Source organism: Lagenorhynchus albirostris, chromosome 7 (genome assembly GCF_949774975.1).
Source record: "Lagenorhynchus albirostris chromosome 7, mLagAlb1.1, whole genome shotgun sequence".
NCBI classification, from domain to species: domain Eukaryota; kingdom Metazoa; phylum Chordata; class Mammalia; order Artiodactyla; family Delphinidae; genus Lagenorhynchus; species Lagenorhynchus albirostris.
The window spans coordinates 56,451,788-56,523,876 of record NC_083101.1 but is presented as its reverse complement, the minus strand read 5'-3'; the positions used below and the strand labels follow the sequence as shown (position 1 = coordinate 56,523,876).

At 38.0% G+C, this 72,089-nt stretch overlaps 1 protein-coding gene across 2 annotated transcripts; it reads right to left on the bottom strand.

Moving 5' to 3' along the window:
- Positions 1-43,658: 43,658 nt before the first annotated feature.
- Positions 43,659-68,993, bottom strand: IL33 (interleukin 33). 2 transcript variants are annotated; one of them, XM_060153471.1, is made up of 7 exons: positions 68,859-68,993; positions 57,087-57,194; positions 50,126-50,266; positions 48,878-48,985; positions 47,914-47,964; positions 46,922-47,019; positions 43,659-45,552 (listed from the first exon to the last, which is right to left on the bottom strand). In XM_060153471.1, exons 2-7 carry the CDS (start codon positions 57,181-57,183, stop codon positions 45,346-45,348), a joined length of 702 nt encoding a protein of 233 aa, XP_060009454.1. In that variant the 5' UTR covers positions 57,184-57,194; positions 68,859-68,993; the 3' UTR covers positions 43,659-45,345. The 2 variants fall into 2 exon arrangements, with proteins under 2 accessions (XP_060009454.1, XP_060009455.1); XM_060153472.1 differs by having other exon boundaries at positions 46,922-47,016.
- Positions 68,994-72,089: the final 3,096 nt, after the last annotated feature.

Genomic DNA, 72,089 nt, shown 5'->3' with positions numbered 1-72,089 from the left:
TATGAAAACTTAAAGCAGATAAGTGGGGGAAAGAATGAGTCTTTAAATAAATGATGCTGGGAAAACAGATTATGCATGTGGCAAAAAATAGGTTCTAGATGCATTCAGATTTAAGCAATAAAAGCAAAATTATGAAATTGTTAGAAACAGTGTTGAAAAATGTCTTAATGATGTGGATGACGAGAGTAGGGAAGGATTTCTTAAATAAGACACAGAAAGCATAAATTATAAAGGAAAAGATTCATAACCTCAGCTATATTAAAATTAAGAATTTCTATTTACCAAAGACAGCACAAAGAGTGAAAATACAAGGTACAAACTGGGAGAAGACATTTGCACTGGTAAAACTGACAAAAAGTCAATATCCAGGATATATATGTAACTTCTACATATCAGTTAGAAAAAAAATTCATAGAGAAATGGGCAAAAACTTGAACAGGCATTTCACAGAAACAGAAAGCTGAATAGCAAATTAACCTATTAAAAAATGTTCTACCTCAGTAGTTAAGGAAATGCAAATTAAATCATAATGTAGTACCATATCACCCCACCCATGAGACTGGCAAAAATAAAAAACTCTAACAATAAGTAGTGTTGGTGAGAATATGAAGCAAGAGGAATACTTAGCCTGTGAGTGGGGATGTAAATTGGTATAACCATTTTGAAATTAAAGAAAAGTAATAAAAATACCCCATGATTCATCAGTCCCACTCCTAGTGCACATTTGCACTGAGAGACATGTGAAGGAAGTCTAGGAATGTTCATAGCAGTGCAGTTTGTAATAGTGAAAAACAGAAAACAGTTCAAATGTCTATTGAAAATGATAAGCCTCACTTCATGAACTAGGAGCAAGGATGGTCTGACTATCTCACGTGTTGTATAGTTCATGAACAGTGTCTGCCATACCATCCAACAGAAATATTCAAAATAACTCAAATTACTTCTTAAACCCAAGAAATGTTAACATGGTCCATTATGTTCTTTCTTTTTTCCTTTCACTTAAAAAATAATTCATAGGTCTTTGGGGATAAAGAGTATGGTGTCAACAGTTGCCTCTAGGAGAGGTATAATTTGCTGAATTGAACAGTTGTATTCTGGAAGGTCTAGAGGGGGTGTATACACCAAAATACTTTAAAAAACAATTTCAAGACCAACCTTGAAATCAATTTGTTAGTCTCTAACTTGCATACCTACTTTGTATTAATTCTGAGGCTGACTTACACACAATAAAATGAGACCGCAAAAGGCATGCAAAGGGTGTGGTAAGTTGTTTTGCAAAAGTAACAGGCTAAATACCTGAGCAGAATGTTGTTTCCTCACAGGCTACTTGAATAATTAATGAGCACAGCAGCTGTTGTAGGAGTAGTTCATTCCCCATCCATCAAATCATAATGGTTTTATAGTGAAGGCAAATTGTTTTTATTCCAGTGCCAGGGCAACTGTTTTCTCTCTGTAGCTCACAGTTAGGAGCATATTTAACAGTACCTTAAGAAAGCCAGATTTTACCAGCATCATTAGAATATTTGATTCTTATCCATCTTTCCTCATCCATCACTCAGATAGGAACTACTTTTTTTTTTTTTTTCCAAGAGAAAGAAAGAAAGGGAGAGAGGGTGAGAGGGAAAAGGAAAAAGGTGGGGGAGGAAATCCAGTGGGGGAAAAAGGAGACTTGGGGCTGGGGGGGGAGTAATATACTATTTCATATTCTAGGAAAAGAAAATGCTGCTGTTGACGTTTTAGGTTGTCATGTTATGCAAAATAACCCCAAGAAAACAGTGGAAAATTGAAGGGGTCAGACACACTTGGCTTCTAGTCCTGGCTTCAGCACTCACTAGGCTGTGATGCCAAATATCACTGAGAAAACGTCTTAATCTTTCTAACCCTTGGTTTCTTCATATGTAAACTAGGCAGAGTAATAGAGCCGTCTTGCAGAATATGATAGTGCCTGTAAAGCATGTAGCCTAGCACATGGTAGGTGCATAATCAAGCTTAGGTTGGGGGCCCCTAGGTTCTTGAGCTCAGTGATCTATTTCATTTGCTGAAGGTTGCTTTGTAAGTGTTTTTATAACAGAGTCTTTAAAAAGAGTCTCCATACTGCCAAGTTTATGCTAGGATTTAAGCTGCAATTTCATGGTGACTAGCTCTAGAACCCCCGGGCCACAGACCAGTAGCAGTCCGTGGCCTGTTAGGAACCGGGCCACACAGCAGGAGGTGAGCGATGGGTGAGCAAGCGAAGCTTCATCTGTATCTACAGCCGCTCCCCATCGCTCCCATTGCCACCTGAGTCCCGCCTCCTGTCAGATCAGCAGCGGCATTAGATTCTCATAGGAGCACGAACCCTACTGTGAACTGCGCATGCGAGGGATCTAGGTTGCTCGCTCCTTATGAGAATCTAATGCCTGATGATCTGAGGTGGAACTGAGGCTGTGATGCTAGCCCTGGGGAACGGCTACAAATACAGATTATCATTAGCAGATAGGTTTGACTGCACAGAGACTAATAAATCAGTTGCTTGCAGACTCATATCAAAACCCTATCAGTGAGTGGCCAATGACAATTAAGCTGCATCTTACGGAGTAGACTAGACATAAGCAACACACTTCGGGTGTCACTGTCTCCCATCACCCCAAGATGGGACCATCTAGTTGCAGGAAAACAAGCTCAGGGCTCCCAGTGATTCTGCATTATGGTGAGTTGTATAATTATTTCATTATATATTACAATGTAATAATAATAGAAATAAAGTGCACAATAAATGTAATGAGCTTGAATTATCCCGAAACCATCTCCCCCACCCGCAGTCTGTGGAAAAATTGTCTTCCACGAAACTGGTCCCTGGTGCCAAAAAGGTTGGGGACTGCTGCTCTAGAAGGTTCAATGATAAAATTGGTCTCTCACTGAAAATGGAATTAGCTAACAGCAAAACAGCTCTGGTACAGATTTTCTCTGTGAATAGTGCCTCTGAGCTCCAGAGTTGAAACTTGGTTAGCATCTGCATATGGATATGTCAGACATCTCAAACTCTATCCAAAATGAAGCACTTGCTTATCCATCCATGAATCTGTTTCTCTTCAGTCTTTCCCATCTCAGTGCCTTTGTGCATCCAGCTGCTCAAGCCAGAAACCTGAGTCATTACCAAATCCCTTCATCCCTCACTTCTTTTTTTTATTTTTAATTTTTTAAAAAAATATTTATTTATTTTTGTCTGCATTGGGTCTTCATTGCTGCGCGCGGGCTTTCTCTCGTGGCGAGCAGGGGCTACTCTTCTCTGTGGTGTACGGGCTTCTCACTGCGGTGGCTTCTCTTGTTGCGGAGCACAGGCTCTAGGCACGTGGGCTTCAGTAGTTGTGGCTTGCGGACTCTAGAGCACAGGCTCAGTAGCTGTGGCGCACGGGCTTAGTTGCTCTGTGGAATGTGGGATCTTCCCGGATCAGGGCTCGAACCCAAGTCCCCTGCATTGGCAGGCGGATTCTTAACCACTGCGCCACCAGGGACGTCCCCATCCCTCACTTCTTAATACAGTTCATCTCCAAGTGCCATTTAAAACTCCTTCAAATATATCTTCAATCTGTGTACTAACCCCAGTCTCTACTGCCGTCACCCTAAACCAAATCATCATTTTAAAAACGTGGATTACTGCAATAGCTCTCCAAATAATCTCTCCACTTCTACTCTTATTTCCCTCCAATCCATTGGATCTTGTCATCTTCTTGCTCCAAAGCTTTGGTGGATTCCCTTTGCACATAGGATAAAAACAAAATCTTTAACATGACTTATAAAGCCCTGAGTGATATGTCCCATGCCTAACTTTTCAGCCTTATCCATCAATATTCCCTCCCTTACTCCATTAGATTAATATGGGAACTCAATTTTCCCAGTGTGAGAATTTAGATTCAGTAATGTGGTACACTTGAGGAGACTTTACCAAGATCTCAAGCATTAATTAGGTCATTTGAGAAGAGAATGACATAGGACCAAGAGGTTTGGCATATTCTCTGAAAGATGCGTTCTGGCAAAATTTTGTTATAATCTTGGAATGAAGCTACAAATAAGAACAGAATAAAGTTAACTTGTCCTAGTTACTGACTACTGTGTGTCCTAGCAGGAAGATTAAAAAAACATGTAGAACACATGCCTTCATGGTATACAGCCTTGTTAAGAAGATTAAATCATGCATACATACAATACTAGGCAGAAAACAATCAACTTTGTCACCACAATCAGAGTCATCCATAAGGTGTGAAAAGATAATGGAGACAACTGGATTTTGAAGGAAGCATGGGAATAACATTGATGGAAGAGAATCAAGAGGATATATCAGATGTATGAAAAAATAGACTGGTAGGAATGAATGTTCCAGGTACAGGAGCAATAAGGAGGCTATAGGAGAGAGGCATCATGCTATAAAGAGAGAAGAATCAAACAGAAGTTTCCTTTTTTTAAATTGAAGTGTAATTGACTTACAATATTGTGTTAGTTTCAGGTATACAGCAAAGTGATTCAGTATTTCTACAGATTATATTCCATTATAGGTTGTTACAAGATAATGGTATAAGTCCCTGTATTATACAGTGTATTCCTGTTGCTTATCTATATGATATATAGTAGTTTGTATCTGTTACTCCCATACCCCTAATTTGTCCCTCCCCGCTTCCCTCTCCCCTTTGGTGACCACAAGTTTGTTTGCTGTATCTGTGAATCTATTTTTCTGTTTTGCATATACATCCATTCATTGTATTATTTTTTAGATTCCACAAATAAGTGACATCATAGTATTTGCATTTGTCTTTCTCTGTCTGACATTTCATTAAGCATAATATTCTCTAGGTCCATCCATGTTGCTTCAAATGGCAGTATTTCATTCCTTTTTATGGCTGAGTAGTATTCCATTATATATATATAAGTATATATATAAATAAAATTATATAATCCATTATCTATCTATCTATCTGTCTATCTATCTCTATCACATCTTAATCCAATCGTATGTCAGTGGACACTTGTGTTACTTCCGTGTCTTGGCTATTGTAAATAGTGTTGCTATGAACATTGGGCTACATATATCTTTTCAAATTAGTTTTTTTAAATAAATTTATTTATTTTTATTTATTTTTGGCTGCATTGGGTCTTTTTTTTTTTTTACAAATTTATTGGAGTATAAATGCCTTACAATGGTGTGTTCGCTTCTGTTTTATAATAAAGTGAATCAGTTATACATATACATATGTTCCCATATCTCTTCCCTCTTGTGTCTCCCTCCCTCCCACCCTCCCTAACCCACCCCTCTAAGTGGTCACAAAGCACCGAGCTGATCTTCCTGTGCTATGCGGCTGCTTCCCACTAGCTATCTATTTTACGTTTGGTCGTGTATATATGTCCATGCCACTCTCTCACTTTGTCACAGCTTACCCTTCCCCCTCCCCATATCCTCAAGTCCATTCTTTAGTAGGTCTGTTTCTTTATTCCCATCTTACCCCTAGGTTCTTCATGACATTTTTTTCCTTAAATTCCATATATATGTGTTAGCATACGGTATTTGACTTTCTCCTTCTGACTTACTTCACTCTGTATGACAGACTCTAGGTCCATCTACCTCATTACAAATAGCTCAATGTCGTTTCTTTTCATGGCTGAGTAATATTCCATTGTATATATGTGCCACATCTTCTTTATCCATTCATCCTATGATGGACACTTAGGTTGTTTCCATGTCCTGGCTATTGCAAATAGAGCTGCAGTGAACATTTTGGTACATGACTCTTTTTGAATTATGGTTTTCTCAGGGTATATGCCCAGTAGTGGGATTGCTGGGTCATATGGTAGCTCTATTTATAGTTTTTTAAGGAACCTCCATGCTGTTCTCCATAGTGGCTGTACCAATTCACATTCCCACCAGCACTGCAAGAGTGTTCCCTTCTCTCCACACCCTCTCCAGCATTTATTGTTTCTAGATTTTTTGATGATGGCCATTCTGATTGGTGTGAGATGATATCTCATTGTAGTTTTGATTTGCATTTCTCTAATGATTAGTGATGTTAAGCATTCTTTCATGTGTTTGTTGGCAATCTGTATATCTTCTTTGGAGAAATGTCTATTTAGGTCTTCTGCACATTTTTGGATTGGGTTCTTTGTTTTTTTGTTATTGAGCTGCATGAGCTGCTTGTAAATTTTGGAGATTAATCCTTTGTCAGTTGCTTCAAGCAAATATTTTCTCCCATTCTGAGGGTTGTCTTTTGGTCTTGTTTATGGTTTCCTTAGGTGTGCAAAAGCCTTTAAGTTTCATTAGGTCCCATTTGTTTACTTTTGTTTTTATTTCCATTTCTCTAGGAGGTGGGTCAAAAAGGATCTTGCTGTGATTTATGTCATAGAGTGTTCTGCCTATGTTTTCCTCTAAGAGTTTGAGAGTTTCTGGCCTTACATTTAGGTCTTTAATCCATTTTGAGCTAATTTTTGTGTATGATGTTAGGGAGTGTTCTAATCTCATACTTTTACATGTACCTGTCCAGTTTTCCCAGCACCACTTATTGAAGAGGCTGTCCTTTCTCCACTGTGCATTCCTGCCTCCTTTATCGAAGATAAGGTGACCATATGTGTGTGGGTTTATCTTTGGGCTTTCAATCCTGTTCCATTGATCTATAGTACTGTTTTTGTGCCAGTACCATACTGTCTTGATTATTGTAGCTTTGTAGTGTAGTCTGAAATCAAGGAGCCTGATTCCTCCAGCTCCATTTTTCTTTCTCAAGATTGCTTTGGCTATTCGGGGTCTTTTGTGATTCCATACAGATTGTGAAATTTTTTGTTCTAGTTCTGTGAAAAATGCCAGTGGTAGTTTGAGAGGGATTGCATTGAATCTGTACATTGCTTTGGGTAGTATAGTCATTTTCACAATGTAGATTTTTCCAATCCAAGAACATGGTATATCTCTCCATCTGTTGGTATCATCTTTAATTTCTTTCATCAGTGTCTTATAATTTTCTGCATCCAGGTCTTTTGTCTCCTTAGGTAGGTTTATTCCTAGGTATTTTATTCTTTTTGTTGCAATGGTAAATGGGAGTGTTTTCTTGATTTCACTTTCAGATTTTTCATCATTAGTGTATAGGAATGCCAGAGATTTCTGTGCATTAATTTTGTATCCTGCTACTTTACCATATTCATTGATTAGCTCTAGTGGTTTTCTGTTAGCATCTTTAGGATTCTCTATGTATAGGATCATGTCATCTGCAAACAGTGACAGCTTTACTTCTTCTTTTTCTATTTGGATTCCTTTTATTTCCTTTCCTTCTCTGATTGCTGTTGCTAAAACTTCCAGAACTACGTTGAATAAGAGTGGTGAGAGTGGGCAACCTTGTATTGCTCCTGATCTTAGTGGAAAAGGTTTCAGGTTTCCACCATTGAGGACGATGTTGGCTGTGGGTTTGTCATATATGGCCTTTATTATGTTGAGGAAAGTTCCCTCTTTGCCTACTTTCTGCAGGGTTTTTATCATAAATGGATGTTGAATTTTGTTGAAAGGTTTCTCTGCATCTATTGAGATGATCATATGGTACTTCTCCTGCAATTTGTTAATATGGTGTATCACGTTGATTAATTGCATATTTTGAAGAATCCTTGCATTCCTGGAATAAACCCCACTTGATCATGGTGTATGATCCTTTTCATGTGCTGTTGGATTCTGTTTGCTAGTATTTTGTTGAGGATGTTTGCATCTATGTTCATCAGTGACATTGGCCTGTAATGTTCTTTCTTTGTGACATCCTTGTCTGGTTTTGGTATCAGGGTGATGGTGGCCTCATAGAATGACTTTGGGAGTGTTCCTTCCTCTGCTATATTTTGGAAGAGTTTGAGAAGGATAGGTGTTAGCTCTTCTCTAAATGTTTGATAGAATTCGCCTGTGAAGCCATCTGGTCCTGGGCTTTTGTTTGTTGGAAGATTTTTAATCACACTTTCAATTTCAGTGCTTGTGATTGGTCTGTTCATATTTTCTATTTCTTCCTGATTCAGTCTTGGCAGATTGTGCATTTCTAAGAATTTGTCCATTTCTTCCAGGTTGTCCATTTTATTGACATAGAGTTGCTTGTAGTAATCTCTCATGATCTTTTGTATTTCTGCAGTGTCAGTTGTTACTTCTCCTTTTTCATTTCTAACTCTATTGATTTGAGTCTTCTCCCTTTTGTTCTTAATGATTCTGGCTAGTGTTTTATCAATCTTTTTTATCTTCTCCAAGAACCAGCTTTTAGTTTTATTGATCTTCTCTATCGTTTCCTTCATTTCTTTTTCATTTATTTCTGATCTGATCTTTATGATTTCTTTCCTTCTGCTAACTTTGGGGTTTTTTTGTTCTTCTTTCTCTAATTGCTTTAGGTGCAAAGTTAGGTTGTTTATTCGAGATGTTTTCTGTTTATTTTTTTATTTTTATTTTTTTTTTGCTGTACGCGGGACTCTCACTGTTGTGGCCTCTCCCGTTGCGGAGCACAGGCTCTGGACACGCAGGCTCACTGGCCATGGCTCACCTGCCCAGCCACTCCGCGGCATGTGGGATTTGCTGGACTGGGACACGAACCCATGTCCCCTGCATCGGCAGGCGGACTCTCAACCACTGCACCACCAGGGGAGCCCTCCTGTTTCTTAAGGTAGGATTGTATTGCTATACACTTCCCTGTTAGAACTGCTTTTGCTGCACCCCGTAGGTTTTGGGTCATCGTGTCTCCATTGTCATTTGTTTCTAGGTATTTTTTGATTTCCTCTTTGATTTCTTCAGAGATCACTTCCTTAGTAAGTAGTGTATTGTTTATCCTCCATGTGTTTGTATTTTTTACAGATCTTTTCCTGTAATTGATATCTAGTCTCATAGCATTGTGGTTGGAAAAGATACCTGATACAATTTCAGTTTTCTTAAATTTACCAAGGCTTGATTTGTGACCCAAGATATGATCTATCCTGGAGAATGTTCCATGAGCACTTGAGAAGAATGTGTATTTTGTTGTTTTTCGATGGAATGTCCTATAAATATCAATTAAGTCCATCTTGTTTAATTATCATTTAAAGCTTGTGTTTCCTTATTTATTTTCATTTTGGATGATCTGTCCATTGGTGAAAGTGGGGTGTTCATGTCCCCTACTATGAATGTGTTACTATCGATTTCCCCTTTTATGGCTGTTAGTATTTGCCTTATGTATTGATGTGCTCCTTGTTGGGTGCATAAATATTTACAAATGTTATATCTTCTTGGATCGATCCCTTGATCATTATGTAGTGTCCTTCTTTGTCTCTTGTAATAGTCTTTATTTTAAAGTCTATTTTGTCTGATATGAGAATTGCTACTACAGCTTTCTTTTTATTTCCATTTGCATGGAATATCTTTTTCCATCCCCTCATTTCAGTCTGTATGTGTCCCTAGGTCTGAAGTGGGTCTCTTGTAGACAGCATGTATATGGGTCTTGTTTTTGTATCCATTCAGCCAATCTGTGTCTTTTGGTGGGAGCATTCAATCCATTTACATTTAAGGTAATTATCAATATGTATGTTCCTCTTCCCATTTTCTTAATTGTTTTGGGTTTGTTATTGTAGGTCTTTTCCTTCTCTTGTATTTCTTGCCTAGAGAAGTTCCTTTAGCATTTGTTGTAAAGCTGGTTTGGTGGTGCTGGACTTCTCAGCTTTTGCTTGTCTGTAAAGGTTTTAATTTCTCCATCAAATCTGAATGAGATCCTTGCTGGGTAGAGTATTCTTGGTTGTAGGTTTTTCTCCTTCATCACTCTAAATATGTCCTGCCAGTCCCTTCTGGCCTGCAGAGTTTCTGCTGAAAGATCAGCTGTTAACCTTATGGGTATTCCCTTGTGTGTTATTTGTTGTTTTTCCCTTGCTGCTTTTAATATGTTTTCTTTGTGTTTAATTTTTGACAGTTTGATTAATATGTGTCTTGGCCTGTTTCTCCTTGGATTTATCCTGTATGAGACTCACTGTGCTTCCTGGACTTGATTAACTATTTCCTTTCCCATATTATGGTAGCTTTCAACTATAATCTCTTCAAATATTTTCTCAGTCCCTTTCGTTTTCTCCTCTTCTCCTGGGACCCCTATATTTCGAATGTTGTTGCTTTTAATGTTGTCCCAGAAGTCTCTGAGACTGTCCTCAGTTCTTTTCATTCTTTTTTCTTTATTCTGCTCTGCAGTAGTTATTTCCACTATTTTATCTTCCAGGTCACTTATCCGTTTTTCTGCCTCAGTTATTCTGCTGTTGAGCTCTTGTAGAGTATTTTAAATTTCATTTATTGTGTTGTTCATCATTGCTTGTTTTCTCTTTAGTTCTTCTAGGCCCTTGTTAAATGTTTCTTGCATTTTTCTCTCTTCTATTTCCAAGATTTTGGATCATCTTTACTATCATTATTCTGAATTCTTTTGCAGGTAGACTGCCTATTTTCTTTCCGTTTGTTAGGTCTGGTGGGTTTTTATCTTGCTCCCTCATCTGCTGTGTGTTTTTCTGTCTTCTCATGTTGCTTATCTTACTGTGTTTGGGGTCTCCTTTTTGAAGGCTGCAGGTTCGTAGTTCCCGTTGTTTTTGGTGTCTGTCCCCAGTGGCTAAGGTTGGTTCAGTGGGTTGTGTAGGCTTCCTGATGGAGGGAACTAGTGCCTGTGTTCTGGTGGATGAGGCTGAATCTTATCTTTCTGGTGGGCAGGTCCACATCTGGTGGTGTGTTTTGGGGTGTCTGTGGCCTTATTATGATTTTAGGCACCCTCTCTGCTAATGGGTGGGGTTGTGTTCCTGTCTTGCTAGTTGTTTGGCATAGGGTGTCCAGCACTGTAGCTTGCTCGTCGTTGAATGAAGCTGGGTGTTGGTGTTGAGATGGAGATTCCTGGGAGATTTTCTCCATTATATATTACGTGGAGCTGGGAGGTCTCTTGTGGACCAGTGTCCTGAAGTTGGCTCTCCCACCTCAGAGGCAGAGCACTGACTCCTGGCTGTAGCACCAAGTGGTTTCATCCACATGGCTCAGAATAAAAGGGAGAAAAAGAGAGAGAGAGAGAGAGAGAAAAAGAAAGAAAGAAAGAAAGAAAGAAAGAAAGAAAGAAAGAAAGAAAGAAAGAAAGAAAGAAAGAAAGAAAGGGAGAAAGAAAGGAGGAAAGAAATTATTAAAATAAAAAATAAAAATGAATTATTAAGGAAAAATTTTTAAGTAAAAAAACAAAACAATAAACAAAACAAAACAAAAAATGGATGGACAGAACCCTAGGATAAATGGTGAAAGCAAAGCTATACAGACGAAATCTCACACAGAAGCATATACATACACACTCACAAAAAGAGGAAAAGGGGAAAAAATAATAAATCTTGCTCTCAAAGTCACCTTCTCAATTTGGGATGATTCATTTTCTCTTCAGGTATTCTACTGATGCAGGGTACATCTAGTTGATTGTGGAGATTTAATCCGCTGCTCCTGAGGCTGCTGGGAGAAATTTCCCTTTCTTTTCTTTGTTTGCACATCTCCCGGGGCTCAGCTTTGGATTTGGCCCCGCCTCTTTGTGTAGGTCGCCAGAGGGCGCCTGTTTTTCCCTCAGACAGGGTTAAAGGAGCAGCTGCTTCGGGGACTCTGGCTCACTCAGGCCGGGGGGAGGGAGGGGCACAGTGTGCGGGGCGAGCCTGCGGAGGTAGAGGCTGGCGGGACGTTGTAGCAGCCTGAGGTGCGCTGTGTGTTCTTCTGGGGAAGCTGTCCTGGATCCTGGGACCCTGGCAGTGGTGGGCTGCACAGGCTCCCGGGAGGCGAGGTGTGGATAGTGACCTGTGCTCGCACACAGGCTTCTTGGTTTAGGCAGCAGCAGCCTTACCGTCTCATGCCCGTCTCTGGGGTCTGCGCTTTTAGCCGCGGCTCGCGCCCGTCTCTGGAGCTCCTTTAAGCAGCGCTCTTAATCCCCACTCCTTGCGCACCAGGGAACAAAGAGGGAAGAAAAAGTCTCTTGCCTCTTCGGCAGGTCCAGACTTTTCCCCGGACTCCCTCCCGGCTAGCTGTGGTGCACTAACCCCTTCAGGCTGTGTTCACGCCGCCAGTCCTCTCCCTGCAATCGGACTGACCGAAGCCCGAAGCCCGAGCCTCAGCTCCCAGCCCCCGCCCGCCCCAGTGGGGGAGCAGACAAGCCTCTCGGGCTGGTGAGTGCCGGTCGGCCCTGATCCCCTGTGCGGGAATCTCCCCTCTTTGCTCTCCGCACCCCTGTTGCTGTGTTATCCGCAGCTCCGAAGCTTTCCCCCTGCGCCACCTGCAGTCTCCACCCGCGAAGGGGCTTCCTAGTGTGTGGAAACCTTTCCTCCTTCACAGCTCCCTCCCACTGGTGCAGGTCCCGTCGCTATTCTTTTGTCTCTGTTTTTTCTTTTTTCTTTTGCCCTGCCCAGGTACGTGGGGAGTTTCTTGCCTTTTGGGAGGTCTGAGTTCTTCTGCCAGCGTTCAGTGGGTGTTCTGTAGGAGTTGTTCCACATGTAGATGTATTTCTGATGTATCTGTGGGAAGGAAGGTGATCTCCGCATCTTACTTTTCCGCCTTCTTCCTAGTTGTCCCCGCCTTCTTTTTTTAAAATCTGGCTTCTTTCTTTCTTTTTTAAAAAAATTTATTTATTTATTTATTTATGGCTGCATTGGGTCTTCATTGCTGTGCATGGGCTTTCTCTAGTTGCGGTGAGTGGGAGCTGCTCTTCGTTGTGGTGCATGGGCTTCTCATTGCGGTAGCTTCTCTTATTGCAGAGCATGGGCTCTAGGCGCGCGGGCTTCTGTAGTTGTGGCTCTCAGGCTCAGTAGTTGTGGCTCGCAGACTCTAGAGCACAGGCTCAGTAGTTGTGATGCACAGGCTTACTTGCTCCACAGCATGTGGGATCTTTCCGGACCAGGGCTCGACCCATGTCCCCTGCATTGGCAGGTGAATTCTTAACCCCTGTGTCACCAGGGAGGTCCCCCTAAAATCTGGCTTCTTTCAGTCAGCTTAATTATTTTGAGAGTTATCCATATTATAGTAGATCACAATAATTTCTTCCTTTTTATTGGTAAGAAGTACTTCCATTGTATGGATATACTGTAGTTTACTTATCCATTCACCAGTGGATGAACATTTGGGTTGTTTCCCGATTTTGACTATTACAAGCAAAACAAATGTGAACATTTATACACAAGTCTTTGTAGGGAGATAAGCTTTCATTTCTCTTGGGTAAATATGTAGGAATGGAATGGCTAGATCACATGGTAGATGTATGTTTAGTTATTTAAAAAATCTTTTAAAAAGCAGTTTTATTGAGGTATAATTTATATACCTTAAAATTCATCCATTTTAAGTGTACAATTCAATGAATTTTAGTTAATTTACAGAGTTGTGTAAGCACAATCCAATTTTAGAAAATTTCCATCACCTCAAAAAGACCCTTGTCTCCATTTGTAGTCTTCCCTGCTCTTGTCCTTAGCTCCAGGCATCTACTTTCTGTTTCTGTAGACTTGCTATTTCTGGATATTTCATGTAAATGGAATCATGCAATATGTAGTGTTTTACATCTGGCTTCTTTCATTTTGTATAAAATTTGTGAGATTCATGCATGTTGTAATATGTATCAGTACTTTGTTCCCTTTTATTGCTGAGTGTTTATCCATTCATCCAGTGGTTGGGCATTACATATAATGCCTCTCTGAACATTTGTGTACAAGTCTTTATATGGATATATGTCTAATTTCTCTTGGTTAGATTCTTAGGAATAGAATTATTGGGTTGTAAGGTGAACTTATTTTTACTTTTTTAAGGAACTGCCAAACTATTTTCCAAAATAGTAGTACAGTTTATATTTCCACCAGGAAAGTATGAGCGTTCCAGTTTCTCTGTAGCCTTGCCAACACTTATTGTTATTTATGTTTTGATTATAGACATTCTAGTGGGTGTGAAGTAGTTTCTCATTCTGGTTTTAACTTACATTTCCTTAATGACTTGGTGAGCAGCTTTGAATGTGGTTCTTTGCCATCCATATATTTTCTTTGTTGTCTATTCAAATATTTTGTCTAGTTTAAAAAGCTGGGTTGTTTGTTTTCTTATTATTGAGTTTTTTGAGGTACCATTAGTTTATAATATTATATGTTTCATGTGTACAACATTATAATTCAGCTTCTGCATAAACTGCAGCATGCTCACCACCAAAAGTCTAGTTTCCATCCATCACCATGCAGTTGACTCCCTTTCGCATTTTGCCCTCTATCCATCCCCCTTCCCCTCTGGTAACAACCAATCTGTTCTCTGCCTAAATATGTTTGTTTTTGTTTTGTTTTGTTTTTTATTTTTAAAAATATTTTACATATGGGTGAAATCATACAGTATTTGTCTTTCTCTGCCTTACTTTTTTCATTAGCGTAATACCCTCTAGGTCTATCTGTGTTGTTGCAAGTGGCAAGATTTCATCATTTTTAATGACATATATATATATATATATATATATGCCACCTCTTCTTTATCCATTCATCCATTGGTGGGCACTTAGACTGTTTCCATATCTTGGCTATTGTAAATACTGCTGCAATCAACATAGGGGTGCATGTATCTTTTCTAATTAGCATTTTTGTTTTCTTCAGATAAATACACAGAAGTGGAATAGCTAGATCATATGGTAGTTCTATTCTTAATTTTCTGAGGAATTTCCATACCATTTTCCATAGTAAATAGAATGTAAATGCACCGATGTACATTCCCATCAACAGTGCACGAGGGTTCCCATTTATTTATTTATTATTAAGGTATAGTTTATTTATAATATTATGTAAGTTTCACGTGTGCAACATAGTGATTCACAATTTTTAAAGGTTATACGTCATTTATAAGTTATAAGATATTGACTATATTCCCTGTGCTGTACAATATATCCTTGTAGCTTATTTATTTTATACATAGTAGTTAGCACAACTTAATACCTACCCCTATCTTGCTCCTCCCTGCTTCCATCTCCCCACTGGTAACAACTAGTGGGTGTTTTTTTTTGTTTTTTTTGTTCTCTACATCTGTGAGTCTGTTTCTTCTTTGTTATATCCACTAGTTTGTTTTATTTTTTTAGATTCCACATATAAGTGATATTATGCCATTTTTTGTCTTTCTCTGTCTGACTTATTTCACTAATCAGGGTTCCCTTTTCTCCACATCCTCTCTAACATTGTCATTTCTTGTCTTTTTGATAATAGCCATTCTAAAGGGCATGAAGTGATATCCCATTGTGGTTTTGATTTGCATTTTCCTAATAATTAGTGATGTTGAATATTTTTTCATGTGCCTGTTGGCCATCTGTAGGTCTTCTTTGGAAAAATATCTATTCAGATCCTCCATCCATTTCTAAATTGGATTTTCTTTTCTTGTTGAGTTGTATGAGTTCTTTATATATTGTGGATATTAACCCCTTATAAGATATATGTTTTACAAATGTCTTCTCACATTCAGTAGGCTGCCTTTTCATTTTGTTGATGGTTTCCTTTGCTGGACATAAGCTTTTTAGTTTAATATAGTTGCATTTGTCTATTTTTGCTTTTGTTTCCCTTGCCTAAGGAGATGTATCCAAAAAGATATTGCTAAGACCAATGTCAAAGAGAGTACTACCTATGTTTTCTTCTAGGAGTTTTATGGTTTCAGATATTATATTCAAGTTTTGATCCACTTTGAGTTACTTTTTATGCAAGGTGTGTAAGATAGTGGCCTAGTTTTTCATTCTTTTGTGTGTGGATTTCCCAGAACCACTTATTGAAGAGAGTATTCTTTCTCCATGTATGAGTTTGGCTACTTTGTCATAAGTTGTTCATTTGTGTATGGGTTTATTTCTGGGGCTCTCAATTCTGTTCCATTGATCTGTGTGTCTGTTTTTGTGCCGATATCATGTAGTTTAGATTATTATAGCTTTGTTTGAAATTGGGGAGTGTGATACCTCCAGCTTTGTTCTTTTTTCTCAGTATTGCTCTGGCTATTCAGGGTCTTTTGTAATGCCATACAAATTTTAGAATTTTTTGTCCTTTTTCAATGAAAAATGTCCTTGGGATTTTGATAAGGATTGCAATGAATCTGTAGATTGTTTTAGGTAATATGGTCATTTTAACAATGGTGATTCTTCCAATCTATGAGCATGGAATGTCTTTCTGTTTCTTTGTGTCTTCTTTATTTCTTTCAACAATGTCTTTTCCCCCCAGTTTTATTGACATATCATTGTCATACAGCACCATACAAGTTTAATATGTGCAATGTAATGATTTGACTTACATACATCATGATATGATTACCACAATAGGTTTAATGAACATCCATCATCTCATATAGATACAACATTAGAGAAATAGAAAAAAATTTTTTTCCTTGTAATGAGACTCTTAGGATTTACTCTCTTAACAACTTTCATATATAACATACATCAGTGTTAATTGTATTTATCACATTGTACATTACGTCTCTAGTACTTATTTATCTTATAACTGGAAGTTTGTACCTTTTGACTATCTTTGTCCAATTTCCCCTTCCCCCACACCTTGCTTCTGGTAACCAAAAATCTGATTTTTTTTCTTTAAGTTTGTTTGTTTTTGAAGTAAAATTAACCTACAACACTATGTTAGTTCCTGTTACACAACATAGTGATTCAATATTTCTATACATTTCAAAATGATTACCATGATAAGTCTATTTATCGTATGTCACCATGTAAAGATATTACATAATTATTGACTGTGTTTCCTGCACTGTACATTTCATATCTGTGACATTTATTTTATAACTTCGTGTCTTCTTTAATTTCTTTTAACACTGTCTTATACTTTTCAATGTACAGGTATTTCACCTCTTTTGTAAAATTTATTCCTAGATATTTTATTATTTTTATTGCAGTTGTAAGTCAGATTTTTTTCTTAGCTTTACTTTCTGCTAGTTTGTTGTTAGAGTATAGAAACACAACAGATTTTTGTATATTGATTTTGTACCCTGCAATTTCACTGTATTTGTTTATTATTTCTAATAGTTTTTTGGTGGAAGTTTTAGGGTTTTCAATATATAAAATCATGTCATTCACAACCAGTGACAGTTTTATTTCTTCCTTTCCTATTTGGATGTGTTTTATTTCTTTTTCTTGACTAATTGCTCTGTCTAGGACTTCCAAATACTATGTTGAATAAGAGTGGTGAGAGCAGGCATCCCTGTCTTGCTCCTGATCTTGGAGGAATAGCTTTCAGTTTTTCATCATTGAGTATGATGTTAGTTAGCTGTGGGTTTGTCATATATGACCTTTATTATGTTGAGGTACATTCCTTCTATATCCATTTTATTGAGAGTGTTTAATCATAAATGGATGTTGAATCTTGCTAAATGCTTTTTCTTACATATAATGAGATGATCATATGATTTTTATTGAAATGTAGTTGATTTATAATATTAGTTTCAGGTATAAAGCATAGTGATTCAATATTTTTATAGATTATACTCCATTTAATGTTATTACTAAATAATGGCTATATCTCCTTATGCTGTACAATATGTCCTTGTTATCTTAGTCTCAGATTTTTCTTGAGATAGGCCTCCATTGTTCTAAAATTCCCTCTTAGTACTGTTTTTGCTGCATCCCATAGACTTTGTTATGTTGTATTTTCATTTGTCTTTAGGTATTTTTAAATTTCTTCTTTGATTTCCTTGTTGACCCAGTAGTGTTCAGTAGCATGTTGTTTACTCCACGTTTTTTATTTTTCCAGCGTTCTTTTTGTAGTTGATTTCTAGTTTCTTACTGTTGTGGTCAGAAAAGTTGCTTGATATGATTTGTCTTCTTAAATTTATTGAAACTTCTTTTGTGTCCAAACATATGGTCTATCCTTGAGAACATTTTATGTGCACTTGAGAAGAATGTGTATTCCACTGCTTTTGGAATGTTCTATATATACTTATTAAATCCATCTGGTAATGTTTCATTGAAGGCTGATATTTCCTTGTTGACTTACTGTCTGGATGATCTATCCATCTTTATAAGTGGGGTGTTGAACCCCACTGCTATTATTGTATTACTATCAATTTTTCCCTTTAGGTCTGTTAATAATTGCTTTATATATTTTGGTGCTCCTATGTTAACTGCATATATATTGATATATTGATCATTGTTATGCCTCCTTAATGGATTATCCCTTTTATCATTATAAAATGTCCATCTTGTCTCTTGTTACCTTTTTTGATATGAAGTCTATTTCGTTGGATATGAGTATGGCTACACCTGCTTTCTTTTGGCTGCTATTTGCTTGGAGTATCATCTTCCAATACTTCCCTCTGAGTCTATGTTTGTCTTTAGACCTGAGATTAGTCTTCTGAAGGCAGCATATAGTTGGTACTTGTTTTTAATCCACCAAGCCCCTCTGTGGAATGGCTCATTTTTGAGCCAATGGCTCAATTTTCATTGGTGAATTCCATCCATTTATATTGAGGGTAATTGAGATATGAGGACTTAGTACTGCCATTTGGTCTTTTGTTTTTTGGTTGCTCTGTATCTCAATTCTTTCTTTTTCCTTGTGTTTCTATCTGCTTTTTTAGTTTGGTGGTTTTCTATGATGTTTTTCCTCAGATTCCTCTTTTATTATGTTTTGTGTCTCTGCTCTAGATTTTTGTTTTGTGTTTACCATGGGGTTTGTATAAGACATCTCATAGATAAAATGGTCCTTTATCTACTGATAATATCTTATCTTCATTTACCTCTACAAGTTATGTCCTTTTCCTCTTCTCCTTTTATATTTTTATGGTCACAAATTATCCCTTTTTATATTGTGTGTTTGTTTCCAAATTGAAATTGCTATGGTTATTTTTAATGCTTTTATCCCTTTTAACATTTATGCTACAATTAAGTGTTTAACAAGATATTCTGACACAGAGTTGCAATTTTTTTATTCTGTCTGTTTATCACTTAATTCAAAGGTTAGTATACTTTGGCCTTTTCATTTCAGCTAGAAGAGATCCATTCAACATTTCTTGTAAGGGAGGTCTAGTGATGATGAATTCCCTCAGCTTTTGTTTTTTTTTGTGTTTGTTTTTTTGTATTTCTCCTTCATATCATAACTTTGCTGTATAAAGTATTCTTGGCGGACCATTTTTATCTTTCAAGATTTTGAGTATGTCATTCTACTCCCTCCTGACCTGTAGAATTTCTGTTGAATTTCTGTTGTAGAATTTCTGTTGTAGAATTTCTGTTGAGACATATGCTGATAGCCTAATGGGGGTTGGGGGGTACCTTTGTAGGTTACTGTGTTTTTCTACTCCCCCACCCCTGCACTGGCTGCCTTTAAAATTCTTTCTTTATCATTGCCTTTTGACAGTGTTAATATACTGTGTCTTGGAGAAGGCCTTTTTTAATGTTGAGGCAATTATGTGTTCTCTTAGTTTCATGTACTTGTATATCTAGTTTATTCCCCCAGGTTTGGGAAGTTCTAAGCTATTATTTCTTTAAATAAGCTCTCTGCTCCCCTCTCCCTCTCTTCTCCTTCTGTGATACCCATTATCCTTATGTTGCCTTTCTAATGGAGTCACGCAGTTCTCATAGAGCATCTTTATTTTTTTTTAAATATCTTAGTTCTCTCTCTTCTTCTACCTGAATCATTTCAAGATTCAAGATCTTCAAGCTTCCTAATTCTCTCTTCCATATGGTCTGCTCTATTTCCAGTGCTTTCTAATGCATTCTTCATCACATTTACTGAGTTGCTGAGCTCCAGAATTTTTCAGAATTTTGATCTATTTGGTGAAGTATTTGTTCTATTCATTAATTTTATTCCTAAGCCCATTGAACTGCCTTTCTGAGTTTTCTTGTAGCTCATTGAGTTTCTTCATGACAACCATTTTGAATTCTCTATCACTTAGAGTACAGTCTTTTTTATTTTTTTCTCAATGGAGGAAAGAAGAATTTTATTTTATTTTTGTGATGGCTGACAGTATATTAAAATATTTTTTTAATTAAAAAACTTTTATTGAAGTATAGTTGATTTACAATATTATAAAAGTTTCAGGTGTACAGCACAATGATTCAGTTATACATCTGTATACACACATATATACATATATACACATATATACGTATATATATATTCTTTTTCAGGTTCTTTTTCCTTATTGGTTATTACATAATATTGAGTATAGTTCCCTGTGCTATATAGTAGATCCTTGTTGGTTATCTGTTTTATATGTAGTAGTATGTGTATGTTAATCCCAGTCACCTAAGTTATCCCTCCCCCACCCTCTTTTACCTATGGTAACTGTAAGCTTGTTTTTTGTGTCTGTGAGTCTCTTTCTGTTTTCAAAATATGTTCATTTGTGTCTCTGTCTTTTTTTAAGATTCCACATATAAGTGATATCGTATGATATTTGTCTTTGTCTGGCTTACTTCACTTAGTATGATAATATCTAGGTCCATCCATATTGCTGCAAATGGCATTTTTTTCATTCTTTTTTATGGCTAAGTAGTATTCCATTGTATATTTATACCACATCTTCTTTATCCCTTCATCTGTCGATGGACATTTAGCTTGTTTCCATGTCTTGGCTATTGTAAATAGTGCTGCTATGAATATTGGGGTGCATGTATCTTTTCAAATTATGGATTTCTCCAGATACATGCCCAGCAGTGGGATTGCAGGATCATACGGTAGCTCTACTTTTAGTTTTTGAGGAACCTCCATACTGTTCTGCATAGTGGCTGCACCAATTTGCATATCCACCAACAGTGGATGAAGAGTTCCTTTTTCTCCACACCCTCTCCAGCATTTATTATTTATTTTTAAAAATTAATTAATTATTTAATTAATTTTTAAAAATTTATTTATTTATTTATTTTTGGCTGCGTTGGGTCTTTGTTGCTGTGCGTGGGCTTTCTCTAGTTGCAATGAACAGGGGCTACTCTTCGTTGCGGTGCACAGGCCTCTCATTGCAGTGGCTTCTCTTGTTGCAGAGCACAGGTTCTAGGCACCCGGGCTTCAGGAGTTGTGACTCGCGGGCTCTGGAGAGCAGGTGCAGTAGTTGTGGTGCACGGGTTTAGTTGCTCTGTGGCATGTGGGATCTTCCCGGATCAGGGCTCGAACCCGTGTCCCCTGCATTGGCAGGTGGATTCTTAAGCACTGTGCCACCAGGGAAACCCAACATTTATTATTTGTAGACTTTTTGATGATGGCCATTCTGACCAGTGTGAGGTGATACCTCACTGTAGTTTTTTCTTGCATTTCTCTAATAATTAGTGATGTTGAGCATATTTTCACATGCTTTTTAGCCATCTGTATGTCTTCTTTGCAGAAATGTCTATTTAGGTCTTCTGCCTATTTTTTCTTTGGGTTGTTTGTTTTTTTGTTTTGAGCTGCATGAACTGTTTTTATGTTTTGGAGATTAATCCCTTGTCAGTCTCAATGTGTGCAAAATTTTTCTCCCATTCTGTAGGTAGTCTTTTTGTTTTGTTTATGGTTTCCTTTGGTGTGTAATAGCTTTTAAGTTTAATTAGGTCCCATTTGTTTATTTTTGTTTTTATTTTCATTCCTCTAGGAAGTGGATTCAAAAAGATATTGCTCCAATTTATGTCAAAGAGTCTCTTTACTATGTTTTCCTCGGAGTTTTATAGTTATCTGGTCTTACATTTAGAACTTTAATCCATTTTGAGTTTATTTTTGTGTATGGTGTTAGTAAATGTTCTAATTTCATTCTTTTACATGTAGCTGTCTGGTTTTCCCAGCACCACTTATTGAAGAGACTGTTTTTTCTCTATTGTATGTTCTTGCCTTGATCATAGATTACTTGACCATAGGTACATGGGTTTATTTCTGGGCTTTCTATCCTGTTCCACTGATCTTATTTCTGTTTTTGTGCCAGTACCATACTGTTCTGATGACTGTAACTCTGTAGTATAGTCTGAAGCTGGGTAGCCTGATTCTTCCAGCTCCGTTTTTCTTTCTCAAGATTGCTTTGGCTATTTGGGGTCTTCTGTGTTTCCACACAAATTAAAAATTTTTTTGTTCTAGTTCTGGGAAATATGCCATTGGTAATTTGATAGGGATTGTGTTGAATCTGTAGATTGCCTTGGGTGGTATAATCATTTTGACAATATTGCTTCTTCCAATCTAAGAACATGGTATATCTTTTCATTTGTTTGTGCCTTCTTTGATTTCTTTCATCAGCATCTTATAGTTTTCAGAGTACAGTTCTTTTGCCTCCTTAGGTAGGTATATTCCTAGGTATTTTATTGTTCTTGGTGTGATGGTAAATGGGATTGTTTTCTTGATTTCTCTTTCTGACCTTTTGTTGTTAGTATATAGAAACGTAACAGATATCTGGGTATTAACTTTGTATCCTGCAACTTTACCAAATTCATTGATGACCTCTAGTACTTTTCGAGTAGCATCTTTAGGATTTTCTATGTATAGTATCATGTCACCTGCAAATAGTGACAATTTTATTCTTCTTTTCCAATTTGGATCCCCTTTATTTCTTTTAATTCTCTGATTGCTGTTTCTAGGACTTCCAAAACTATACTGAATAAAAGTGGTGAGAGTTGTTATCCTTGTCTTGTTCCTGATCTTAGAGCAGAGGTCCCCAACCCCGGGACATGGACTGGTACCGGTCCACAGCCTTTAAGGAACTGGACCACACAGCAGGAGGTGAGAAGTGGGTGAGCGAGCAAAGCTTCATCTGCTGCTCCCCATCTCTCTCATTACCACCTGAACCATTGCTTGCATTACCATCTGAAGCATCCCCCCATCACTCACATTACCACTTGAACCATCCCCTCCATTGCTCAGTTACCACCTGAATCATCCCCCTCACCCCCTGTCCATGGAAAAATTGTCTTCCACAAAACTGGTCCCTGGTGCCAGAAAGGATGGGGACTGCTGTCTTAGAGGAAATGCTCACAGTTTTTCACTGTTGAGTTTGATGTTGGTTTTGGGTTTGTCATATATGGCCTTTATTATGTTGAGGTAGGTTCCCCCTATGCCCACTTTCTGGAGTTATTTTTTTTAATCATAAAAGGATGTTGAATTTTTTATCAAAATCTTTTCTGCATCTATTGAGGTAATTATATGGTTTTTATTCTTTAATTTGTTAATGTGGTATATCACACAGATTGATTTGTAGATATTGAAAAACACTTGCATCCCTCGGATTGATCACACTTGATCATGGTGTAGATCCTTTTAATATACTGTTGGATACAGTTTGCTAGTTTTTTGCTGAGGATTTTCGTGTCTATGTTCATCAGTGATATTGGCCTATAACTTTCTTTTTTTGTGGTATCTCTGTCTGGTTTTAGTATCAGGGTGATGGTGGCCTCATTGAATGAGTTTGGAGTGTTCCTTCCTCTGCAATGTTTTGGAATAGTTTTGGAAGGATAGATGTTAATTCTTCTTTATTTTTTTAACGTGTTTATTGGGGTATAATTGCTTTACAATGGTGTATTCGTTTCTGCTTTATAGCAAAGTGAATCAGCTATACGTATACATATATCCCCATATATTCTCCCTCTTGTGTCTCCCTCCCACCCTCACCATCCCACCCATCTAGGTGGTCACAAAGCACTGAACTGATCTTCCTGTGCTATGTGGCTGCTTCCCACTAGCTATCTATTTTACATTTGGTAGTATATATAAGTCTATGCCACTCTCTCACTTTGTCCCAGCTTACCCTTCCCTCTCCCCATGTCCTCAAGTCCATTCTCTACATCTGCATCCTTATTCCTGTCCTGCCCCTAGGTTCTTCAGAACCTTTCTTTCTTTCTTTTTTTTTTTTTGGAGATTCCATATATATGTGTTAGCATACAGTATTTATTTCTCTCTTTCTGACTTACTTCACTCTGTATGACAGACTCTAGGTCCATCCACCTCACTACAAATAACTCAATTTCGTTTCTTTTTATGGATGAGTAATATTCCATTGTATTTATTTGCCACATCTTCTTTATCCAGTCATCTGGTGATGGACACTTAGGTTGCTTCCATGTCCTGGCTATTGTAAATAGAGCTACAATGAATGTTGTGGTACATGACTCTTTTTGAAATATGGTCTTCTCAGGGTATATGCCCAGTAGTGGGATTGCTGGGTCATATGGTAGTTCTATTTTTAGTTTTTTAAGGAACCTCCATACTATTCTCCATAGTGAATGTATCAACGTACATTCCCACCAACAATGCAAGAGTGTTCCCTTTTCTCCACACCCTCTCCAGCATTTATTGTTTGTAGATTTTTTGATGATGGCCCTTCTGACTGGTGTGGTGATACCTCATTGTAGTTTTGATCTGCATTTCTCTAATGATTAGTGATGTTGAGCATCCTTTCATGTGTTTGTTGGCAATCTGTATATCTTCTGTAGAGAAATGTCTATTTAGGTCTTCTGCACATTTTTGGATTCAGTTGTTTGTTTTTATCATAATGAGCTGCATGAGCTGCTTATAAATTTTGGAGATTAATCCTTTGTCAGTTGCTTCATTGGCAAAAATTTTCTACCATTCTGAGGGTTGTCTTTTTGTCTTGTCTGTGTTTTCCTTTGCTGTGCAAAAGCTTTTAAGTTTCATTAGGTCCCATTTGTCTACTTTTGTTTTTATTTCCATTTTTCTAGGAGGTGGGTCACAAAGGATCTTGCTGTGATTTATATCATAGAGTGTTCTGCCTATGTTTTCCTCTAAGAGTTTTATAGTATCTGGCCTTACATTTAGGTCTTTAATCCATTTTGAGCTTATTTTTGTGTATGGTGTTAGGGAGTGTTCTAATTTCGTTCTTTTACATGTAGCTGTCCAGTTTTCCCAGCACCACTTATTGAAGAGACTGTCTTTTCTCCATTGTATATTCTTGCCTCCTTTATCAAAAATAAGGTGACTATATGTGCGTGGGTTTATCTCTGGGCTTTCTCTCTTCTTCCATTGATCTGTAGTTCTATTTTTGTGCCAGTACCATACTGTCTTGATTACTGTAGCTTTGTAGTATAGTCCGAAATCTGGGATAATGATTCCTCCAGCTCTGTTTTTCGTTCACAAGATTGCTTTGGCTACTTGGGGTCTTTTGTGTTTCCATACAAACTGTATAATTTTTTGTTCTAGTTCTGTGAAAAATGCCAGTGGTAGTTTGATAGGGATTGCATTGAATCTGTAGATTGCTTTGGATAGTATAGTCATTTTCACAGTGTTGATTCTTCTAATCCAAGAACATGGTATATCTCTCCATCTGTTTGTATCATCTTTAATTTCTTTCATCAGTGTCTTATAGTTTTCTGCATACAGGTCTTTTGTCTCCTTAGGTAGGTTTATTCCTAGGTATTTTATTCTTTTTGTTGCAATGGTAAATGGGAGTGTTTCCTTAATTTCTCTTTCAGGTTTTCATCATTAGTGTATAAGGATGCAAGAGATTTCTCTCCATTAATTTTGTATCCTGCTACTTTACCAAATTCATTGATTAGCTCTATTAGTTTTCTGGTGGCATCTTTAGGATTCTCTATGTATAGTATCCTGCGATCTGCAAACAGTGACAGCTTTACTTTTTCCTTTCTGATTTGAATTCCTTTTATTTCTTTTTCTTCTCTGGTTGCTTTGGCTAAAACTTCCAAAACTATGTTGAATAATAGTGGTGATAGTGGGCAACCTTGTCTTGTTCCTGATCTTAGTGAAAATTGTTACAGGTTTTCACCATTGAGAACGATATTGGCTGTGGGTTTCTCACATATGGCCTTTATTATGTTGAGGTAAGTTCCCTCTATGCCTACTTTCTGCAGGGTTTTTATCATAAATGGGTGTTGAATTTTGTCAAAAGCTTTTTCTGCATCTATTGAGATGATCATATGGTTTTTATCCTTCATTTTGTTAATATGGTGTATCACATTGATTGATTTGCATATATTGAAGAATCCTTGCATTCCTGGGATAAACCCCACTTGATCATTGTGCATGATCCTTTTAATGTGCTGCTGGGTTCTCTTTGCTAGTATTTTGTTGAGGATTTTTACGTCTATGTTCATCAGTGATATTGGCCTGTAGTTTTCTTTCTTTTTGACATCTTTGTCTAGTTTTGGTATCAGGGTGATGGTGGCCTCGTAGAATGAGTTTGGGAGTGTTCCTCCCTCTGCTATATTTTGGAAGAGTTTGAGAAGGATAGGTGTTAGCTCTTCTCTAAATTTTTGATAGAATTCGCCTGTGAAGTCCTCTGGTCCTGGGCTTTTATTTGGAAGATTTTTAATCACAGTTTTAACTTCAGTGCTTGTGATTGCTCTGTTTATATTTTCTATTTCTTCCTGGTTCATTCTCAGAAGGTTGTGCTTTTCTAAGAATTTGTCCATTTCTTCAAGGTTGTCCATTTTGTTGGCATATAGTTGCTTGTAGTAATCTCTCATGATCCTTTGTATTTCTGCAGTGTCAGTTTATACTTCTCCTTTTTCATTTCTAATTTCTATTGATTTGAGTCTTCTCCCTTTTTTTCTTGATAAGTCTGGCTAATGGTTTATCAATTCTGTTTATCTTCTCAAAGAACAAGCTTTTAGTTTTATTGATTTTTGCTATTGTTTCCTTCATTTCTTTTTCATTTATTTCTGCTCTGATCTTTATGATTTCTTTCCTTCTGCTATCTTTGGGGTTTTGTTTGTTTTTTGTTCTTCTTTCTTTAATTGCTTTAGGTGTAAGGTTAGGCTGTTTATTTGAGATTTTTCTTGTTACCTGAGGTAGGATTGTGTTGCTATAAACTTCCCTCTTAGAACTGCTTTAGCAGCACCCAATAGGTTTTGGGTCGTCGTGTTTTTATTTTCATTTGTTTCTACGTATTTTTTGATTTCCTTTTGATTTCATCAGTGATCTCTTGGTTATTTAGTAGTGTATTGTTTAGCCTCCAGGTGTTTGTATTTTTTACAGATCTTTTCCGGTAATTGATATCTAGTCTCATAGCATTGTGGTCAGAAAAGATACTTGATACAATTTCAATTTTCTTAAATTTACCAAGGCTGATTTGTGACCCAAGATATGATCTATCCTGGAGAATGTTCCATGAGCACTTGAGAAGAAAGTGTATTCTGTTGTTTTTGGGTGGATAGTCGTATAAATATCAAGTAAGTCCATCTTTTTTAATGTGTCATTTAAAGCTCGTGTTTCCTTATTTATTTTCATTTTGGATGATCTGTCCATTGGTGAAAAAAGGGGTGTTAAAGTCCCCTACTATGATTGTGTTACTATCGATTTCCCCTTTTATGGCTGTTAGTATTTGCCTTATGTATTAAGGTGCTCCTATGTTGGGTTCATAAATATTTACAGTTGTTATATCTTCTTCTTGGATTGATCCCTTGATCATTATGTAGTATCCTTCTTTGTCTCTTGTAATAGTCTTTATTTTAAAGTCTATTTTGTCTGATATGAGAATTGCTAGTCCAGCCTTCTTGTGATTTCCATTGGAATTGAATATCTCTTTTCCATCCCCTCATATTCAGTCTGTATGTGTCCCTAGGTCTGAAGTGGGTCTCTCATAGACAGCATATATGGGTCTTGTTTTTGTATCCATTCAGCCAGTCTATGTCTTTTGGTTGGAGCCTTTAATCCATTTAACGTTAAGGTAATTATCGATATGTATGTTCCTATTCCCATTTTCTTAATTGGTTTTGTTTTGTTATTGTAGTTGCCTTCCTTTATTTGTGTTTCCTGCCTAGAGAAGTTCCTTTAGCATTTGTTGTAAAGCTGGTTTGGCAGTGCTGAATTCTCTTAACTTTTGCTTGTTTGTAAAGGTTTTAATTTCTCCATCGAATCTGAATGAGATTCTTTCTGGGTAGAGTAATCTTGGTTGTAGGTTTTTCCCTTTCATCAGTTTAAATATATCCTGCCCTCTTTTCTGGCTTGCAGCATTTCTACTGAAAGATTAGCTGTTAACCTTATGTTGATTCCCTTGTGTGTTATTTGTTGTTTTTCCCTAGCTGCTTTTAATGTTTTTTCTTTGTATTTAATTTTGGTAGTTTGTTTAATATGTGTCTTGGCGTGTTTCACATTGGATTTATCTTCTATAGGACTCTCTGAGCCTCCTGAACTTGACTGACTCTTTCCTTTCCCATATTAGGGAAGTTTTCAACTATAATCTCTTCAAATATTTTCTCAGTCCCTTTCGTTTTCTCTTCTTCTTCTGGGACCCCTATATTTTGAATGTAGTTGCATTTAATGTTGTCCCAGAGGTCTCTGAGACTGTCCTCAATTCTTTTCATTCTTTTTTCTTTATTCTGCTCTGCAGTAGTTATTTCCACTATTTTATCTTCCAGGTCACTCATCCGTTCTTCTGCCTCAGTTATTCTGCTATTGACTCCTTCTAGAGAATTTTTAATTTCATTTATTGTGTTGTTCATCATTTTTTGTTTGCTCTTTAGTTCTTTTAGGTCCTTGTTAAATGTTTCTTGTATTTTCCCCATTCTGTTTCCAAGATTTTGGATATCTTTACTATCATTACTCTGAATTCTTTTTCAGGTAGACTGCTAATTTCCTCTTTATTTGTTTGGTCTGGTAGGTTTTTACGTTGCTTCTTCATCTGCTGTGTGTTTCTCTGTCTTCTCATTTTGCTTAACTTATTGTGTTTGGGGTCTCCTTTTCACAGGCTGCAGGTTCATAGTTCCCATTGTTTTTGGTGTCTGCCTCCAGTGGCTACGGTTGGTTCAGTGGGTTGTGAAGCCTTCCTGGTGGAGGGCACTGTTGCCTGTTTTCTGGTGGATGAGGCTGGATCTTGTCTTTCTGGTGGGCAGGACCATGTTGGTGGTGTGTTTTGGGGTGTCTGTGACCTTATTATGCTTTTAGGCAGCCTCTCTGCTAATGGGTGGGGTTGTGTTCCTGTCTTGCTAGTTGTTTGACTTAGGGTGCCCAGCACTGTAGCCTGCTGGTCGTTGAGTGGAGCTGGGTCTTAGCATTGAGATAGAGATCTCTGGGAGAGCTTTCTCCATTTCATATTACATGGAGCCGGGTGGTCTCTGATGGACCAGTGTCCTGAACTTGACTCTCTTACATCAGAGGCACAGGCCTGACACCCGGCCAGAGCACCAAGACCCTGTCAGCCACATAGCTCAGAAGAAAAGGGAGAAAAAAAGAAAGAAAGAAAAAAAGAAAATAAAGTTTTTAAAATAAAATATTAAAAAGTAATAAAAAAAGGAGGAAGAGAGCAACAAAACCAAAAAACAAATCCACCAATGATAACAAGCACTAAAAACTATACTAAAAAAAGAAAAAATACAAAAAAATAGACAGACAGATCCCTAGGACAAATGGTAAAAGCGAAGCTATACAGATAAAATCACACCAAGAAGCATAAACATACACAGTCACAAAAAGAGAAAAAGGAAAAAAGAAATATATGGTTGCTCCCAAAGTCCACTGCCTCAATTTTGGGATGGTTCGTTGTCTATTCAGGTATTCCCCAGATACAGTGTACATCAAGTTGATTGTGTAGATTTAATCCACTGCTCTTGAGGCCACTGGGAGAGATTTCCCTTTCTCTTCTTTGCACAGCTCCTGGAGTTCAGCTTTGTGTTTGGCCCCACCTCTGCATGTAGGGTGCCTAAGGGCGTCCTTTCTTGGCTCAGATAGGATGGGGTTAAAGTAGCAGCTGATTAGGTGGCTCTGGCTCACTCACGCCTTGGGGGAGGGAGCGATGCGGCTTGCTGGGCGAGCCTGTGGCGGCAGAGGCCACCATCACGTTGCAACAGGCTGAGGCATGCCGTGTGTTCTCCTGGGGAAGTTGTCCCTGGATCACAGGACCCTGGCAGTGGCGGGCTGCACAGACTCTCAGGAGGGGAGGTGTGGATAGTGACCTGTGCTTGCACATAGGCTTCTGGGTGGCTGCAGCAGCAGCCTTAGCGTTTCATGCCCGTCTCTGGTGTCTGTGCTGATAGGCGTGGCTCCCACCGCTCTCAGGAGCTCATTTAGACGGTGCTCTGAATCCCCTCTCCTCACGCACCATGAAACAATGGACTCTTGCCTCTTAAGTGGTTCCAGACTTTTTTCCCCCGACTCCCTCCCGGCTAATTGTGGTGCACTAGCCCCCTTCAGGCTTTGTTCACGCAGCCAACTCCAGTCCTCTCCCTGGGATATAACCGAAGCCCAAGCCTCAACTCCCAGCCCCCACCCGTCCTGGCTGGCCGGTGAGCAGACAAGCCTCTCAGGCTGGTGAGTGCTGGTCAGCACCAATCCTCTGTGCGGGAATCTCTTAGCTTTGCCCTCTGCACCCCTGTTGCTATGCTGTCCTCCATGTCTCCGAAGCTTTCCCCCCGTCACCCCCGGTCTCTGCCAGTGAAGGGGCTTCCTAGTGTGTGGAAACCTTTCCTCCTTCACAGCTCCCTCCCAGCGGTGCTGGTCCCATCCCTATTCTTTTGTCTCTGTTTTTTCTTTTGCCCTACCCAGGTTCGTGGGGATTTTCTTGCCTTTTGGGAAGGCTGAGGTCTTCTGCCAGCATTCAATAGGTGTTCTGTAGGAGTTGTTCCACGTATAGATGTATTTCTGGTGTATTTGTGGGGAGGAAGGTGATCTCCACGTCTTACTCTTCTGCCATCGTGAGCGTCTCTCCTCTTCTTTAAATGTTTCATAGAATTTGCCTGTGAGGCCATCTGGTCCTGCACTTTTGCTTGTTGGGAGTTTTTAAATCACAGTTTCAATTTCAGTACTTGTGATTATTCTGTTCATATTTTTTATTTCTTTCTGGTTCGGTCTTGGGAGATTGTACCTTTCTAAGAATTTGTCCATTTCCTCCAGGTTGTCCATTTTATTGGTATATAGCTGCTCATAGTAGTGTCTTAAAATCCTTTGTATTTCTGTGGTGTCAGTTGTAATTTCTCCTTTTTCATTTCTGATTTTATTGATTTGGGCTCTCTCCCTTTTTTCTTGATGAGTCTGGCTAAAGGTTTATCAATTCAAAGAACCAGCTTTTACTTGCATTCATCTTTTCTATTGTTTTCTTAGTCTCTATTTCATTTATTTCTGCTCTGATCTTTATGATTTCTTTCCTTTTACTAACTTTAGCTTTTGTTTGTTCTTCTTTAGTTGTAAGGTTGGGTTGTTTATTTGAGATTTTTCTTGTTTCCTGTGGTAAGACTGTATTGCTATAAATTTCCCCCTTAGAACTGCTTTTCCCATATCCCATAGGGTTTGTATTGTCGTGTTTTCATTTTCTTTTGTCTCTAAGTATTTTTAATTTCCTCTTTGATTTCTTCAGTGATCTATTGGTTGTTTACTAGCTTATTGCTTAGCCTCCATGTGTTTGTGTTTTTTGAAGTTTTTTTTCCTTGTAGTTGATTTCCAATCTCATAGCACTGTGGTTGGAAAAGATGCTTGATATGATTTCAGTTTTTAAAAATTTACCAGGACTTCTTTTGTGGCCCAGCATGTGATCTATTCTGGAGAATGGTCTATGTGAACTTGAAAGAATGTGTATTCTGCTGCTTTCAGATGGAATGCTCTATAAATATTAACTAAGCCCATCTGGTCTAATGTGTCTTTTAAGGCCTGTGTTTCCTTATTGATATTCTGTCTGCATGATGTGTCTACTGATGTAAGTGAAGTGTTAAAGTCTCCCACTATTATTCTGTTACTGTCAATTTATCCTTTTATATCTGTTAACATTTGCCTTATATATTGAGGTGTTCCTATGTTCTGTGCATATATATTTATTACAAGTGTTATATCTTCTTCTTGGATTGATTCTGTGATCATTATGTAGTTTTGTTCTTTGTCTCCTGTAACAGTCTTTATTTTAAAGTCTATTTTGGGGAATTCCCTTGTGGTCTAGTGGTTAGGATTTGGTGCTTTCACTGCCATGGCCTGGGTTCAATCCCTAGCTGGTGAACTAAGATCCCCCAAGCTGCACAGTGGCCAAAAAACAAACAAACAGACAAATAAAGTCTATTTTGTCTGATATGAGTATCACTACTTCAGCTTCCTTTGATTTCCATTTTCATGGAATACCTTTTTCTATCCCCACACTTCCAGTCTGTATGTGTCTCTAGATATGAAGTGGGTCTCTTGTAGACAGCATCCTTATGGGTCTTGTTTTTGTATCCATTCAGCCAGTCTATGTCTTTTGATTGGAGCATTTAATCCGTTTATATTTAAGGTAATTATTGATACATATGTTGTTATTGCCATTTTGTTAATTGTTTTGGATTTGTTTTTGTAGGTTTTTTTTATTCCTTTCCTCTTTTGTTATCTCCTCTTGTGATTTATGACTATCTTTAATATTGTGTTTGGATTCCTTTTTCTTTTTTGTGTGTATTATCTATTATAGATTTTTGTAGTTACCATGAGGTTTTGCTCTAGCAGTCTATATGTATACATGATTGTTTTAGGTTGCTGATCTCTTAATTTCAATTGCATTTCAGGTATCCAGCATTTGTGCCAGAGGAACTCACGATTGCTCGTTTTGATATCATATTTGTGTGTCCATGATTTCCTACACTTACTGTATATTTGCTTTACTAGTGAGCTTTCCCATTTTGTAATTTTCTTGTTTCTAGTTGTGGCCTTTTTTTTCCACTTAAAGAAGTTCCTTTAGCATTTGTCATAACACTGGTTTGGTGGTGCTGAATTCTTTAAGCTTTCATTTGTCTGTAAAGCTTTTGATTTCTCATCGAATGTGAATGAGAGCCTTGCTGGGTCGAGTATTTTTGGTTGTAGCTTTTTCCCTTTCATCACTTTAAATATATTTTTCCACTCCCTTCTGGCCTGTAGAGTTTCTGCTGAAAAATCAGCTGATAGTCTTATGGGGATTCCCTTGTATGTTATTTGCTGCTTTTTCCTTGTTGCTTTTAATATTTTCCCTTTGTCTTTAATTTTTGTCAATTTGATTAGTATGTGTCTTGGTGTGTTCCTCCATGGGTTAATTCTATAAGGGACTCTGTGCTTCCTGGACTTGGGTGACTGTTTATCTTTTTGAATATTTTCTCAGGCTCCTTCTCTCCCTCTTCTCCTTCTGGGACCCCTATAATGTGAATGTTGGTGTGTTTGCTGTTGTCCCAGATGTCTCTTAAACTGTCCTCATTTCTTTTCATTCTTTTTTCTTTATTCTGTTCCATAGTGGTGATATCCACCACTGTGTCTTCCAGTTCAATGATTCATTCTTCTGCCTTATTCATTCTGCTATTGATTCCTTCTAGTGTGTTTTTCATTTCAGTTATTGTATTCTTCAACTCTGTTTGGTTGTTCTTTATATTTTCTATCTCTTTGCTAAGAACTTCTTGTGACTTCTCAGTCTGTGCATCTGTTCTTTTTATGAGTTCTTGGATCATCTTTGTAGCCATTTCTTGGAACTCTTTCATGGGTAGGTTGCCTATCTCCACTTCACTTAGTTGTTCTTCTGGGGTTTTATCTTGTTCCTTTGTCTGGAACATATTCCTTTGCCATCTCATTTTTGAATTTCTATTTGTATTTTTATGTATGTAGTAGCTTGGTTACATTTCTCAACCTTGGGGTGGTCTTCTGTAGGGGCTGTCCTATGTGTCCCAGAAGTACACTCCCCTCTCATCACCCAAGAGCCAGGGACCAGCTGGTTCCAGGGTAGGTTCTGACCTGTGTTTGTGGACTCAGTTCCACAGGCTGCAGGATTGTAGTTTCCTTCCTTCTGGTGTCTGGCCCCTGGTGGGTGAGGCTGGTCTAGAGGCTTGTGCAGGCTTCCTGGTGGGAGGAGTCAATGCCTGCCCACTGGTGGGTAGAGCTGTTTCTTGGCCCTCTGGTGGGCAGGGCAGTGTCAAGGGGCATGTCTTAGGCTGGCTGTGGGATCAGGAAGTCTTTAGGCAGCCTGTCTACTGATGGGTGGGCTTGTGTTCCCACCCTATTGGTTGTTTGGCCTTAGGTGTCCTAGCACTGGAGCTTACAGGCTACTGGGTGGGCCCAGGTCTCCATGCCAAGGAACCAAAATGTCTGCATTTAGTCAGAGGTCATTTAGGTCCTTGCTGTGTCCACCACCAGCTTTTTTGACCCCAGAGAGGGACACAGCCATCCCCTGTCTCCCCAGGAGACCTTTCAAGACCTGCAGGTAGGTCTGGGCTAGACTCCTATGGAGTCACTACTTTTGCGCTGGGTCTTGGTGCATGTGAGACCTTGTGTGTGCTCTTAAGAGTGGAGTCTCTGTTTCCTCCAGTCCTGTGGAGCTCCTGCAATCAATTGCTGGCATTCAAAGCCAAATGCTCTGGGAGCTCCTCCTCCCAATTGTGGACCCCTAGGCTGGGGAGCCTGGCATGTGGCTCAGAGCTCTCACTCCTGTGGGAGAACTTCTGCAATATAATTATTCTCCAGGTTGTGGGTCACCCACCTGTGTGGTATGGAATTTGATTATATCAAGAGTGCACCCCTCCTACTGTCTTGTGGTTTCTTCTTTGTGTCTTTGGATATAGAATACCTTTTTTTTTTTTTGTAGATTCCAGTCCTTTTAATCGATGGTTGTTTAGCAGTTAGTTGTGATTTTGGTATGTTCATGAGAAGAGGTGAGCTCAAGGTCCTTTTACTCTGCTATCTTGTCCTCACAGTCTTTCAAGATTTTAAGTTTGGTTTCTGGAGAATTGTCATTTTCTTTTCTTTTTTCTTTTTAACATCTTTATTGGAGTATAATTGCTTTACAGTGTTGTGTTAGTTTCTGTTGTATAACAAAGTGAATCAGCTATATGTATACATATATCCCCATATCCCCTCCCTCTTTCATTTTCTTTTTAAAATATCGTGTCACTATGGTTTTTCATGGTGCTTGATGACTTGTTCCTCTGTGGTGTACTTGAAGTAGTGAACATCTTTCTTGTTTAGGTAGAGCTTTTGTTCAATTTGATTTTAAATTTTCAACGGGTTGGTAATTAAGTCCTTCCTTTTGTTTTTTACTAGGTGGTGCTATAGCACAAGTTTTAGGTTTCTCTTGCTTGAGATGGCTCTAGCTATATTTGAGAATCAGCACTTTGCTTCCTCTACCACCTCTATCAGAGGTGTTACCAGTGCCCTTGTTATTGCTACTTGTGCTCCTGGGGTCACTGGTGTCTTGTTGCTGGTGCCAGTGCTATTTCTGGCATTGCTGCTGGGGCACCAGAATGGTGGGTGGCTCTGCTGTGTCCAGGTTCACCTGGGTTGTGAGCACTGTCACTGTGGCAGGGAGAGGGGGAAATTTGGGACAAGCCAGGATTATGGTTCCCTCTACCACTTCTGGAGTTGTCATGTTCATGGGTGACTGGAGTCATGGGTGCCACTGTGGTGGTAAGAACTAGATTGTGGGCCCTGATGCTACTGCTGCCCAGTTGCTTGTGGATGTGGGTGCTGCTGCGGCTTAGAGGCCAGACTTGTGTGCACCACCTCTGTTGCTGCTATCAGGTTCTCTGGGGCTGCAGCCTCAGCCACCATGGCCAGGAGGACCAGGATAGCTGTACTGCCTCCACTCTTCCCCCAGTTCTGTCTGTTCTATGAGTTCATATCCACCCACCTTTAGATGTACAAACGTGTGGATCTCTCCAGCATCCTGATGTGTTGGGCAGCAGAGCCTTTGTTAAATTATGCGTGTTTTACTAGTTATAGATAGAAGGGGAGAGGTAAAGGGACTGTCTCATACTACCATAATGCTGACATCACTGTGTCTTACTGTGTTTTAAGAGTTCTTCATATAGTCTAGATATGTCTTTTAGCAAATACATGTTTTGCAAATGTTTTCTTATAGTCTTTGGCTTGTCTTCTCACTCTTTTTAGTACCATCTTTCTAAGAGCAGAAGTTTTTAATTTTGATGAATTCCAAAATATCAAATTTTTAAATTTTATGGATCATATTTTTGATATCCTACATAAAAAATCTTTAACCCAGTGTCACATAGATTTTCTCTTATGTTTTCTTCTAGATTTATAGTTTTACGCTTTACTTTTTATGTCTGTGATTCGTCTTGAGTTTTCATATATAGTGCAAGGTATGGCTTGAAGTTTAATGGTTTTTTTCTTTTTGTTCGTTCTTTCTTTTTTTGTTTTTTGCATGTGGATATGCAATTGTTCCAACACCATTTGTTGAAAAGATTACCTTTTTTTTTTCTATTGAATTGACTTCGCATCTTTGGGAATAATCTGTTGTGTATATATAGTTGAGTCCATTTTTGAACTATCTATGCTGTTCCACTGATGACTTTGTCTATCTTTATGGAAATACCACACTCTTAACATAAATGTAGCTTTATAATAAGTCTTGAAAGCAAATATTAGAGACCTCTAGTGTTGTTTTTCTTTTTAGAAATTGTTTTGGCTATTCTAGGTCCTCAGAATTTCTATGTACATTTTAAAATCAGATTGGGATTTTGATTGGGATTGCACCAAACATATATCAACCTCAGGAGAATGGACATCTAACCATATTGAATCTTCTGACCCCTGAACAAGGTATGTCTTTCCATTTATTTAGGTCTTCTTTAATTTCTCTCAGTTGTGCTTGGTAGTTTTCAGTGAACAGGGCTTGCACATCTTTGTCAGATTTATCCCTAAATACTTTAAAATACTTAATTGTATTATAAATGGTAAAGATTTAAATTTCCAATTGTCTTTTGTTATTATATTATATAGAAATAGAAGTGATTTTTGTGTATTGTAACATCCTGGATCTTTGTTAAACTCAATTTATAGTTCTATTAGCTTCTTTGCAAATTACATCAGACTTTCTACATGGATGATTATGTTATTTTAAATAAAGACAGTTTTACTTTTTGTTTTCCAGTCTGGATTATTTATTTCTTTGTCTTGCCTTATTGCAATGACTAGAAGCCCCAATAAAATGCTAGATACAACTGGTGAGAGAAAAAGAAAAAAAGAGGTGGTGAGAGTGGACATCCGTTCATTGCTCTTGATCTTATTCAGTCTGTTGCCATTAATTATGATGTTAGCTGTAAGTGTGCTTTGGTCTATGCCCTTTATCATGTTTAGAAGTTGCCTTTTATTTCTAGTTTATTGAGTGCTTTTATTAGGAATGGATATTAGATTTTGAACTGCTTTTTCTGCATCTATCGACATCATCATATTATTTTTCTGTTTTAATTTGTTAATGTGGTAAATTACATTGATTGATTTTTGAATATTTAACCAACCTTGTATTCCTGGGATAAACCCCACTTGGTCATGATGCATTTTTATATCTTTTAAATATATGTTTGTGTGTGTGTATCCTTTGTATGTATTATATATCCTTTTTCTGTATTGTTGGGTTTGATTTGCTAAAATTTTATTTAGTATTCTTTTATCTTTGTTCATGAAAACTATTGGTCTGTAGTTTTCAATGTCTTTGGTTTTTAGTGTAACACTTGCTGCATAGAATTAGTTCAACAGAATTCCCTCAATTTTTTGATAGAGTTTGTTTAGAATTGATATTTCTTCCTTAAATATTTGGAAGAATTCAACAATGAAGACTGGAGTTTTTAATGAGAAGATTTTAAACTACAGATTAACTTAAAAAAATTTTATTGGACTATAGTTGATTTACAATGTTGTGTTAGTTTCAGGTGTATAGCAAAGTGAATCAGTTATACATACACATATATCCACTCTTTTTAAGATTCTTTTCCCTTATAGGCCATTACAGAGTATTGAGTAAATCAATATAGGGCCATTCATATTGTCTGTTTCTTCTTGAGTAAGTCTTGATAGTTTGTATCTTTCAAGTAATCTATTTTTATTAAAATTGCCAAGTATTGTCCATAATATTCCCTTTTTTATCCTTTTAATATCTTTAGAATCTATACTGATGACAACTCTCTTACTATTGATGTTGGTAATTTGTATCATCATTTTTTTCCTAATCAATCTGGTAAAAGATTTATCCATTTTATTGATTTTTCTGCAATATCGAGCTTTTGTTTCCATTGATTTCTCTATTGTTTTTCTGATCAATTTAATATTAATAAATTATTATATAATTTTTTAGTTATCCCATTTCTATATTTTGGAACATCTATGCTCTTATCCAATGATTTTTTGAAGGAATATGAGTCATTCTTTCATTTTTGCTTTTAAATCTTTTTATATTTATAATGTAATATTTGATGTATATGAAAGACTATATGTAACTTATTGGTAGGTTAAGAAGTATGATCAAATAAACCTCTATGAACTTAGTGGATTACTTCTATACCTGTAAGATCACATCCATTCTGATTCCACCCCCACCCCGACCATCACACTTTATTTCTTAGAGGTTTTTTCTTAAAGTCATGGAGGGATTTGATTGTGCCTTTCTATATTCCAATTATACCTAAGAAAGATTGTTCTTGGGTTTGCCTGTCTTTCTAAACAAACATTCACTGAGTGGTTGCAATGTGCAAGGCAATTCTTATCAGTGTCCTAAGAAGCAGGTATTACCATCACCTCTTCTATGGATGAGTTTGCTTTAAGCCACATTCAACAGAAAACCCACCATTAGCTTAAGCAAACATGGTTTTATTTTTCTCTCTCAACAAGAAAGTCTGCAGTTAACACTACAAGACTAGTATGGCAGCAAGAAAATGTCACGTGTGACCTGGAGTCTTACATTAGTTTCCCCAGAAGTAGATTCCGATTAAGGGATTTATCAGCATGTGATTTACTAAGGAAGTGTTCCCAAGAAATACTGCTATGGGAGTTGGGCAGGGCAGGGATGGACAGGGATCTAAACAAGAATGTGATCTCATGCTGAAGTCCAACAGAGGGTAGCTTCCACATGAACCCTGTAGGGGAATTTTTGAGTGAAATTTAAGACAGAGTTGTTTCACCCAAAACAAGGGAGCTGGGCTTTCAGGAACTTTATAAGGCTGGTGGAAGGAATGCAAACTCACAGAAACTTTTATCTCTCTGTGCAAGAGAGAAAAGCAGCATCAGTACTATAAGTGCAGTCTTTGTAAGAAGAGATGCAAGTGCTGGATATTGAAAGCACACAGAAAGTGGTGGTGGTGGTGGTGGTGTGGGTGTATGGTACACACATAAATGTTACCAAAGAATCCAGTATAAAGAAACTTAAGATTTGAGCAGAACACGAATATTGTTCTCTACACCAGCGTTCTCCCATTTTTCCTCCTGCCATTTTTAATATGTAAGCCTTTGTCTCCTTGCTTACTGCTTCATGGTCAGTTTTCTGCTGCACATTTAGCCTCATACTTATGGTCTAGGTAGGAAGAAGGGGAGAGGGTGAAAGACTGAAAAAGGACATGCCAGATGAATATGTCCCCTTTAAAAAGTTTTTCTCAGGGACTTCCCTGGTGGCACAGTGGTTAAGAATCTGCATGCCAATGCAGGGGACATGGGTTCGAGCCCTGGTCTGGGAGAATCCCACGTACCGTGGAGTGGCTGAGCCTGTGTGCCACAACTACTGAGCCTGAGCTCTAGAGCCCGTGAGCCACAACTACTGAGCCTACGTGCCACAACTACTGAAGCCCGCACACCTAGAGCCTGTGCTTTACAGCAAGAGAAGCCACTGCAATGAGAAGCCTGCGAACCACAGTGAAGAGTAGCCTCTACTCACAGCAACTTGAGAAAACCCACACAAAGCAATGAAGACCCAATGCAGCCATAAATAAATAAATAAATAGTTTTTCTCAAACCATTATACTGTCTATCTTTTATTGTCCAGAACGGTTTCAAATGGTTACCACATTACTGTGTGGAAGTCTGGGAAGGAGTGTATTTTTAGTTGGGCATATTGCTGCCCAGGTCAAAATGAGTTTCTGTGGGCAAGGAAGTAGGGGTGGTGCTGATAGATAGTAAGTAAACAACTACAATATTTGGTATCTCCTCATTTTTGCAGAGGATAAACTGAGATTGAGAGAGGTTATATAATTTGCTGAAGTTGCACAGGCAGTAAACAGTAAACCAAGCCTATGTTCTTTTTTTGTTTTTTAATATTTATTTATTTATTTAGCTGCATCGGATTTTCATTGTGGCACGCGGGTTCTTTTGTTGTGGGGCACATGCTTCTTTCTAGTTGTGGCACATGGGCTCTAGAGCATGTGGGCTTTGGAACATGCGGGCTCTAGAGCACACAGGCTCAGTAATTGCAGTGCATGGGCTTAGTTGCCTCGCAGCATGTGGGATCTTAGTTCCCTGACCAGGGATGGAACTGGAGTCCCCTGCATTGGAAGGTGGATTCTTAACCATTGTGCCACCAGGGAAGTCCCAGCCTGTGTTCTTAATATGCTAGGCAGTGATTCATGCGTTCTCTTTATGGGAGTGTCCTCTGGGTTAGGGACTGTAATTGGACTTGAGGAAGTGTTTCATCATCTTGGCACTTCAACAGGAAGTAGTTCATTGATACATCCAGTATATATGGCATATATTTAAGGAGTATCTGCTAGAAGATGAGATTTCTGAGCTGTAGAGCTGATAGTATGAGGGGAGAAGGAGTTTTAGGACCAGACTGTCCCAAACCCAACTGGAGTATCCCAGCTTAAGATTTCTCTATCCACCATGCAGTTTCTCAGCATGAGGCGCAAAGGTTGAAATTGGTGGGGTTTTTTTTTTTGGATTGTTTTTTTCTGCAGATATGGGAGTTGTGAATTAATCCTTTTAGACTTTAAACAACCTGTTGCATTCTACTTAAATTAGGAATTTTCTTTCCCCAACTCCCCAAATTTCAACTCTTACTTAGTTTTCTTTCCCAATTCTAAGTCACTTTACTCATTCAAATAAAATTTTCCTGACAATATTTCAAGGTGTCCAATAAATGCATAAAAATGTAAAGAACATAAATAAAGTGAGGGAAAACTAAATTTTGACATAATTGTCATTTCTGATAAAATGAAATGGGCAAATTCATTCTGGTAATATGTGTTATCCAACATCAAAACAAATGCAAGTTTGGAAGTTTTAGCCACAACAATCAGAGAAGAAAAAGAAATAAAAGGAATCCAAATCAGAAAAGAAGAAGTAAAGCTGTCATTGTTTGCAGATGACATGATACAATACATAGAGAATCCTAAAGATGCTACCAGAAAACTACTAGAGCTAATCAATGAATCTGGTAAAGTAACAGAATACAAAATAAATGCACAGAAATCTCTTGCATTCCTATACACTAATCATGAAAAATCAGAACAAAAATTAAGAGAACACTCCCATTTACCATTGCAACAAAAAGAATAAAATACCTAGGAATAAACCTACCTAAGGAGACAAAGGACCTATATGCAGAAAACTATAAGACACTGATGAAAGAAATTAAAGACGATACAAACAGATGGAGAAATATACCATATTCTTGGAAAAGAAGAATCAAGATTGTGAAAATGACCAAACTACTCAAAGTAATCTACAGATTCAGTGCAATCCCTATCAAACTACCAATGGCATTTTTCACAGAACTAGAACAAAAACTTTCATAATTTGTATGGAAACAAAAGACACCAAATAACCAACGCAATCTTGAGAAAGAAAAATGGAGCTACAGGAATCAGGCTCCCAGACTTCAGACTATACTACAGAGCTACAGTAATCAAGACATTTATGGTGCTGGCACAAAAACAGAAATATAGATCATTGGAGCAGGATAGACAGCCCAGAGATAAACCCACGCACATATGGTCACCTTATTTTTGATAAAGGAGGCAAGAATATACGATGGAGAAAACACAGCCTCTTCAATAAGTGGTGCTGGGAAAATTGGATAGCTACATGTAAAAGAATGAAATTAGAACACTCCCTAACACCATACACAAAAATAAGCTCAAAATGGATTAAAGACCTAAATGTAAGGCCAGACATTCTAAAACGCTTAGAGGAAAACATAGGCAGAACACTCTATGACATAAATCACAGCAAGATCCTTTTTGACCCACCTCCTAGAGAAATGGAAATAAAAACAAAAGTAAACAAATGGAGCCTAATGAAACTTAAAGCTTTTGGCACAGCAAAGGAAAACATAAATAAGACCAAAAGACAACCCTCAGAATGGTAGAAAATATTTGCTAATGAAGCAACTGACAGAGGATTAATCTCCAAAATTTACAAGCAGTTCATGCAGCTCAATATCAAAAAAACAAAAAACCCAATCCAAAAATGGGCAGAGGGCCTAAACAGACATTTCTCCAATGTAGACATACAGATTGCCAACAAACACATGAAAGGATGCTCAGCATCACTAATCATTAGAGAAATGCAAATCAAACCTACAATGAGGTATCACCTCACACCAGTCAGAATGGCCATCATCAAAAAATCTAGAAACAATAAATGCTGGAGAGGGTGTGGAGAAAAGGGAACCTTCTTGCACTGTTGGTGGGAATGTAAATTGATACAGCCACTATGGAGAACAGTGTGGAGTTTCCTTAAAAAACCAAAAGTAGAATTACCATATGACCCAGCAATCCCACTACTGGGCATATACCCTGAGAAGACCATAATTCAAAAAGAGTCATGTACCACAATGTTCATTGCAGCTCTATTTACAATAGCCAGGACATGGAAGCAACCTAAGTGTCCATCAACAGATGAATGGATAAAGAAGATGTGGCTCATAGATACAATGGAATATTACTCAGCCATAAAAAGAAATGAAATTGAGTTATTTGTAGTGAGGTGGATGGACCTAGAGTCTGTCATACACAGTGAAGTAAGTCACAAAGAGAAAAACAAATACCATATGATAACACATATATATGGAATCTCAAAAAAAAAAAAAAAAAGAAAGGTTCTGAAGAACCTAGGGGCAGGACAGGAATAAAGACGCCGATATAGAGAATGGACTTGAGGACACAGGGAGTGGGAAGGGTAAGCTGGGACGAAGTGAGAGAGTGGCATGGACATATATACACTACCAAATATAAAATAGATATCTAGTGGGAAGCAGCCGCATAGCACAGGGAGATCAACTTGGTGCTTTGTGACTACCTAGAGGGGTGGGATAGGGAGGGTGAGAGTGAGAAACAAGAGGGAGGAGTTATGGAGATATATGTATACGTATAGCTGATTCACTTTGTGATAAAAGCAGAAATTAACACACCATTGTAAAGCAATTATACTCCTGTAAAGATGTTTAAAAAAAAATGCAAGTAAATGACAAAAAGCTACCATACATTTGAATGTTTTAATCAAATAATACTGACTATAGTGATGGTGGAAAGTATTTTTTTAAAAAAGGAAAATTAAACTTGTAAAATAAGATAACCTGATTGAAAGATATCTAAATAAGCAGTTGGAAGTCCCAGGTTAAAGTTTTAATGCAAGTGTATGTTGGCTGTTTGATCTTGGGTAAAAGTCACTGAATATCTCCTTTGTACTGGCCACCATGATGGGCACTATGAGTACAAAGGTGAAAAAGACACAGTCTCTTCTCTGAAAAATCTTACTTAATTTTTTTTTTTTTTTTCGGTACGAGGGCCTCTCACTGTTGTGGCCTCTCCCGTTGCGGAGCACAGGCTCTGGACGCGCCGGCTCAGCGGCCATGGCTCACGGGCCTAGCCGTTCCGCGGCATGTGGGATCTTCCCGGACTGGGGCATGAATCCGTGTCCCCTGCATCGGCAGGCGGACTCTCAACCACTGCGCCACCAGGGAAGCCCCTTACTTAATTTTGAATCATCAAAAATATTAGACAAATGACCTACTCCACTTACCAACATTGATGGATTGGTGTATGCTTACTTTCACTTAAGAATTTCACAATATGAGTCATTTTATCATAAAATCATTATGGTCTCACATACTTTTGAAAAATACAGTTTATTCAAGAATATGAACAATGTAATGGATATATTTGGTTACTTAATAATAATCGTTTAAGTATATCATACAGATACACATGGTCAACATTTAGTGTTTTTCAGAGGGAGTGATATAGATTCTGCTTTTATTTTTGTCTCTATAGTAAAATTATTGACAAAGTAATGAATCAAAGATATATTGTTCTATAATTGTTTGCACTCATACAGTAATTCTCAGCCTCTTTTATTTTATGTTCCATCAACAGTTATATTCAATATATCTCAACAAATTAAAAAGCCGACACTTTCAGAAAAAGTCATTTTATAAGTATTCTGTCATTATGTTTGTCATTTATTATCAGTATTACACCTGTGAAGAATTACAGTAGAAATTGCTAAGGTTTTAAAATAAGCAAAAATTATTTAGTAGTTGAGAAATGTTATTATATGGTTGAGTATAAAGTTTAGTACCTTAGTAGCAATAAAACACAAAGACGTTTAATGAAGAATACTGCCATAAATAGGTTTACATAAAATTCTACACCATCAGGTAGAAAAAGCAGAATAAAAATGTTGGCATTCAGAGGTCAGGTTACGTGGAAGTGAGGTCAGGGGGTGCAGAAGGACACAGATGGTCAAAAGAAATGGAGAAAGAACAGAAGTCAAGTGAATATTCCATAGTAAGCAGGGTTATTGGGAAGCTAAACAACAAAAGGCCTTGTGCATGTCGGAAGAAAGGATGAGAAGAAATTTTGTCCAAGGTAATGAATATATCAAAAGTCATAGATTCCTGGAAGCCAGGGTCAGAAGAACATATGAAGGATAACCAGTTATTGAAATTGTAATGTTAATCCTATGTCCCATCTAAGCTCTAGTAGGTTAGAGGACTTATGTCCACACCATGGTACTTGGAACCCATGGTACTTGGAACCCATGGTACTGGGATGCCCAAACATATATTGTGGCTCAGTGCTTTTAAAAATATTCTAGTTTGTTAGATATTCCTAATAATTTCAATTTCATGTCTGAACTAAAATTTATTTCACTTTCTAATGTAAGAATGCCTTGCTTAAAGTTAACTCAGTCTATAAAAATCAGAATTTTAAAAGTGAGTTAGAGGTGAAATTATTCACTTTTAAAATACTAGATTTGTTTTCCTTAATTTTTAAATTATCCTTGCCTTTTCACATATTTATATTACCTGTCTAACTATATAGGCATCTGAAGTTTCGATATTTACAAACTTGGTGTTTTATTCCAGTTGTGAAATGGTAAATCTGTGTAGCTTCCAGTTGTTTTTTTTTATTAGTGGCTCTAGTGTTTGAGGCTATTATTTGGAACGAGGGAGAATTATGTCCCTATGTAGCTCTTTAAATTGATCCCTGTCTAAAGCAAAATTGCGGATCAGTCCCTTTGCTTCTCCCCAGAGGTCTCAGCTCAAAATATGAAGAAGTTCTTTCAGGACTGAAAGAGGAAAAATGTAAAGGTCAGGCTGTATCTCTTCAGAATGTTGGCAAATCTCTTTACCAATATGCTATTTAATATACCAATACTTGTACTGAATATGCAGTAATACAGAGGGAAATAAAAAACAGAACTGAAGGATTATAAAAAATATTTTTATACATAATAAGGAAAACATTCCTCAGCATACTAAACATTCCATTTCCCTTCATGTTATCTGTCTCTTTATCGCTTATCCTTTCTCCAGTGGTAGCTGTTTGGACTACTCAACCCAAGATCCGCAGCTTTCCATCATATTAAGTTTGAGAGCTTAAATATGGTATTCTCTTCATTTGAATCCTCAGGGTGTTCCCCTCGTTTAATAAGAGCTAGGTGGTTATCCTTTACTCCTAGAAACACTCCAGGATTGCTCTTACATTCAAATGAAACACATTGGGAGGTCTCCTCATGAAGAACAAAGAAGGCCTGTTCTGGCAATTGGTTTTCACATTTTTGTAGCTGAGGAAGACAAGAGAGAAAGTAACCAATATGTGAGTTGGAAGTCCAGAGTCAACTTTACATCCCTGTATTGGAAACTAAAGGAGAATAATTATTCATAACTTGATATTTCTAACAAGCCTGCTTACTGAGAAGGGGATGGGAGGTGGGGAAGAAATGAGCAGAGGGCCAAAGTAGGGGGATTTGATTTGATTCACTGATAGTATATTTTGAGAGACATGATGGCTTAGAATGAATGGATCTGGATGCAGTATTTCTGGATTCATACTTCTCTTTTGCCATGTAGTATCTCTGAGACCTGGACACTTTGCTTTACCTTTCAAGCCTCAGTTTTTTAGTGTAGCCAGTTTTCTAGATCGGTCAACTCCCAACTTACCCACAGATACATGAGTGATAGAAAATGATTATTATTTTAAGTTATTAAGTGTTAGGGATGGTTTGTTACACAGCAAACTTAACCAATACAATAACTTCATAAGAGAGTTATTGTGAGAATTAAATGAGATAGTACTTGTAAAACCTTTAGCACACTTCTTGGTATATAATAAAGCTCAGTAGGGGTCAGCACTTATTATTGAGTAGTTATATATGCCAAACACTATTATATATACTTAGGAATGTTTTGTTAAGGGAGATGCTGATTACCATCCAGAGTTTATAGTAATACCTTGCATGGCTATATTAGTTAGCTCTATATATTTATATAATTTATCTTCTATATTATACTTTAATGTTTTCTTCCTTGTGTCCACTTTGGCTTGTTTGTTCCTCAAGATGTTTATAATTCTTCATCATGACCAATATAATACTGCTATTTACTAACTGAAGAAGACAATGCAGTGAATCCTATGATTAAAATGTAGATTATTATGTTATCTATATATCTTGGCATGTGGAAATGTTTATGACTCTCCCTTTAGCAGTCTCAGAGTATAAAATTAGTTTTTCAATTGCCTAAGAAAACCATATTTTACAAGGAAATACTTCCTGGAAGAACACAGTAGTTCCTACAGCCAAATAGAAAGGATTCAAGTCATTCTATATAGCAGTGCTTCTCAAACTTTAATGTACCTATGAATCTCCTGGAGATTTGTTAAAATGCTGATTTTGATTCAGTTGTGAGGGAGCCTGAAAGTCTACATTTCTAAAAAGCTCCCAGGCAATGCTGTACTGCTGGCAGAGATCAAACTTTCAGTAGCAAGGCTACACATGCCATTTCACTCCCTTCCATGTTCCAAAAGCAAGTTATTAATCATAACTGATTTTGTTTTATGTACAATAGCACAAACAAAACTTCTTCTTCAAAGTACCCCAAATCTGCACAGATGAGTAGAGTCAGTCATGACAGTTAGGTGCATATTTCTATTACCTCCACAGAATGCTCCTTACTGTTGGCATGCAGCAAGAAATCTTTGTCTTTTGTGGGGCTCAGGTTTACCATTAACTTCCGATGATCACCACCACCTTCTTGCAATTAAAAAATGCAAATCATAAAGTTAAGAATTGTAACTCATTTTAATTTAAATGAATTTAACACCCAGGAAAAGAGTCCAAGATGTCATATAAAATAACTATTTCATTCAACAACACATCTCTTAGAAATACTTGTACCCAGATGAAACTAAAGAGTCATTGGACAGTAAGGGGTAATTCTAAGTCCCCTTAGGAGAGAGGTTAGTTTTCTTATATACTATTAGAATACTAGTAGAATTGTGAGTCTCATGGGTGTTGCTCTAGTTGTCAGCTTCCCTGTCTGCATAGAAGGCCACTGATGGTTGTCCCCCAATATCCAACTCCTCTTTTTGTGTAATAATAGAATGTTTCCCAGCCTGCCTTCTTGTAGCTAAGTGTAGCAATATGTCTAAGTTCTGAGCAATATAAGGTGAATAGAAGTGTCAGGTGCAACTTCCAGGTTGCGTCCTTAAAGGGAAATAGAACTCAAATAATACATCTGTCTTCCTCTGTCCTGCTGAATGGATATTTTCATGGTGGCAAGGAATCTTGAACCATGTGGATGTTGGCAGAGCCACAAAGAGAAAAGGAGCTGGGTCTGGGCAAACTGTTGAGCAGAACTGCCATTCCAGCCCTGGCTAAAACAGAAATAAAGTTTTGTATAACTTAAGACACTATTATTCTGAATCTCTGTTAAATGTAGCCAAACCTTTATCCTAATTATTAAACTGCAAAATGGATGAGATGGAGTATATCAGTTTAGAATCTTAGATCCAAGATTTTTACCATGAATTTGGGCTGGAGAGAACCTTCTGAGACTGCTTTCCTTTCCCATGGAGAATTTTTGGATTTGTCTTTACCCTAAATTTAGGAATTCAAGCACTAGAGCTACCCAGCTTTCGAAATTACCTGTTTCACTTGAGGGGAATTGGGAATCATAGTAACGGAGTAACACCTTGTCTGAAAGAGAATGCATAAAATCCCTTTGGTGAGATACAATTTTATCAAATGGTTCAGTTTCAACATATATATAACATCAGAAAACATCCTCTTCTTTTATTGTATATCAATAAAAGCAAAACTTCTGTGGTTTTGAGAAAGGTCTTAAAAATGTATAAATATATTCTGAGGAATTCTCCAACAATGTTGGTATTAAAATATTTAAAATATTGTTCATAGCACTGGTATATTCTTTTACTAGGGTTTATACTTTAGTGATACTGATAAAGCTGGAAAGACCTAGTAGATAATTTAGCGATAGCAAGTATATGTGGTACCTCTTTCCACATTTCACAACAGATACCACTTCTCAGTATCATCCTTCTTCCCTGATGAATCCTGAATAAGCTTTTTTTTTTTTTAACTTATTTTATTTATTTATTTTTGGCTGCTTTGGGCTTTTGTTGCTGCACGGGCTTTCTCTAGTTGTGGCAAGCAGGGGCTACCCTTCGTTGCAGTGCACGGGCTTCTCATCGCGGTGGCCTCTCTTGCTGCAGAGCACGGGCTCTAGGCGCATGGACTTCAGTAGTTGTGGCTCGCAGGCTCTAGTGCGCAGACTCAGTAGTTGTGGCGCACAGGCTTAGTTGCTCCGTGGCATGTGGGATTCTCCCGGACCAGGGCTCAAACCCATGTCCCCTGCATTGGCAGGCAGATTCTTAACCACTGCGCCACCAGGGAAGCCCCCTGAATAAGCTTCTGAATCCTCCTCAATATAGTGATATTCAAGCATCCCCTGCCAATGCATTGGAGTTAGCACATAGCATGAAATCTATTTGCCATGTCTGAGTTAATCTATTGTTTATGGTTTGGTAAATTTATTTTTTTACTTTACTAGTCATCATTATATCATTAAAGACAAAAGGAAATATTCTACCTTTCTCTTGGTCTTTTCCTAAGTCTTCAACATAGATCTCATAATTTCCATCCTCGAAAACAAAAGTAATGTATTGATCGTTGTATGTACTCAGGGAAGCAGAATGTTCTGTGACAAGTAAAAATCTTGTCATTAAGAATTCAAAAACCTTGTTTCCATGAAAAATCTTTTAGAAATTAAAAAAAAGCTTTCTCAATAGGTTGTGTTTGTTTCTGCAATTTGAGCTGCACTTTGTCCATCACTGTTGGACAGATGAAAGCCTCTGGCACAAGCTTAATGTAGCTAAAAGGCTGAGGTGTGCCACCTGAATGGGATTAAAGATGCTAGCATCCTGCATGAAGGCCATGGTAGGCCATGTTAGTGTGCTTATGGGAGGGTTTAGTGGGGAGAAAGAAGCTGGAAAAGTTATAGAGTTTGCCTGAGGAAACCTCTGCTTCCTGACTCCACATGATCTAGGGAACTATGGGCAAGAAGGGGCTGTATTTTGATAGACATGGATAAGTGAATACCCATCTGTAAAGCATGGAGTTACTCAGAGACTTTCAACAGTCCTGGAGAATGCAGGTGTGAGCCTCATTCTGTCTTCTGGCTAAATAACAGTGACACTTAAAGCAGTACTCTCAATTTTTTTTTAATATACGAGCACACATAGAAAATGATAATATTTCTACAGCATGTTGGGGTAAACTGGAGCAGATTTAGAAACTACATATATAGGTCCTGGAGGAAAAAATCGTATTTCCTTTATAGTATAGAATTATGCTAAAGAAAATAATATATAAAAAATTAAGAATATTAAATATTGAATATTTGCACAAGTATGTGATATAATTTAAAACCATTTTAACAACTATTTAAAATACTTGAGTTGAAATTATATTTAAAAAATATAATAGCTCTTCCTTTTCTTTCATTGTCAAAATGTTGAAGTTCGGGGAGATAATATGGTTTTTCCCCTAAAGGATAATGTATTTTTCTCAGGAATAATGTATATGAAATTCCAATCCATAGCAAGCATTTCAAAATAATAATGGAATGCTAACTATAGAACGCACATGCATTGTTAGAGCAACTACCCTGTACTTAGTTTGGATACCACTACATGGGCACATCAGCAACAAATGGACAGAAGTTTCTGATATATCTACATGAAATTGTAGACTTGGGGCTGCTTCCTGGAGTGGCATTTCCAAGGTCCGTGTCTTACCTCCCTCCTCACCCTCACACCACCCCTGTGACCAGTCTTACCTTTGATACTTGGAAGACCAGTTGCTGTAGTATATTTCTGGACCCTAGTTTTATCGAAGGCGAAGCTCTTCACAGACGGTCCAAGGTGTTCCAGCTCCTGACAGGCAGCGAATACCAGATGTTTCTCTTTGTACATTTTAGCTGCAGGATAGGTGTAGGAATAAGACTGGACTGTCAGTCCTCACTCTGTGCAGACCCCTCTCCCATCTCTCCTTTGAGGATTTCCAGTCTAGGCTGCTTGCTGACAATGATGAATGACCCCAGGATTTCAGTCACCCCATGGTCTAAAGGAATCAATACCTCCTATACACTTATATCCCAATAGGGCACACCCGCTGGAGTCCAGGCAAAAGAAAACTAGTCACCCATGGTCTCAACACCCAAAAGGCAACCACTATTCATTTTAGTTTACTTCCTTTAAATGAAAAAAATAAAAATATTGTAAATATATTTATAATTTTGTATCCTCTATTTTTACTTAATATTATAGCATAACCATTTCTCCCATGCTATTAAAAACTCTATATGCCCTTCTGAAAATGGCTAAAAAATAGTTCATCATCCTTACTCTTTTCCAGAAGGAATTTGGATAAGGGAAAAATTTATGTATCTTGATGTGGTAAGTGAAGGCAAATAGATGCCCATCATTATGTTGAAAAATTATCAGGAAATGCAGTTTCTCCTTACCTGTTCTTGGTGAATGCCTTTTGGTGGTTTCTTTCCTAAAGTAACAGGTCTTCTTTTCTATTTTAAGGCCAGAGCGTAGCTGCATAAAGACCATGGGGCAAACTTCTTCAGCCTTCTGTTGGGATTCTGAGCAATTGAAAAAATTGTGATACCATTTCATTCCATCCATCTTTATCCTTTTACAAACCCTGAGTGTACCAGACCAAGAAAGCAACTACAGGTCCACAGTATCTTATCAGAAACCTTGGGGCCAGTTGTGTTTCAAAATTCAGAGTTTATTACATTTTAAGATTGTCATGTAGACCATATATTGTATATACCTAGAACACCCAGCAGGGACTAGGGCAGCACCTCATAATAAAAAATTTTATAGTGAAACAGGAAAATTTACATAAAGTGAAATAAATAAAGACCTCATGTGGTTCAGGTCAGCATTTAGCTGTCAAATGAGTTCAGGTCATATTTTGCTGTCAAACGAGATACGAAAAACTTTAGGTCTTTAGAAAAGATTTTGGTTTCAAAATTGGTTTAAGGGAGTGTGGATCTACATCCAACATACAGCAATTTTTGCCTAACTGAGCGGGAGCTCTTTGATCATATGAAATCTACAATCATTTCTACTTATCTAGAGTATACTTTTAATAATTTTGGAGAGATGACTATAGTCTATAAAGGTTATTGATACTAAAAATAGCCGACCATGTTAGGGAGCTTTCTGCCTATGTTTTCTTCTAGGAGTTTTGTGGTTTCAGGTCTTACATTTAAGTCTTTAATCCATTGGGCGTTAATTTTTGTGAGTGGTGTAGATAGGAGTTAGGTTTCATTCTTTTACATGTTATTATCCAGTTTTCCTAGCACCATTTATTGAAGAGACCATCTTTTCTCCATTGAGTATTTTTGACTCCCTTGTCAAATATTAGTGTGTCTACAGTGGGCCAAGCACTGTGCTGATAATTCTACATACTGTTGCCTTTAACCCTTCACAAATAATATTGCAAGGTAGGTATTATTCTCTTTGTTTTACAGATGATGATTTGAAGTTCTTAGCATTCACAACACTTGCCCAAGGTTACAGGTCTGGTGAGAAGATGTGACTCAAGTGTGTCTAATATCAAAGCTATGCTTCCATCTACCTCCATCTAAAAAAAATGCTACACTACAACTTTAGGGAATAGCAAAATGCAAACTGAAATTAAATCAGTTGAAGTAAAAAAAATATAATCAGTTATTCAGTAATTCTGATTTCATTTATCCAAATAAAAATTAAAATCTCAAATAAAACATTAAATTTGTCACTTGGAAATCATAAAAAGCCTTTCAAAGTCAAATAGAAAAGAAACACTTGAGCCATAGGATCTCAATTTCCAACATTATAGTAAATGAATTATCAAGCAATTTATGCAATGTAGCCAAATTTCAATTATTGACAGTAATTCAGAAAATGAAAATAATTCCTTGTGATTTGAGACCCATTCTATGATTTTTTTTTTATTCTCAAGAAGATTTGCCTTCCTAATATGCTTTTCAAAGTTAAGTGGAATAAACTTTTGTTAGTTACTGTTTTGAATTATCTATATCTTACTTCCAATTCAGATGGGCATCTACCTTTAAGTATCTTCAACTGTCTGAACAGGGAAAGGCCATTAAATCATACTCATTCACCCTGGAAATCCCTAATATTCCTTTATAATACAGATATGTCAGCTACAGTATCTCACATTTATATAGTGCAAAGATAATTTACAAAGCTGTGCCAGAGCCAACACTGAACTTGGTCTCCTGACAACTAATTTAATACAATATGTCATTAATTGCATGTTTTGTGCTGGTCTTAGCCTGTCAATAACCAATGTTGTTTTCGGACTGGCTGTTAAGGTTCTTATTATGATTGCAAGATGACCTTCAGCAATAACCATCAGGAAACTGAAGAAATAAAGGTTAATTAATTATAGGATCTGTAAATTACACTGCATATCTGGGACCCCACAGAGAAGTCACAGGTAGAGAGGGTACACGGGCGTGGGGTTCTGCTTTTATTGGGGTTGAGGGTGGGAGCCTAGGATAGCGAGAGCTCACTATTTATTGGTGAATTTAAAACATAAAAGCAGGAATTTAAAGTGTGGGAAGAGAAAAAAAGAAAGTAGTCCAAATGGCCAGTTATGAAAATCAACCAAGATCTCCTTTTCTTTATCTAGTCTTGTGGCTGGCCATGTATTTATTTGAGATAGCCATCTTTGAAGTAGATGCCTCTTTGTAGTGGATACCTCTTTGAAGTGCATGCCTCAGCAATCAAAGCTTAAGTCGGGCACTTGCATTACAAAATAGAAAAACAAAATCCACCTGTCAGGGTTTACACTATACTGTATCACATCGTCTCTTCAGAGTTAAAAGGCATAAGATGATGCTCTAAGCATGCTCATTCCTGTATGCTTCTCATTATGTGTAGCATCCCATGAGGCATCCCATGCCAGGTATGTCTAATATTGAGAGTGGACTCTTTGGGGAGGAGGATATGGGTCTTGGGTAGTTAGAAGTGAGGGTCATAGCACTGGGGAAATATTATGGATGTAGAAAAAGAGAATTGAGGGCTAAATATGTGAATGTAAGGGCTAGCATCTAGTGAGACAAACACTAGGTATAATTCCTTGGGGGATGACTGTGTTTGAAGTATTTAAAATACTTTACATTGGGAGAGTTTGGAAGAAGGTATACTTTGGTATTCGGGGCAGCTGAAACTGTGGTGTGAGGGTTGTGTTCTTGGGAGGAAAGCATGAAGCGGTCATGGCCATAGGAACTCTGTAGAAGAGAGTGTTCCACTAGGGTCAAAAAGCGAGCTCAAACTTATGAAAAGGCTGTTGCCATTTCCTGTGTCTCCATCCTGCTTGATATCTGAGGGCAGTGTATTTATATGGCTTTTAAGGAAATTCTCATAAACAGTTTCATCATAGCAACTGCATGCTGAAATCCCTCAGGCATTTCTGGTGAGTAAATGGGAATGGACCTGGAAATCTTTTTGTAGAGCCAGACCACAGCTGGCAGGAACTACAGAAGGGAATCAATTCATCTTTCATTTTTTCCCCAAACACTAATTTTACCAAGGTCTCTTTGCCCTGTTTACTACCTTTGACCCGTTTGTTGCATTTGACTTGGGGACCACTTCCTTCTTTGAACCCTTCTTCCCTTATTGTTGTATCAGCTGTCTCCTTGGATTCTCCTTGTTTCCCTCTGATCAGTCCATCTCTGTCTCTTTGTTAGTTCTTCCTTCTCTGCCTGATCCTAAAACGCTGGTGTTCCTGAAGGTTTTGTCCTTTGCCTTTTTTTCCTCACTCTAGGCTTTCTTTCTGGGCAATCTTGCTTGCTCCAATGACTTCAATCATCTTTTTCTATGTTGATGACTCCCCAAACTGTAACTCTACCTTTGGTCTGTCTCCTGAGCTTTATATCTGTTGCTCTTTCTCTACAGAAATTTTGATGCCACAGGGCATTTTGACTAAAGTTACCTTAAAGCATGTCAATTTCTATCTATGTAGAGCCTTCTGAATTCTGGACATCTCTACCTGAATGACATACACATACCCCAAATGCAAATATACTCATAATAAAAAAACAACTTCTTTATCTTTTACCCCCAATATATTCCTCCATAATTCCCTATCTTTAAAAACAGTACCTCTATCTGCCGTTATCTGCCCAATTTTTAAATCAGAAAGCTGAGAATTATCCATTTTCCCCTCTCTCTATCCTCCAATTTATTCGGTTTACCTTACTGATTTCACTTTCTGAACGTACCTGAATTTTAGTCTTTCCATTCTGCCATCTTAGGTCAGGCCCTCATCACCAGACCCCTAAGATGAATGCAGTAGACCTCTGATCAGTTTCTATTTCTACTCTTGCCTGCTTGCTCTATCTTCACTACCACCAACATGGTCTTTCCAAAATAAAAATGTCTTGTTTTTCCTCAATTAAACATTTTCAGTTGGTTCCCTACTGTCCACAGGATAAAGTGAAAGCTCCTTCACTGTAACAGAAGATCTTCTGTGGAGAGCTGCAAACTAAAGGGGTTGATCCCTACTCAGTTCTACCTTCAACTATTGTCATGTAGGGATATGGGCCCATTTGTTGCTAGATCTTCAGATTTTTTGAGAGAAACCACACATTCAGACTTTTATGCAAAATCTCCCAATTTTTAAATGTTGTCTCAATTAAAAAACAACAGTAATACTATTCAGGCCAACTAAAATACTCCTGCTGGATGGATATGTCCCAGGGCTCCCATATTGTGACCTCTGGATAGATACATAAGGACACTGTATTTTCAGGGCAGGGAAAGGGTTGATGGATATGGGGGAGAGGAATTAACAGAGGAGAATGGCCTGACCCTGAGGAGTAGCTTCCTAGAAACGGGGAAGGAGATGAGTTTGGGGAGAGGCTTTCCTCTAGCTCATGAAGTCCCGTACCCTGTTGGCACTAGAGGTGAAATGCCCTGGTGCTGACCAGAACTCATGTGGGACCTGACTGTATGGATACCTGTAGTGGTTGGGTATTGCGTTTTATGGCTTTGTGATTGTGTAAGATCCTGCTAGCCCAGGGGAGGAGAAGGAATTAAAATGAACTTTGTTGTTTGGGGGCTCAGAGCAGTTTATATAGAAAAATAAGATGTGACATTTTTGAAAAGCAGTTCATACCTGTCACACACCACACAGGGATCTGTTGAAATTTTAGCCAGGAGTGTTTAAATAATGACAATTATAGTATTAAACTGAGCCAATATTGTTGGAAGGGAAAATCTGCTAAGGAACCATAAAAATAATGCGATGAGATTTGGGATTATCTTTATCATTGTTTCTCTGAATGGTGTAAATAAGCAGTTAGGGCCACTGAACCCCGACAGGTGGGGTTACATTTTCATTTTCCATCAATGCCAGAAACTCTGATGTATATTCCAGCCTGCTCCCTCCCTCATTCCAGTATCTACATAGAGCCCACATCTCCTAGGGTACAAAGAAAATTCATTTTTTATTAAGAGGGAATTTGGAGACACAGAGTCACTTCTAATGAGTCACTGTTCCTGCAAGGAGCATTTTGACTCAGACATAAATAAAAGAACTAACTTAGCTGTGATTTCCTGGTGATTCAGAAACCGCAGTCCAATTACTGGTTTTCCTACTTACAAAAGAAGAGCAAGGGTGGGCCAGAGCCTCAGGGAGACAGAAATGATATTCTTTAACACTGCTTTCTCTTCTCGCCTAAAATGTTCAGGGAAATGCAGAAGAGCACAAAGGACAAAGATATGCCAGTCCCCACTACCATTTCTCATGCTGTATTTTCTTTCTGGTCCACCAGAGCTCTGTTAATTCTTTTGTGTTACTGCTCTCAAATGAAAAACATGAGAATAAATTTGCATAATTCTTTTCTAGGATAAGTAATTTTAAGAATCAAAGATGTTAATAGTCCTTTGATTTTAAAGGTAAGGCTACTACCTGACTTAGTTACCTTTCAACTTATTCCAAACCCTTTGAGTTTGCAATTGGACAGACTTGAGCATCATTTGGTCAATTCTGCTTTATTTGGGTCCTGGATTATGCAAATATATTTGCTTGTTATTCTCTCCTTTATCAGAAGTCTCAAGTCAAGACCACAAGCTCGATATACCAAAGGTCTTAATAAATGTTTGTTGAATAAAAGTGGGTCCGTTTAAATTTTTGTTAGGAAATCTGGGAAAAAGGTTTTGGGATTTGGTGGCAGGAAGTATGGGTAGAGAAGGGGTTAATATGAAGGGCCATAATTATGTTTATCACTATTAGCAGGTTTAAGTCATCTGAGCCACTCCTGTTCTGTGATATATCAAATAAGCAAAAGTTGGCCAGATATAGTCTGTTTAAAACCAGCACTGGGCTTCCCTGGTGGCGCAATGGTTGAGAGTCCGCCTGCCGATGCAGGGGACACGGGTTCGTGCCCCGGTCCGGGAAGATCCCACATGCCGCGGAGCGGCTTGGCCCGTGAGCCATGGCCGCTGAGCCTGCGCGTCCGGAGCCTGTGCTCCGCAACGGGAGAGGCCATAACAGTGAGAGGCCCACGTACCGCAAAAAACAAAACAAAACAAAACAAAGCAGCACTGACTGTGTTACACATTTATGAGCCATCCCTTTCAATTTCAGCTCTTGTATTCTTAGTAGTTTTTGGTAAGGTAGAATGTATAAACATTGGAATAATAAAGATTTGGTAACAGGTAAAAAATAGTGTGTAAAACAATCAGAAAGGCTTAAGTCCTTACTTCTCAACTTGGGAGATTTTACCAAGGCTTTGCCTGCTGAGCTGTTCATCTTTGCTGGGGAAATTTTGGTGGTTGAATACTTCATTTCAGGCTTCATTTTTCAGGCTTCTGTTGGATTAACGTATAACATAGTTCAATTGTCTCAACTTGAAAACAAACAGAAACAACTGTGGCTAACTCAGTATAAAATTGATAACATAGCCACATAGAGAAAATAATAATTTCAGTAAAGTTTGAACATCATATTCTGAATATATATCTATACTAGAAGTATAGTGAGAGGACAAAAAGAACTGTAAAGAAATCTTAAACTTTACTTTCTGGGTTTGTTGTTAGTGGAAATATTGGTATTGAAATTCTGAGATTGTTTTTGCTATACTATGGAATAAAACAAATGTATTGGTGTTATAGGATTTTCACTGCAGGGAAAAGCAGATATAAATATAAAATAAAAGAAGAAGGGAAAATCCCTGTAGTGTTAAATTTGAATTACCAATATCAGTGTGCCCATATCTTAGTTTCTACATACTTTCTCCACTAAAAGGAGCCAGGATTCTAGATCTGGGCTGGGAAAGTAGAAGTGAACATTGAGTACCTTGTTGTGCCATAAAGCAGTGAGTCATTAAAAAATTAGTGAGATTGTGTCAAAAGGACACAGGAGCCCCTTTGAAGGGTCTCCTGCTGGGCAAATTTGTCATAGTTTGTGCATCAAAAAAAGTGATGGTTGCTACCTGGACTCTTTGGTGGGGCTAATGGCAGACTCTGGGAGGGCTCATGCCAAGGAGTACTTCCCAGAACTTCTGCTGCCAGTGTCCTTGTCCCCATGGTGAGCCACAGCCTCCCCTCACCTCAGCAGGAGACCCTCCAACACTAGCAGCCATGTGGATGACAGGCTCTTGGTGCTCCAGCCGGGTGTCAGGGCTGTGCCTCTGAGGTGGCAGAGCCAAGTTCAGGACACTGGTCCACAAGAGACCTCCCAGCTCCACGTAATATCAAATGGCAAAAATCTCCCAGAGATCTCCAACTCTGACCCAGCTTCACTCAATGGCCAGCAAACTACAGTGCTGGACACCCTATGCCAAACAACTAGTAAGACAGGAACACAACCCCACCCATTAGCAGAGAGGGTGCCTAAAATCATAATAAGGCCACATACACCCCAAAACACACCACCAGACGTGGACCTGCCCACCAGAAAGACAAGATCCAGCCTCATCCACCAGAATACAGGCACTTATTGCCTCCACCAGGAAGCCTACACAACCCAATGAACCAAACTTAGCCACTGGGGACAGACACCAAAAACAACGGGAACTACAAACCTGCAGCCTGCAAAAAGGAGACCCCAAACACAGTAAGTTAAGCAAAATAAGAAGACAGAGAGACACACAGCAGATGAAGGAGCAAGGCAAAAAACCACCAGACCAAACAAATGAAGAGGAAATAGGCAGTCTACCTGAAAAACAATTCAGAATAATGATAGTAAAGATGATCCAAAATCTTGGAAATAGAATGGTGAAAATACAAGAAACGTTTAACAAGGACCTAGAAGAACAAGAGCAAACAGTGATGAACAACACGATAAATGAAATTAAAAATTCTCTAGAAGGGATCAATAGTGGAATAACTGAGGCAGAAGAACGGAGAAGTGACCTGGAAGATAAAATAGTGGAAATAACTACTGCAGAGCAGAATAAAGAAAAAAGAATGAGAAGAATTGAGGACAGTCTCAGAGACCTCTGGGACAATATTAAACAAACCAACATTCGAATTACGGGGGTCCCAGAAGAAGAAGAGAAAAAGAAAGGGACTGAGAAAATATTTGAAGAGATTATAGTTGAAAAGTTCCCTAATATGGGAAAGGAAATAGTCAATCAAGTCCAGGAAGCACAGAGAGTCCCATACAGGTTAAATCCAAGGAAAAACACAACAAGACACATATTAATCAAACTATCAAAAATTAAATACAAAGAAAAAATATTAAAAGTAGCAAGGGAAAAAGAACAAATAACATACAAGGCAATCCCCATACGGTTAACAGTTGATCTTTCAGCAGAAACTCTGCAAGCCAGAAGGGAGTGGCAGGACATATTTAAAATGATGAAGGAGAAAAACCTACAACCAAGATTACTCTACTCAGCAAGGATCTCAATCACATTTGACTGAGAAATTAAAACCTTTACAGACAAGCAAAAGCAAAGAGAATTCAGCACCACCAAAGCAGCTTTACAACAAATGCTAAAGGAATTGTCTAGGCAGGAAACACAAGAGAAGGAAAAGACCTACAATAACAAACCCCCCAAAATTAAGAAAATGGAAATCGGAACATATATATTGATAATTACCTTAAATGTAAATGGATTAAATGCTCCAACCAAAAGACATAGACTGGCTGAATGGATGCAAAAACAAGACCCATATATGTGCTGTCAACAAGAGACCCACTTCAGACCTAGGGACACATACAAACTCAAAGTGTGGGGATGGAAAAAGATATTCCATGCAAATGGAAATCAGAAGAAAGCTGGAGTAGCAATTCTCATAGCAGACATAATAGACTTTAAAATAACAACTATTACAAGAGACAAAGAAAGAGACTACATAATGATCAAGGGATCAATCCAAGAGGAAGATATAAAAATTGTAGATATTTCTGCGCCCAACATAGCATTTCTCTTATGTATTGAGGTGCTCCTAACAGCCATAAAAGGGGAAATTGACAGTAACACAATAAGAGTAGGGGACTTTAACACCCCACTTTCACCAATGGACAGATCATCCAAAATGAAAATAAATAAGGAAACACAAGCTTTAAATGATACATTAAACAAGATGGACTTAATTGATATTTACAGGACATTCCATCCAAAAACAACAGAATACACATTCTTCTCAAGTGGTCATGGAATATTCTCCAGGATAGATCATATCTTGGGTCACAAGTCAAGCCTTGGTAAATTTAAGAAAATTGAAATCATATCAAGTATCTTTTCTGACCACAATGTTATGAGACTAGATATCAATTACAGGAAAAATCTGTAAAAAATACAAACACATGGAGGCTAAACAATACACTACTTAATAACGAAGAGATCACTGAAGAAATCAAGGAGGTAATCAAAAAATACCTAGAAAAAAATGACAATGGAGACACAACAACTGAAAACCTATGGGATGCAGCAAAAGCAGTTCTAAGAGGGAACTTTATAGCAATACAGTCCTACCTTAAGAAACAAGAAACATCTCAAACAAACAACCTAACCTTACACCTAAAGCAATTAGAGAAAGAAGAACAAAAAAACCCCAAAGCTAGCAGAAGGAAAGAAATCATAAGGATCAGATCAGTAATAAATGACAAAGAAATGAAGGAAAAGATAGCAAAGATCAATAAAACTAAAAGCTGGTACTTTGAGAAGATAAACAAAATTGATAAACCATTAGCCAGACTCATCAAGAAAAACAGGGAGAAGACTCAAATAAATAGAGTTAGAAATGAAAAAGCAGAAGTAAAAACTGACACTGCAGAAATACAAAAGATCATGAGAGATTACTACAAGCAACTATATGCCAATAAAATGGACAACCTGGAAGAAATGGACAAATTCTTAGAAATGCACAACCTGCCGAGACTGAACCAAGAAGAAATAGAAAATATGAACAGACCAATCACAAGCACTGAAGTTGAAACTGTGAATAAATATCTTCCAACAAACAAAAGCCCAGGACCAGATGGCTTCATAGCGAATGCTATCAAACATTTAGAGAAGAGCTATCACCTGTCCTTCTCAAAATATAATAGAGGGAGGAAAGCTCCAAAACTCATTCTACGAGGCCACCATCACCCTGATACCAAAACCAGACAAAGATGACACAAAGAAAGAAAACTACAGACCAATATCACTGATGAACATAGATGCAAAAATCCTCAACAAAATACTAGCAAACAGAATCCAACAGCACATTAAAAGGATCATACAGCATGGTCAAGTGGGGTTTATCCCAGGAATGCAAGGATTCTTCAATATACGCAAATCAATCAATGTGATACACCATATTAACAAATTGAAGGAGAAAAACCATATGATCATATCAATAGACACAGAGAAAGCTTTCAACAAAATTCAACATCCATTTATGATAAAAACCCTACAGGAAGTAGGCATAGAGGGAACTTTCCTCAACATAGTAAAGGCCATATATGACAAACCCACAGCCAACATCATCCTCAATGGTGAAAAACTGAAAACATTTCCACTAGGATCAGGAACAAGACAAGGTTGCCCACTCTAACCGCTATTATTCAACATAGTTTTGGAAGTTTTAGCCACAGCAATTACAAAAGAAAAAGAAATAAATGATTCCAAATCAGAAAAGAAAAAAGTAAAACTGTCACTGGTTGCAGATGACATGATACTATACATAGAGAATCCTAAAGATGCTACCAGAAAACTACTAGAGCTAATCAATGAATTTTGTAAAGTAACAGGATACAAAATTAATGCACAGAAATCTCTGGCATTCCTCTACACTAATGATAAAAAACCTGAGATTGAAATTAAGAAAACACTCCCATTTACCACTGCAACAAAAAGAATAAAATATCTAGGAATAATCATACCTAAGGAGACAAAAGACCTGTATGCAGAAAAGTATAAGACACTGATGAAAGAAATCAAAGATTATACAGACAGATGGAGAGATATATCATGTTCTGGAGTGGAAGAATTAACATTGTGAAAATGACTATACTACCCAAAGCAATCTACAGATTCACTGCAATCCCTATCAAACTACCACTGGCATTTTTCACAGAACTAGAACAAAAAATTTCACAGTTTGTATGGAACCGCAAAAGACTCCAAGTAGCCAAAGAAATCTTGAGAAAGAAAAACAGAGCTGGAGGAATCAGGCTCCCTGACTTTCAGACTATACTACAAAGCTACAGTAATCCATACAGTATGGTACTGACACAAAAACAGAAATATAGATCTATGGAACAGGATAGAAAGCCCAGAGATAAACCCATGCACATATGGTCACCTTATCTTTGATAAAGGAGGCAAGAATATACAATGGAGAAAAGACAGCCTCTTCAATAAGTGGTGCTGGGAAAACTGGACAGCTACACATAAAAGAGTGGAATTAGAACCCTCCCTAACACCATCCATAAATATAAACTCAAAATGGATTAAAGACCAAAATGTAAGGCCAGACGCTATCAAACTCTTAGAGGAAAACATAGGCAGAACACTCTATGACATACATCACAGCAAGATTCTTTCTGACCCACCTCCTAGAGTAATGGAAATAAAAACAAAAATAAACAAATGGGACCTAATGAAACTTCAAAGCTTTTGCACAGCAAAGGAAACCATAAACAAGACCAAAAGACAACCCTCAGAATGGGAGAAAATATTTGCAAATGAAGCAACCGACAAAGGATTAATATCCAAAATTTACAAGCAGCTCATGCAGCTCAATAACAAAAAAACAAACAACCCAATCCAAAAATGGGCAGAAGACCTAAATAGACATTTCTCCAAAGAAGATATACAGACTGCCAACAAACACATGAAAGAATGCTCAACATCATTAATCATTAGAGAAATGCAAATCAAAACTACAATGAGATATCATCTCACACCAGTCAGAATGGCCATCATCAAAAAATCTAGAAACAATAAATGCTGGAGAGGATGTGGAGAAAAGGGAACCCTCTTGCACTGCTGGTGGGAATGTGAATTGGTTCAGCCACTATGGAGAACAGTATGGAGGTTCCTTAAAAAACTACAAATAGAACTACCATATGACCCAGCAATCCCACTACTGGGCATATACCCTGAGAAAACCGAAATTCAAAAAGAGTCATGTACCAAAATGTTCATTGCAGCTCTATTTACAATAGCCCGGAGATGGAAACAACCTAAGTGCCCATCATCGGATGAATGGATAAAGAAGATGTGGCACATATATACAATGGAATATTACTCAGCCATAAAAAGAAACGAAATTGAGCTATTTGTAATGAGGTGGATAGACCTAGAGTCTGTCATACACAGTGAAGTAAGTCAGAAAGAAAAAGACAAATACCATATGCTAACACATATATATGGAATTTAAGAAAAAAAAATGTCATGAAGAACCTAGGGGTAAGGCAGGAATAAAGACGCAGACCTCCTAGAGAACAGACTTGAGGTTATGGGGAGGGGGAAGGGTGAGCTGTGACAGGGCAAGAGAGAGTCATGGACATATACACACTAACAAATGTAGTAAGGTAGATAGCTAGTGGGAAGCAGCCGCATGGCACAGGGATATTGGCTCGGTGCTTTGTGACAGCCTGGAGGGGTGGGATAGGGAGGGTGGGAGGGAGGGAGACGCAAGAGGGAAGAGATATGGGAACATATGTATATGTATAACTGATTCACTTTGTTATAAAGCAGAAACTAACACACCATTGTAAAGCAATTATACCCCAATAAAGATGTTAAAAAAAACAAAACAAAACAAATGGGATCTAATGAAACTGAAAAACTTTTGCACAGCAAAGGAAACCATAAACAAGATGAAAAGACAACTCTCAGAATGGGAGAAAATATTTACAAATGAAGCAACTGACAGAGGATTATTCTCCAAAATTTACAAGCAGCTCATGCAGATCAATATCGAAAAAAACAAACAACCCGATCCAAAAATGGGCAGAAGACCTAAATAGACATTTCTCCAAAGAAGATATACAGATTGCCAACAAACACATGAAAGAATGCTCAACATTCTCTAATCATTAGAGAAATGCAAATCAAATCTACAATGCCATATTCTCTCATAAAGGTCAGAATGGCCATCAACGAAAATTCTACAAACAATAAATGCTGGAGAGGGTGTGGAGATAAGGGAAACCTCTTGCACTGTTGGTGGGAATGTAAATTGATACAGCCACTATGGAGAATATATGGAGGTTCCTTAAAAAACTACAAATAGAACTACCATATGACCCAGCAATGCCACTACTGGGCATATACCCTGAGAAAACCATAATTCAAAAAGAGTCATGTACCACAATGTTCATTGCAGCTCTATTTACAATAACCAGGACCTGGAAGCAACCTAAGTGTCCATCATCAGATGAATGGATAAAGAAGATGTGGCACATATATACAATGGAATATTACTCAGCCATAAAAAGAAACGAAATTGAGTTATTTGTAGTGAGGTAGATGGACCTAGAGTCTGTCATACAGAGTGAAGTAAGTCAGAAAGAGAAAGACAAATACTGTATGCTAACACATATATATGGAATCTAAAAAAAAAAATGTCATGAAGAACCTAGGGGTAAGACGGGAATAAAGACACAGACCTACTAGAGAATGGACTTAAGGAAATGGGGAGGGGAAAGTGTAAGCTGTGACAAAGTGAGAGTGGCATGGAAATACATACACTACCCAATGTAAAATACATAGCTAGTGAGAAGCAGCCACATAGCACAGGGAGATCAGCTTGGTGCTTTGTGACCACCTAGAAGGGTGGAATAGGGAGGGTTGGAGGGAGGGAGTCGCAAGAGGGAAGAGATATGGGAATATATGTATATGTATAACTGATTCACTTTGTTATAAAGCAGAAACTAACACACCATTGTAAAGCAATTACATTCCAATAAAGATGTAAAAAAAAAAAAAAGAAACAAGAAAAATCTCAATAAACAAACTAACCTTACATCTAAAGCAATTAAAGAAAGAAGAAGAACAACAAAAATCACCCCAAAGTTATTACAAGAAAGAAATTATAAAGATCAGATCAGAAATAAATGAAAAAGAAATGAAGGAAAGAATAGCAAAGATCAATAAAACTAAAAACTGGGTCTTTGAGAAGATAAACAAAATTGAGATATCATTAGGCACACTCATCAGGAAAAGAAGGAAGAAGACTCAAATCAACAGAATTAGAAATGAAAAAAGAGAAGTAACAAGTGACACCGCAGAAATACAGAGGATCATGAGACATTACTAAAAGCAACTATATCCCAATAAAATGTGCAACCTGGAAGAAATGGACAAATTCTTAGAAAAGTACAGCCTTCCAAGACTGAACCAGAAAGAAATAGAAAATGTGAACAGACCCATCACAAGCACTGAAATTGAAACTGTGATTAAAAATCTTCCAACAAATGAAAGCCCAGAGTCGGATAGCTTCATAGGAGAATCCTATCAAACATTTAGAGAAGAGCTAACACCTATCCTCTCAAACTCTCCAAAATATAGCAGAGGGAGGAACACTTCCAAACTCAGTCTACGAGACTGCCATCACCCTGATACCAAAACCAGACAAAGATGCCACAAAGAAAGAAATCTACAGGCCAGTATCACTGATGAACATAGATGCAAAAATCCTCAACAAAGTACTGCAAACAGAATCCAACAGCACATTAAAAGGATCATACACCATGATCAACATGATCAATTTATCCCAGGAATGCAAGGAATCTTCAATATATGCAAATCAATCAATGTGATACATCATGTTAACAAACTGAAGGATAAAAACCATATGATAGTGCTTCCCTGGTGGCGCAGTGGTTGAGAGTCCGCCTGCCGATGCAGGGGACACAGGTTCGTGCCCCGGTCCGGGAAGATACCACATGCCGTGGATCAGCTAGGCCCGTGAGCCATGGCCACTGAGCCTGCACGTCCGGAGCCTGTGCTCCACAAGGGGAGAGGCCACAACAGTGAGAGGCCCGCGTACTGCAAAAAAATAAAAAATAAAAAAAAAAGAAAAAGAAAACCATATGATAATCTCAATAGTTGCAGTAAAAAGCTTTTGACAAAATTCAACTCCCATTTATGATTAAAAACGCTCCAGAGTTTTTAATCAAAATAAAAAACCAATAAAAGGCATATATGACAGACCCACAGCCAACATTATTCTCAATGGTGAAAAACTGAAACCATTTCCTCAAAATCAGGAACAAGACAAGGGTGCTCACTCTCAGAACTATTTTTCAACATAGTTTTGGAAGGTTTAGCCACAGCAGTCAGAGAAGAAAAAGAAATAAAAGGAATCCAAATTGGAAAACAAGAAGTAAACTGTCACTGTGTGCAGATAACATGATACTATACATAGAAAATCCTAAAGATGCCACCAGAAAACTACTAGAGGTAATCAGTGAATTTGGTAAAGTAGCAGGATTCAAAATTAATGCAGAGAAATTTCTTGCATTCCTATACACTAACCATGAAAAATCAGAACATTGCATTTACCAGTGTAACAAAAAGAATAAAATATCTAGGAATAAACCTACCTAAGGGGGCAAAAGACCTGTATGCAGAAAACTATAAGACACTGATGAAAGAAATCAAAGATGATACAAACAGATGGAAAGATATACCATGATTTTGGATTGGAAGAATCAACATTGTGAAAATGACTATACTACCCAAAGCAATCTACAGATTCAATGCAGTCCCAATCAAATTACCAATGGCATTTTTCACAGAACTAGAACAAGTTTTTATGTACAGTTTGTATGGAAACACAAAACACTCCAAATAGCCAAAGCAATTTTGAGAAAGAAAAACGGAGCTGGAGAAATCAGGCTCCCTGACTTCAGACTATACTACAAAGCTAAAGTAATCCATACAGTATGGTACTGGCACAAAACCAGAAATTTAGATCAATGGAACAGCATAGAAAGCCCAGAGATAAACCCATGCACATATGGTCACCTTATCTTTGATAAAGGAGGCACAAATATGCAATGGAGAAAGACAGCCTTTTCAATAAGTGGTGCTGGGAAAACTGGACAGCTACATGTAAAAGAATGAAATTAGAACACTACTTCACACCATACACAAAGGTAAGCTCAAAATGGATTAAAGACCTAAATGTAAGTCCAGACATTATAAAATTCTTAGAGGAAAACATAGGCAGAACACTCTATGAAATAAAGCACAGTAAGATCCTTTTGGACCCACCTCCTAGAGTAATGGTAATAAAAGCAAAAATAAACAAATGGGACCTAATGAAACTTAAAACCTTTTGCACAGCAAGGGAAACTAAAAAAAAAAAAAGAAAAAAACAAAGCAACCTAATCAAAAAATGGACAGAAGACCTAAATAGACATTTCTCCAAAGATATACAGATTTCCAAGAAACCCATGAAAGGATGCTCAACATCGCTAATCATTAGGGAACTGCAAATCAAAACTACAGTGAGATATCACCTCACACCAGTCAGACTGGCCATCATCAAAAAATCTAGAAACAATAAATGCTGGAGAGGGTGTGGAGAAAAGGGAACCCTCCTGCACTGTTGGTGCAAATGTAAATTGATGCAGCCACTATGGAGAATAGTATGGAGGTTCCTTAAAAAACTAAAAATAGAACTACCATATGACTCAGCAATCCCACTACTGGGCATATACCCTGAGAAAACCATAATTCAAAAAGGTATGTACCACAATATTCATTGCACCACTATTTGCAATAACCAGGACATGGAAGCAACCTAATTGTCCATCAACAGATAAATGTATAAAGAAGATGTGGCACATATATACAATGGAATATTACTCAGCCATAAAAAAGAACGAAATTGAGTTATTTGTAACGAGGTGGATGGACCTAGAGTCTGTCATAGAGAGTGAAGTAAGTCAGAAAGAGAAAAATACCATATGCTAATGCACATATATGGAATAAAAAAAAACGGTACTGATGAACCTAGTGGCAGGGCAGGAATAAAGATGCAGATGTAGAGAATGGACTTCAGGAAACAGAGGGGGAGGGGAAGCTGAGAAGTGAGAGAGCAGCACTGACATATATACAGTACCAAATGCAAACTGGATGGCTAGTGGGAAGCTGCTGCATAGCACAGGGAAATCAACTCGATGCTTTGTGATGACGTAGAAGGCTGGGATAGGGAGGTGGGAGGGAGGCTCAAGAGGGAGGGAGTTTGGGGATATATGTATACATATAGCTGATTCACTTTGTTGTACTGCAGAAAATAACACAACATTGTAAAGCAATTATACTCAAATAAAGATTAACAAAACAAAACAAAAAAACAAAGTACAATGGGAAACCAAAGAAGGGTTTTAAGTAATATGGAATATGACTTAGTTTTTAAAAGAGTGCTCTGACTGCCATTTTAGGAACAGATTGAGGGAAGTAAGAGGGTAGGAATGAAACCAGTAGGGAGTCTGCATTAGTGCAAACTCATAATAATGATGGTGGTGGCGATAATACTAACGGTTATAACAGTTACAGTATCTTGGACATCTTCTGTGGGTCAGATGTTTTACATACATTATTTATAATTGTCACCATGACACTAATATTTGAATATGATTGCCTCCATTCTAGAAGTGAGGAAATAGAGGCTCAGAGAGATTAAGTATCTTGGAAAAGGCCACATAGCTAATAAGTAACAAAGTCAGAATCTGAAATCAAGTCCATCTGGTTCTTTCTCTTATTCTATGGAAGCCATTGGTAGAATGAAGTAGAATTATATTCCTGGGCCTTTAATTCCATTCACTGTGTCATCAAGATTGCATGTTCTGGTTTGTGCAGAGGATCTCTGAGGATGTGGTGGGATTACACAACCCGTTGTTGGCTACCAGAAAATTACTGAAAGAAGTCAGCATCCCAAAACTGGTCCTGTCTGGTAGGGGGAAGAAAAAATGGGGATTATGGCTAAGCTTGGCAACACTGTATGACTTAATTCTGAGAGATTTTGCAGGGAAGCAGAAGGGAGAAGGTGAGAGAGGAGTGTGCTCACACTGACCTTCTACTCCCTTGATTGTGGTGGCTTCACTTCTTTCTTCTGGGGGAGATCAGAATAAGTGATGTCGAGGAAAGGGAGGTTGAGTTTGGGGAACCATGAGACAGCACTCAAACTGAATCACTTCCTGTCCCCCACTCCCCACATCTCTGAAAATTTCTACATGCCTCCTAGGGAGAGGAAACACTCTATTAAGAAATCTGGCAAATCAATCTATGACTCAAGCTGAACCTTTTGTTAGAGGAGGGGAAGGATGGTATGAGTTTTTAGGAAAACTTTCTTTTATGTCTTTAAGGTAAATAACACAGTATTTATAAAACACTTCTATGCTTTCTTACGGTTTTCCTGGATGCAGTCTTATCTAATCATTTTTATACACTGGTACGACCTGCCCTTCAGACTTTCTAGCCTCACACAGCCCCTTCCTCTATGCCCTGTGCATTTTAGACCCACTGGACTATTTACTGTTCCTCAAGCTACCATGCACTCTCACACCTCCATGCCTTGCTCAAGTTGTTCCTCTTGCTAAAGTTGCCTCTTCCCCTTTACCTGGGAAACTTCTATTTAACCCTTAGAGCTCAATTCAAATTCCTTTGTCTCCCAATCAGCAGAATTTATTGCTTCCTCCCTTATTTGCTTATCGTATCCAACTTTATTTGTTTCCCTATCTTCTCCACTGGACTGCTAGTTCCTTGGGAACCAGCATTATACCTTAGTCATCTTTTGTCTTCCAAGCAGCTACCCATAAGCAGGCACTCAATAAATGTTGTGTAATTTGGATCTGTCCTTGCAAAAACCCTACAAACTAGACAAGGCAGGCATCACCAGCCTCTGTGGATCCCAAAGATCCACAGAGTGGTGGAAATGGGACTGTGGGTTGAGCAGTGTGAAATGGGCACTACTGAATTTTGACCTACAAAAATGACAGTTTTATATGGCTCAGCCTAATAGAACCCAGGTCTTCTTGTTCTTGGGCCAATGCTTTTTCTAAAGCATTTAAAGAAGCTGACATTATGTTTGGCCTCTGGCCCTGTGGTTTTAGTGTGATCAACATTTTGAATTATTCAGTTCAATGTGTTGTTTTATTCCCCTTGGTTGCCCCTCCCCATGCGTCACATACTTTGGAGACCCAGCTGTGTATTGGACCAAGTCTTTAGTAATTTTTGAAGAAGCAGAGGTAGAATGACCTCCCATTCTCAAGCTTAGACCCAGGATTTGCTCCCTCCCCACAGGGCTTTTCAGCTGTCTAGGTCACAGTCTCCTCATCTGAAAAATGAAGAGAGTTCCTGAAAGCCAGTGTCTTCTTATCCTTTTGACTCTCTTTCCTGTGCTCCTATACAGGTTCCTGGTTCAGCCCCTTCTTTCCCCTCTCCCTGGGCTTGTTTCTATACCAGCAGCCACACCGGCCCCTTGACCACCCAAAAGATACCATCCTCAGAGAAATGCACAAGCTCTGCCTCAGCCCTGTGCCCTTCTCCTCTCTTTTCACTAACCTTATAGCAGACAGGATGAGGCCGGCGGACAAGGGAGCATTAAGTAACCTAGATGGGTAGAGGTGGATCTGAAATCAAGGTACATAATGGACTTGGGTATGTTTTGTCTTAGAGCAAACTTAAAGTGAAAAGGGAAGTCTATTGAGTCTGTAGTGTAGATTTGTTTTTGTTTTTATGGATTCAGAGAGCCCTAAGTGCTAGAAGAAAGCAATATATGGGAATGAAACAACATAGAATAAATAGGTCTTTAGTTTTAGTTTGACTCTGAAGTTTAAAGTTGAGATCACTTTTTTCTTTTATTTTGAAAATTCTTTTTAAGTAAAACTGGAAAAGTAATATACAAATTATGAATTTTGTAAAAAGTCAAAAGAATATGAAAAATCCAATAGGATTTTTGAAGAGTTAAAAGTTCTGTATTTTTAAAAATTAACCTTTATATAGTGTTCACTCTGTGCCAATACTGTACTGTACTAAGTGCTTTATATATATAACTCATTCAATCATCATAGCAGTTTTATCAGGGGGTACTATTATCTTCCCTATTTCACAGATGAGGAAACTGAAGCACAGAGAGATCAAAGAACTTGCGTAAGGTCCGATAGCAAAACCTCAAGCAAACTTTTAGAATTCATGAGGTATTCCAGAAAAGTGGTGGAGAAATTCAAATCTGTTGGCTTTCAGATCTTCTTCCCTATTCCTGAGCCCAGAGCAGAAACCTCTTTTCCATACTGGGCTTCTGCTTAAAGTTTTCTAGGTCAAAAATGTTTCCCTACTAAGAAAACAAAATTAAAAGTTTGAAAATATGACATGCCACCTGGATTATTTGACCTTATAAGGGAGAGTGAAACTGAGACTCAGTTCATACGCCATCAGTGGTGGTCTAGCTAGTTAATAGATTTAGCAACATCATAAGGAGAAATCATTATAATCATTACAGTTTGTGGGTGGAAGAGGAAATTTTCAAAACTTTTAAAGAAGTAGAATCCTTTTCTGAAAAAGGAATATTGAATAGAACCCCCAAGAGACAAAAAAGAGAAAATCAGGAATTTGTTGATTTATTAATATAACTATGGTTTATATATTTAAATTTATAATATTTGCTCATTATAAAGTTAATTAATCAGAGACTTCTGTTTCCGACATAACAGTGGATTAGTTACCATGGCCAGCCCACCTGACAAAACAACTATAATGCTGTAAGAAATATTTTTTAAAGTTTTTTCAAGGGCTTGCCTGGTGGCGCAGTGGTTGAGAGTCCGCCTGCCGATGCAGGGGACACGGGTTTGTGCCCCGGTCCGGGAAGATTCCACATGCCGCGGAGCGGCTGGGCCCGTGAGCCATGGCCGCTGAGCCTGCGCGTCTGGAGCCTGTGCTCCGCAATGGGAGAGGCCACAACAGTGAGAGGCCCGCATACCGCAAAAAAAAAAAAAGTTTTTTCAAATTTATCGTTGAGCTGGCATAAAAGTAAAAATGTATAGTAGGCATGCAAGCTTGGCTTTTTCCTAAAGTTGTCTGCTAAATGCTAGAGAGAGCGGACAACTACACGAAGTGCGGGGGCCAGGAAATAAAGCCCAGGATGTGCCTAAGATGGGGATTCTAATAGGGAATTGCTGCACAAACCTGGATATCCAAAGGGCTACACTCACAGGTTAAGGCTGATTGAGATAAATAAACCCCACTTGCAGAAGGGGATAGCTAGGAAGCTTGTTTGTCCGAGGGAAGGGAAACCATTGCTCTGAGA

What these genes read in the sequence shown, in the direction of transcription:
- IL33 (XM_060153471.1), bottom strand. Translation starts at nt 57,183, where the DNA reads ATGAAGCCTGAAATGAAGTATTCAACCACCAAAATTTCCCCAGCAAAG. An exon ending in AGGAAAAGACCAAGAGAAAG is followed by an intron (nt 47,965 to 48,877) that starts GTAGAATATTTC and finishes ATTCTCTTTCAG; the next exon opens with ACAAGGTGTTACTCCGTTAC. An exon ending in GTAAGGAGCATTCTGTGGAG is followed by an intron (nt 45,553 to 46,921) that starts GTAATAGAAATA and finishes TGTCTTCCTCAG; the next exon opens with CTACAAAAATGTGAAAACCA.